The following is a 60,320-nucleotide window of genomic DNA, read 5'->3' as shown; positions in this document are numbered from 1 at the left end:
CCATGTACAACAGAACGAAACACTGCCCGGTCCCGAGCCATCCTCACAATCATTGCTATGTTTGAACCCTTTGTTGCAACTGCTGTGTCCATCCATCTTATTAAGGGTCTTCCTCTTTTTCGCTGACCCTCTGCTTTACTGAGCATGATGTCTTTCTCCGTGTCCCCCCGATAACATATCCAAAGTACATGAGACGAAGTCTCACCATTCTCACTTCTAAGGAGCATTCTGGCTGTACTTCTTTCAAGACAAATTTGTTCATTCTCCTGGCCAAATTCACAGCTGTCGAGTTGATTTCAACTTGTTATGACCCTGTAGGGCAAAGCAGAACTGCCCCATAGGGTTTCCAAGGAGCAGCTGGTGGATTTGAACTGCCAACATTTTGGTTAGCAGCCAAGGTCTTAACCACTGCAGTCTATAGTATATTCAGTATTTTTCACCAACACCATAATTCAAATTCTTCTTCCGTCTTCCTTATTCATTGTCAAGCTTTTGCATGCATATGAAAAAAAAATGCATATGAGGCAGTTGAAAATACCATGACTTGGGTCAGGTGCACCTTAGTCCTCAAAGTGACATCTTTGCTCTTTAACACTTTAAAGAGGTCTTTTGCAGCAAATTTGCCCAATGCAATGCATCATTTGGTTTCTTGACTGCTGCTTCCATGGGCATTGATTGTGGATCCAAGTAAAATTAAATACTTGGCACTTTCAACCTTTTCTTCATTTATCATGATGGTGCTTACTGGTCCGGTTGTGAGGATTTTTTATTTCCTTATGTAGAGGTGTAATCCATACTGAAGTCTGCCCTCTTTCATCTTCATCAGTGAGTGCTTCAAGCTCTCATATTCAGAAGCAAAGCTGTGTTATCTGAATATCACAGGTTGTTAATGAGTCTTCTTCTAATCCTGATGCCACATTCTTCATATAGTCCCATTTCTCAGACTATTTGCTCAGCATGCAGAATGAATAAGCATGGCGAAAGAATACTATCCTGACACACATTTTCCCTGATTCTAAGCCATGCAGTATCCCCTCATTCTGTTCAAACAACTGCCTGTTGGTCTATGGAAGATTCTGCATGAGCACAATCTGAGTGTTCTGGAATTCCCTTCCCATTTTTCATCCCTTCAATGTACTGCTGCAACCATTTTTTGAATTATCTTCAGCAAAATTTTACTTGGGAGTAATATTTATGACATTGTTCAATAATTTCCTCATTCTGTTAGATCACCTTTCTTTGGATGAGCACTTATGTGGATCTCTTCCAGTCAGTTGGCCAGGTAGTTATCTTCCAAATTTCTTGGCAGAGACAAGTGAGCATTTCTAGTGTTGCGTCTGTTTGTTGAAACATCTCAGTTGGTGTTCCATCAATTCCTGGAGCCTTGTTTTTTGCCAATGCCTTCAGTGCAGCTTGGACTTCTTCCTTCGTACTATCAGTTCTTGATCATATGCTCCCTCCTGAAATGGCTGAATGCGAACCAGTTCTTTCTGGTAGACTGACTCTGCGTAGTTCTTATATCTTCCTTTGATGCTTCTTGCATTGTTTATTATTTTGCCCATAGACTCCTTTAATGATGCAACTCACAGCTTGAATTTTTTCTTCAGTTCTTTCAGGTTGAAAAATGCCATTTCATCATAATACTTTACTTTCCCTTCTCCATCTACCCTTTGAAATCTTCTGTTTAGCTCTTTTACTTCATCATTTCTTTCTTTTGCTTTAGCTACTCAACATTCAAGAGCAAATTTGAGTCTCTTCTGACATCCATTTTGGTGTTTTTTTTTTTTTTCCTTTCTTTTTGGTCTTTTTAATGACGTTTTACTTACTTCATGTATAATGTCCTTAATGCCATCCCACAACTCGTCTGGTCTTATAATTGTTCTTTTTGACACCGAATGTGACACCACTCCTCTTCAGTTAGTGTTCAATGCACCAAACCTATTCTTGAGATGGTCTCTAAATTCAGGTGGGATATACTCAAGATCATACTTTGGCTTTCATGGATTTGTTTTAATTTTCTTCATCTTCAACGTGAGTTTGTATATGAGCAATTGATGGTATGTTCTGCAGTTGGGCCCTGGCCTTGTTCTGACTGATGATATTGAGCTTTTCCATAGTCTCTTTCCACAAATGTAGACAATTTTACTCCTATGTACTCCATCCAGCAAGGTCCAAGTATATGTTGTTTATGTTATTGAGAAGGGTATTTTTGATGTAATTGATTTTGCAAAATTCTGTGTTGCAATCCCTAGCATTGTTCCTATCACCAAGGCCATATTTTCCAACTACCAACTTTTTCCAACTTTTGCATTCCCATCACCAGTAATTACCAATGCATATTGATTGCATGTTTGATCAATTTCAGACTGCAGAAGTTGATTTAAAAAATCTTCAATTTCTTCATCTTTCACCTTAGTGATTGATGCAAAATCTTGAATAATAGTCACGTTAACTGGTCTTCCTTGTCCTATCACTGACAGAGTTGTACTTCAGGATACATCCAAAATGTCTTTTTCATGACGCCATTCCTCTTCAAGTTATCATTTCTGCCATAGTAAACCATATGATTGTCCAATTCAAAATGGCTAATACCAGTCCATTTCACCTCACTAATGCCTAAAAATCAATGACTATTTTTTTCCATTTCATTTTTGATGATTTCCAATTTTCTAAGATTCATACTTCATACATTCCACATTCTGATTACTAATGGATATTAGTAGATGTTTCTTCTCATTTTGAGTTGTGCCATATCAGCAAATGAAGGTCCCAAAAGCTTGACTTCAACCATGTCATTATGGTTGACTCTACTTTGAGAAGGCAGCTCTTCCCCAGTAGTATTTTGAGTGCCTTCCAACCTGTGGGGCTCATCTTCCAGTACTGTAACAGGGAATGTTCTGCTATTAGCAGACACCCATGGGCTGGCGGCATCCTCCTCGTCTTGCTCCCTGCACTGCTCCCCCTTAAGACTGGAGGCTTGTGCCTGCTCTGACCACCGCTGCATAGCCCTGCCCACCCAGGACCATTGGTGAGAGCTTCATACCACCTACCCAGTGACCAATGACCCAGACACCCTCACCCTGACCCCCCAGGAATAGGCAGCATGTACACACAACACCCAAACCAGCCACCAGTGAGAGGGCTTCCTACACCCACGCCCAGGCAACTGGCTGGACAGACACATGACTTCACCAGCAACACCACCTACATCCTCAGCTGCCTCTCAAGACCAGAGAACAGAAGCCCAAGGTCACACACCCATCTGCTGCCCCACCCACCCAGAAACAGGTGGCAAGGGCTCCAGTGAGGCCAGACTAGTGACCAGAGTAGCACATATGTCCTATCCACTCAGAAAAATCAAAATGCATCAAACATACAATTAATAAATATAATAACACCTTACTGCCTCAGAGACAACAGATAATATTAAATCACATAAAGAAACAGGAGAAGATGGCCCCAGAAAGTGGCCAAAATAATGAGCAGAAAAACTTCCAGAGGAAGAAATGGTAATGGAACTACCTGATAAGGAATTCAATATAAAGGGTTCTTCAAGAAATCAAGGAAAACACAGACAAAATCAAGGAAAATACAAACAAAGCAGTAGAATAATTCAAGGAAACAATACAAGAACAAAACAACAAAATAAATAGACAATTAGAAACCATACAAAAACAGCAACTAGAAATCCAAAAGATTAACAGTAAACTTGAGAAATAAACAACTCAATAGAAGGCTATAGGAGGAGAATTGAATCAGTAGAAGGCAGAATCAATGAAATAGAGGACAAATCCCTTGACACCAATTTGTTTGAGGAAAAAAAAATCAGAAAAAAGAATGAAGAAAGCCTAAGAGTTATGTGGGACACTATCAAGAGGGAAATTTTACTCATGATTGGAATTACAGAACAGATAGAGGCAAAAAAAAAAAAAAAAAACAGAACTATCAAAGATTTGGTGGCAGAAAACTTTCATAATATCATGAAAGACAAGAAGATATTCAAGAAGTTCAATGAACCCCAAACAGGATAGATCCCAAAAGAAAGTCACCAAGACATAATATAATCAAACTCATCAAAACCAAAGACAAAGAAAGAATCCTGACAGCAGCTAGGGAAAGACAAAAAGTCACCTACAAAGGTGAACCAATAAGACTAAGCTCTGATTACTCAGAAAAACCATGCAGGCAAGAAGGCAATGGGATAACATATATAAAACCTTGAAAGAAAAAAAAATTGTCAACCAAAAATTAGACATCGAGCAAAATTTTCTTTCAAATATGATGGCAAAATTAAAACATTTGCAGTTAAACAGAAATTAAAAGGAATTTGTAAAAGCCAGGCCAATCTTACAAAAATATTAAGGGGAGGCCTTCAGTCACAGAAGTGACAGCATCAGACAACCTGAGATTAGTACACCTACAGCATCAGCCAGATACCAGCCCAGATTAAGGATTCTTAAAAATAAAACAAAGATGCAGAAACATTAATCTGTAAATAATGATATCATAGAAACAAAAAGGGGGAATAATGGTGTACTTATCAAACTTGCATATGCAGAGGAAGTCAAAGTGAAATAAAGGAATAAAAGATAGCTTTAAACTTAGGAAGATATAGGGAAATTTCAGGGTTACCACCAAGAAAGTTAACAAACCTACTCATCAAAATAAAAAAGAAGAAAGACACAAAAACTCAGTAAACACAAAATCAACAAAGAAAGAAAAGAAAATCCATGAATAAAAGAACTCAGCATAGAAAACTAGGTGGAATAAAGAAACTGTCAACATCATGAAAAAGCACAACAAAATGACAGCAGTAAACTCATATCTATCGATAATCACACTGAATGTAAATGACTTAAATGCACCAGTAAAGAGACAGAGAGTGGCAGAATGAACCAAAAAAAGAAACCTCATCAATATGCTGTACAATATACAAGTGAAACACCTTAGACACAAAGACATAAATAAAGATCAAAGGATGGAAAAAATATATCAAGCAAATAATAACAAAAATAGCAGGAATGGCAATATTAATCTCTGATAAAATAGACTTTCAGGCAAAATCCACCATAAAACATACAGAAGGACATTATATAATGATTAAAGGGTCAATCCACCAGGAGGATAAAGTTATAATAAATACATATGCACCCAATGACAGGCCTCCAAAACACATAAAATCTAACAGCATTGAAAAGAGAAATAAGACCATTCCACAATAATAGTAAGAGACTTCAACACACCACTTTCAGTGAAAGACAGAACAACTAGGAAGAAACTCTACAAAGATACAGAAGACCTAAATGCCACAATCAACCAACTGGACCTCATAGATACATACAGAACACTCCAACCAACAGCAGTAAAGTATATGTTCTTTTCCAATACACATGGATCACTCTCCAAAACAGACCACATTTTAGGCCACAACACAAACATCAATAAATTCAAAACATTGAAATAATACACAGCATTTTCTCTGATCACAACGCCATAAAAGTAGAAATCAATAATGGGAAGACCAAGGAAAAAAATCAAATACATGGAAACCGAATAACACTTTGCTTAAAAACAACTGTGTAGTAGAAGAAATCAAAGATGAAATAAAATAATTCCCACAATCAAACTAGAATGAAAACAACATACCCAAACCTTTGGGACATAGCCAAAGCAGTGCTCAGCAGTCAATTTATAGCAATGAATGCATACGCAAAGAAGAAAGGGCCAAAATCAAAATATTAACCCTACAACTTAAACAAATAGAAAGAGAGCAGCAAAAGAAGCCCATAGTCACCAGAAGAAAGGAAATAATAAAGATTAGAGCAGAAATAAATGAAACAGGAAAACCATAGAAAGAATCGATAAGACCAGAAGTTGGTTCTTTGAAAGGATCAATAAAATCAACAAACCACAGGCCAAATTGACAAAAGGAAAGCAGGAGAAGAAGCAAATAACTCAAATAAGAAATGAGATGGTGACATTACAACAGAACTGCAGTGTGATGAATTACTTAATATGGCCCTTCTAGCTATAGACTTTGTAACTCCCGCTGTGATGGTTAAGATTGTGTGTCAATTTGTCTGGGCCATGATCCTCAGTGTTTTGGCAGTCGTATAATGCTGTGATTACTTCCCTGTTGAGATTTGATAGGTAATCACCACTATGATGGGATCCGCTGTGAGTAGCCAATCAGTTGAAAGAAAGTTTCCTTGGGTGTGTGGCCTGCATTATGGCAAGGCTTGGGAGCTTTTTGCTCAGGCTAGATCCTGCAGCTGGCTCCTGTTCATCTGACCTCCAGTTGTTGGGACTTGAGCTGGCAGCTTACCTGCGGTCTTGCCTGATGATTTGGGATTCATCGATCTTGGCAGCCTGTGAGCAAGAGCCCTGCTCTCTGACCTGCCATTCTTGTGGTCCCCAGCCCCTGTGGCTACGTGAATCAGGAGAAGCCTCTATCCTGCCCCACGGACTTGGGGCATTCCAGCCTCTACAACCGCATGAGCCATTTCCATAATATAAATCTCTCTCTATATATATTTATACTCTTTACTGATTTTGCTTCTCTAGAGAATCCAGCCTAAGACATCCACCAAATGACTAGGTGGGACTATGCAAATGAGGTGCTTGTGGCCCACCAAAGGGATTGGATAACTTGTTAATAATGTAAATAAAGTGCATGGCACTCTTGTTTGAGTGGGATCATGCAAATAAGGTGTATGAAACCCTAACTAGGGGATTGGTCAGTTTTGTCATTCTACTAGGCTTGAAGGGAGACATGGAGAGATGGAGAAAGGAGCTATAACATGCAAGACAGAGAGAAGAGCAAAGTCAGCAGAACCAGGACAGAGAGGGAGAGCTGTAAGACCGGACACGGCAAGAAGCAGCAGCAAAGAAACAGCGGCAGCAGAATAAGGAGACAGGAAGGAGAGAGCACATGGGACTTCCCAGCCCATGAAGCGAGAAAGCTGAGCGCCTTCAGGCACCAGGCTTACCGGTGGAGTGGGGTGGGTCTGGGCACTTAGGAGCAGAGCTAAAAGAGCTTTATAGCCCTTGTCTGAGCAAGGCAGAGGATGGGCCGAGGCACCATGAGGCCAAGGAGCCAGACAGAGGTGTATCTGTGGTCACAGATGAGAAGAGGCTGCCTGATCCAAGAACTGTATCTTAAGCGTTCTTGAACTGAATTGTAATTGTAACCTGCTATTTATGTCCCTAATAAACCCCATAATCCTGAATATTTGTGAGCTCTGTGTGACCACTGCAACAAATTATTGAACCCAGCAGAGAAATAGAGAGTGCTGTGGGAGGGATGGTTGGTGTCAGAACTGGTAAAAAGTGTTGAGGGTGGAGATATGTCTGACCTCTGCCTCATAGGAATCAGCCTTGAGCTGTTGATCTTGATTCTCCTTCCCACTTGTGAAGTTACAGCAGGTCAGATGCACCCACTAGTCTCTCTAACAAATGGTGATGACAAAACTGAATGTCTTTCTGTAGAAAAATGAAACAGGATCTTTACCTCACACTGTACACAAAAACTAACTCACAATGGATCACAGACCTGAATATAAAATCTAAAAAGATAAAGATCATGGAAGAAAAATAGAGACAATACTAGAGTCCCTCATATATGGAATAAATAGAATACCAAACATAACTAAAAATGCACCAGCATAGGATGAGCTAGTTAAATGGTATCCCCTAAAAATTTAAACACTTATGCTTACAAAAGACTTCTCCAAAACAGTGAAAAGAGACCCTACAGACTGGGGAAAAATTTTGGGCTACAACATATCTCACAAGGGTCTAAACTCTAAAAATTATAGAAAATTTCAACACCTCAACAACAGAAAGACACACAATACAATTAAAAAATGGGCAAAGTATATGAACAGACATTTCACCAAAGAAGATATTCAGGCAGCTAACAAACATACAAAGAAATGTCCACAATCATTACCAATTAAAAAAAAAAAAAAAAACTAGCGATTAAGAGACATGTAAATCAAAACTACAATGAGATACCATCTCACCTTGACAATAATAGCACTAATCAGAAAAATAGAAAATAACAGATGTTGGCAAGGTTGTGGGGAGATTGGAAATCTTATACACAGCTGGTGGGAATGTAAACTGGTACAACCACTATGGAAAATGGTACGGTGCATCCTTAAAAAGACAGAAATAGAAATACCATATGATCCAGCAATCCCACTCCTAGGTATATACCCTAAAAAAGTAAGAGCGGTGAAAAGAATGCATAGGCATACACATGTTCATTGCAGCGTTTACAACAGCAAAAAAGATGGAAACAGCCTAAATGTCTTTCAATGGATGAATGGACAAACTGTAGTACATACACAGGAGTCCTAGTGGTACTGTGGTTAAGAGCTCAGGCTGCCAACCAAAAGATCAGCAGTTCGAATCCACCAGCCACTCCTTGGAAACCCTGTGGGGCAGTTCTACTCTGTCCTGTAGTGTCATTATGAATCAGTGTCATGGATTGAATTGTGTCCCCCAAAAATATCTGTCAACTTGGCTAGGTCATGACTCCCGATATTGTATGATTGTATCACTATGATGTAATGAGATGGATTAGTGGCAGTTATATTGATGAAATCTACAAGACTGGATAGTGTCTTAGGCCAACCTCTTTTGAGATATACAAGAGAGAAGCAAGCAGAGAGACAGGGGGACCTCATACGACCAAGAAAGTAGCACCAAGAGCAGAGTGCGTCCTTTGGACCTGGAGTTCTTGTGCAAAGAAGCTCCTAGGCCAGCCTACCAGACTAAGAGTGAATAAATTTCTCTTTGTTAAAGCCATCCACTTGTGGTATTTCTGTTATAGCAGCACTAGATGTCTAAGACAGTCAGAATTGACTCGACAGCAATAGGTTGTGTGTGTTAGTACATACACAAATTAGAATACTACACAACAATAAAAAATAATGATGAATTGGAGAAACATCTCACAACATGAATGAATTTGAAGGACATTATCCTAAATGAAATAAGCCAATCAAAAAAGGACAAATATTGCATGAGATCACTATTACAAAAAAACGAGAAAAGGTTTACACCCAGTAGAAAAAACATTGTTTGATGGCTACAAGTGACGGAAGGAAGAGGAAGGGAAAATTACTAACTAGAAAAGAGACACATGCAAAAATTCGCAAAAGGAAAGGCAATACGCAATACGAGGGAAGTCGACACAGCACGTGCAAGGTAAAGGAAGACACTGAGAGGAATGCAAGAATAAAGGGCAACTACGGTAACTACTGTAACAGAGACAATCCTGCAATAATGTTTTCATTGCTAATAGGTGCCATACTGTCAGTTCTGACTCATAACAACCCTATGTGCAAGAGAAGGAAACACTGTCCAGTTCTGTGCCATCTTCACAATCATTGTTATGCCTGAGCCCATTGCTGCAGCCACTGTGTCAATCCATGTTATTGAGGGTCTTCCTCCTTTTCACTGAGCCTCTAATTTACCAAGTATGATGTCCTTCTCTAGGGATTAGTCCCCCTGATAACACGTCCAAAGTACTTGAGAAGAAGTCTCACCATCCTTGCTTCTAAGCAGCATTCCTGCTGTACTTCTTCTAAGACAGATTTATTCATTCTTCTGGAAATCCATGGTATATTCAATATCCATAGCCAACACCATAATTCAAAGGTGTTAATTCTTCTTCGGTCTTCCTTATTCATCATACAGCTTTCATACTCATATGAGGTAATTGATAATACCATGGCTTCAGTCAGGCACATCTTAGTCCTCAAACTGACATCTTTGCTTTTTAACATTTTAAAGAGGTCTTTTGCAGCAGATTCATCCAATGCAATATGTCATTTGATTTCTTGACTACTGTCTGAGTGGGCTTCCATGGGTCTTGATGAGGGACCCCCCCCAAAAAAGAAATCCTTGACAACTTCAATCTTTTCTCCATTTATCATGTTGTTGCTCATTGGTCCAGTTGTGAGGATTTTTTTTCTTTGTGTTGAGATGTAATCCATACTGAAGACTGTGGCCTTTGATATTCATCAGTAAGTGCTTCAAGTCTCTTCACATTCAGCAAGCAAGGTCATGTTATCTGCATAACCCAGGTTGTTAATGAGTCTTCCTCCAATTCTGATGCCCTGTTCTTCTTCATATAGTCTAGCTTCTCAGATTGTTTGCTCACCATACAGATTGAACAAGTATGGCAAAAGGATACAACTCTGACACACGCCATTCCTGACTTTAAACTGTGGAGTATGTTCTGTTTGAATGACTGCCTCTTGGTCAATGGACAGGTTAGTCATGAATACAATTAGGTACTCTGGAATTTCCATTCTTTGCAATGTTATCCATAATTTGTTATGGTTCACATAGTCGAATGCATAGTCAATAAAACACAGTAAAGATCTCTCTGATTTTCTCTGCTTTCAACTAAGATCCATTTGACATCAGCAATAATATCCCTTGTTCCAAATCCTCTTCTGAATCCACCTTGAACTTCTGAGGGTCCCCTGTTGATGTACTGCTGCTACTGCTTTTGAATGATTTTCAGCAAAATTTTTGCTTGTGTGTGAAACTAATGATGTTGTTCAATAATTTCTACATTCTGTTGCATGACCTCTCTTTTTGGAATGGGAACAAATATGGATCTCTTCCAGTCAGTTGGCCAAGAAGGTATCTTCCAAATTTCTTGACATCGACAACTTTGCACTTCCAGCACTGCATCCATTTGTTGAAATATTTCAATTTGTAGCCCATAAATTCCTGGTGCCCTATTTTTTGCCATTCCTTTCAGTGCAGCTTGGATTTCTTCCTTCAGTATCATCAGTTTTTGGTCATATGTTACCTCCTAAAATGGTTAAACATTGACCAATTCTTTTTGGTACAGTGACTCTGTATTCCTTCCATCTTCTTTTGATGCTTCCTGTGTCATTTAATAGTATTAACCAACCATAATTTAAGAATGGAAACGTATGTAGATAAAAGAAAGTGTGTGGCTGGGTGTAAGGGAGCACACCCTCCTGCAAATATAGGTTTGGTTGTGGATTTCTATATACATAATTAATATAGACAATAGATCACAGAAGGGACACAGTCATGGGAACTTCTTAGCCATAACCAAATACCTCATGGGATGAAGTTCCTAGGCTTGAAGGCAGAGGACCATAGACTTGGGGGACATCTACATTAATTGGCACAACATAGTTCATATAGACAATGTTCTGCATCCTGTTTTGGTGGGTAGCATCTGGGGTCTTAAAAGCCTGAAAACAGTCATCTAAGATACAGTTATTCATCTCTTCCATCTGCAGCAAAGGAGAGTGAAGAAAACCAAGGACTCAAGGGAGCAATAAGCCCAAAGGACTAATGGACCACATGAACCACAGCCTACACGGTCCCAAGACCGGAAGAACTAGGTGGTGCTCAGCTACCACTACCACCGCTCTGACTGGGATCACAACAGAGGGTCCAAGACAGAGCGGGAGAAATTGTAGAACAAAACATCAAATTCACAAAAAAGACCAGACCTACTGGTCTGACAGAGACTGAAGGAACCCCCAAGACTATGGCCCTAAGATATTCTTCTCGTCAGGAACCGAAGCCACTCCCACAGTCTACCTTTCAGCCAAACACTAGACAGACCCATAAAATAAAAAGTAACACCTGAGAGGAATATGTTCCCTAGATCAATTATACAAGATCAAAAGGACAACATTTGTCCAAAAGCAAAGATAAGAAGGCAAGAAAGGGTAGAAAATCTGGACAAAAGAAAATGGGGAACCCAGGGCAGAAATGGGGAGAGTGCTGACAGGTTGTGGGGAATGCAACCAATGTCGTAGAACATTTTATGTACAAACTATTGAATGGGAAATGAATTTGTTCTGTAAACTTTCACACAAATCATAATCTAAAAATCAATCAATCAATAAAGTCCTGCGGTTTTCAGGTTAAAAAGAAAAAAGTCCAATTGCTAGAAAAGGACATCATGTTTGGTAAAGTATCGGGTCAGTGAAAACTGGGGGCACCCTTAATGAGATGGATTGACACAATAGCCACAAGAACAGATTTAAACAAAACAATCCTTGTGAAAATCACACAGGGTCGGACAATGTTTTTCTGTTATCCATGAGGTCACCAGGAGTCAGAGCCAACTCAATGGCAACTAACAACAACAACGTGTTTCTTCTACTTTCACATTAATCTCAGTAAAGGACCTGTAATTCATTCCCACTAAGGAATGACTGAGAACAGTTACAACGCCGTTTCTCCTGAGGGGAGTACATTTCAATACCTCATTTAGGTGACTGGTACTGTAATTCTTGATATAAAGGAAGATAGGATCTCGACTTCATGCTGGTATGGGAGGGAGCAAAGCCCAAAAATCATTCAGGCCACCAATGTAAACTACCTGCTCATTCCAGGGACAGTTCTATAGAGAAGTGGCCAGTGGTCAAAATTCCAGCATTCAACTTGGAATTCAGTTTATAGCAGATATCCAAAAGAAGGACAAATGTGAATTTCTAGGTGTTAGCAACAATCATGTGTCATCAAGTCGATTGTGACTTATGGTGACCCCACGTGTGTCAGAGCAGAACTGTGCTCTGTTCCTGGGTGGTGCAAATGTTTAAGTGCTCTACTACTGGCCTAAAGGTTGGCAGTTTGAACCCACCCAGAGGTGCCTCGAAGACAGACCTAACGATCTGCTTCTGAAAGGTCACAGCCTTGAAAACCCTATAGAGCAGTTCTACTCTGCACACATGGGGTCACCATGAGTTGGACAAGCAACAATCAAAGTCTTGCAGATGGTTTCAGAAGAACAGTGCGACTCTAGATCACCGACCTATCTGAGTAAGGCTCCAGTCAGAAGCAAATGACATGAAAAAGAGATCCAGATCCTAATTAGAGAGTAGTAGATACTACTAAAATTCACGCAAGATACCAGAGTCCCAATTAGGTAGCCTGGAGTCAAAATAGGACTCCAGTTCTCACTTAAAAAAAAAAAAAAACAGGTTAAAAGTCCAATAATGGAGAATGAGGGGTTAGTCCAGCGCCCTCCAAGAAGCAAATGTCAAAAAAGGACCAAACATGCAAGGATTTTTTTAGGGGAACATCTATGAGAGATAATAGGGAGGTAGCTGGAAAAGACTGGGAGAGCTTTTAGACAGAGATGAAAGTCAGATCCCAATCAAAGTAGAGACGGGAGGGTGATGAAGGGGAAGAATCCAAGACTGATGAGTAGTCCAAGAAAGTTTTGGCAATGCTATAGGAGAGTTCTTGAGGCAAAGACAGGCATCGAATGAGTCCTGTGTCTCCCAGGAATAAATCTGTACACTCAGTCACTTGTTGGGAGCAGCCTGCACAAGTATAGCCTTGGTTCAAACGTAGCAAGCAATGAACAGCTTGGGCCCTTGGTCAGCTATGCTCTCTGTAGTTGGAGGTCTGCAAGGTGCATTCTCATGGCCACCAGACCAGTAGAATTTGCTAAAAAACTTGATGAGGAAATAGGTGCAGAGCTCTTAAGTTGTTGTTGTTAGGTACCATCAAGTTGGTTCCAAGCCATAGCAACACTATCTACAACAGAGCAAAACACTGTCTGGTCCTGTGCCATCCTTACAATCACTGCTCTGCTTGAGCCCATTGTTGTAGCCACTGTGTCAGTCCATCTCATTGAGGGTCTTTCTCTTTTTCGCTGAGCTCCCACTTTGCCAAGCGCCATGTCCTTCTCCAGGGACTGATCCTTCCTAATAGGTAAAATGTTCAAAGTATGTGAGACGAAGTCTCACCGTCCTTGCTTCTAAGGAGCATTCTGCCCGTCCTTCTTCCAAGACAGATTTGTTCGTTCTTTTGGCAGTCCATAGTATATTCAATATTCTTTGCCAACACCACAATTCAAAGGTGTCAATTCTTCTTTGGCCTTCATTATTCATGGTCCAGCTTTTGCATGCATGTGAGGCAATTGAAAACACCATGGCTTGAGTCAGGTGCACCTTAGTCTTCAAAGTGACTCCTTTGCTTTTTAACACTTCAGAGAGGTCTTTTGTGGCAGATTTGTTCAATGTAATGCATTGTTTGATTTCTTGGCTGCTGCTTCCATGGATATTGATTGTGGACCCAAGTAAAATAAAATCCTTGACAACTTCAATCTTTTCTCCATTTATCATGATGTTACTCACTGGTCCAGTTGTGAGGATTTTTGTTTTCTTTATGTTGAGGTGTAACCCATATTGAAGACTGTGGTCTTTGATCATCAATAAATTCTTCAAGTCCTCTTCACTTTCAGCAAGCAAGGTTGTATCATCTGATAACACAGGTTATTAAAGAGTCTTCCTCCAACCCTAATGCCCCATTCTTCTTCATATAGCCCAGCTTCTCAGATTATTTTCTCAGCATACAGATTGAATAATTATGGTGAGAGGATGAAACACTGACACACACCTTTCCTGACTTTAAACCACACAGTATCACCTCGTTCTGAGCTCTTACTAAAAAAAAAAAAATAGTACTATCGAGTCATTTCCGACACATGGCAACCCCATAATATTTCCATGCAAGACTCACTCCAAACCCTGCAGCTGGACAGGCCACGCCTTCTGGTTGGATCAGGAGTTTGCAACAGCAAAATCAGCAGATTGAAAATTCTCTCTGTGTAGAGGCAGGGTCACCATGAGTCAGAATTGATTCAACAGCAACTGAAAGGAAAAATAGGTGAGTAGACTCAAACAAGGCACAAGTGGCAATTATTAACCCTTCTTTCTCAAGTTTATGTAAATTAAAGAGAGGCTGTAAACTCTGAATTCCAGACCCAAAGGCTTCAGGCGTGTAAGAAATTTGTAACTTCTTGAAAATTTTCCAACAAGGTAATAACAAACAGTTATCTAAATTTCAATGTGTCACTCCCATCCTTTCAGATAAGGCTACTCCCATCCAGTGTTTTAAGCTGTTTCCCCAACCTCTTCTAGTCAGTCTTCTTCCCACGAAACATTAAATAAGTGGGTAATAGTGGAAGTATCATAATCTGTTTATCACTCAAACTGCAGCTCTACTACAGATAGCTCTCCAATACCAATGTTTTTAGCTCCAAAGTAATTGCCATGTTTTTCTGTCCGAAAGTTTCAATAAAGATGAGAATAGTAAGAAGCAAGTAGAATTCTTGCTTTCCATAAACAGTTATTGAGTGCCTATTATGTGCCAGGGTCTGTTTGAGGCCCTGATGATTCAACAGGGAATTAAGAAAATATCCTTACTCTCAAGAAGGTTACATTTTAGTGTGTAAAACTGTCAATAAGCAAACACAAATTAATAAAGAAGAAAATAGTATTTTATAATAAAATCATGAATAAAGGGCCTGAGGAGTCATCTAGTCCGGTCCTCTAACTTCAGATCAGGGTGACTCAGAAAATATACAAGGGCAATGGTCACCAACCATCTTTGAATCCCAGGTATATCTTTTTTTAAAAAAAAAAGCTACTATAACTGTATTATTCACAGAGTTTCATCCCCAAACTTGATGGATTTCAAGTCAATTTATCATTACTCTGAAGTTCCATAATTCTCTACTCTACAGGGATTTATTCTAATACAGAAGTTCAGCCGTAATTCCATCTATTTTCTTTCAGAAGGATACCAATCTAACTTAGTATAAGGCTCATTTTTCGCTTTTTCATTGCGTATTCTCACTCATTTTGCCTTTGATCTATTCATCTTCTTATTCATATTTTTTCTCTATCTGTCTCATTTTCATGCTATCAGTTACCAAGACTCAAAATTTCATTCTCATTTGGCTCTTTCCCTTGCCTCAATCTTCATGTGAAATCTATGGATAGGCATTATAAAGTCTGCTTACAAAGTCTAATGTGCCTTTTGCTTGTCCCCCACCTTTTAACTTCCACTGCCAACAAGTTAGTTCCAACCATTGTTACTTCCTAGTCTACTGAAATAGGCCTTCAACTGGTCTGCTAGCCTTTGGTGCTTTGTCACAGCTCATTCTATACTCTACCAGAAAAATCAGATTAATCCTCCTGGAGTGAGCCTCTAAGCGCATTACTCTTCCTCAAAATCCTTCGCTGGCTCCTCTTTCCCCCCTCAAATCATATTTGACCTGCCTCCCAATATGGTTCAACTTACTTTTCATATTTTGCTCATAACTATGTTCCAGAAAAACTGTGTGACTCATAGTTTGCTCCCTGTATAAACCCATCTTCATGCCTATATTGATAGCTATCTCCTTGGCTGGAATCCATGCATTCTTAAAACTCATCTTAAATATAAGCTCTTTCTCCCTAGGTTAAACTTTTTACTTGTTCCCTGGAACATTCTTAGATATGATCCTGCTTATGAATCTAACGGTAACAAAGGATGGACCAGGGTAGATCTTGAAAAGAATAGTATCTTTTTGCAAAGCAATCATTCTAGGTGAGGTTATTACAGAATCTTTAAACATCCTCAGACGTGGAAGAGTGGGCTACTCCCACTGGCAAGAAAGGCTCGGTCAGAGTGACTCAAAGAACCAAGGTTCTCAGCTTTATCATCTGAGTCTACCTATATGTCTCCATTATAAGCCTCAGAGCCCCACTCCTTCCCAATCAATACCCTGGCTTTCACATGAGAGGCTTGATGAGCCTAGGAGTTCAGTTTATGCTGTAATTTTGAAACCTATATGATTAAAACACCTTTGCAGCTATAAAAAATAAGAGATTCTTTTAGGTCCACTATAGATAGAAGCTCTCTGACAGTCTGACCATGACTCGAGCTGAGATTCTAAAGACCTGAGCTTGTCATTTTCTTTCATAGGTGCTTCAGTGCATTCAGAAGTGGTTGTCCCACCCCTTGACCTTGTAGTCATCACTGTTGTCATATGGGTTAGTACAGCAGCTGCTAGTTCCCCCAAGGCTCTTGCTGCAGTAAATACTTGATCACAAGCAATCATAGGTGAGCATATGGTTAACTGTGATGCTCCGGTGCCATGAGTTACTAGCACCTTGATTCACAATTATCAGGGAGCACGCAACTGCATTCAAGTCCAAGGACATGACCAAACCAATCCTCAAATCTCGTTTTTTGGCATCCATTTCCTAGAACCATTCCTGGCACCAACTCCTGTATCAGCCAGGTCCAGACGGGAAATGGAAATCATATCAGTTCTTTTTAATATAAAAAAAATATAATATTTCAACAGAGTTAGCAAGGTATCAGAAAATCTAAAAGACAAAAACAGCGGGGAGGTATCACGGAGGTAGTTAACTGCAGAAGCTACAACCCCTTGGCTGAAGAGACAAAGGGAGGAGGTTGGGATTATTGAAGTTCAGAAGCTTAGAGGGAACTTGCAGAACTGGGCCTAACCTCTGAGGAGGGTGCCAGCTGACTGGTGCTGGTGTCTCTGAGGCAGCACAAAGAAACTGGCTCTAGGAGCATTGCAACTACTATAAACTGGAGCGACAAGTGGCTCCAGCCTGGCTGCCAGCGTGGAGAATTTTGCTGCAACAATGCTGACAGAAACAGTAAGCACGCAGGAAAAGAGCACGTCCCTCTTCGCTTTCCAGGCTGCTTGACTCCCACGGCACCCCCAGGAAAGGAGACAGCTGGCAAAGGAGAACGTGGTTTGCAGTGTCCCAGCCCCAGCATTATAAAGAAAAGCACAGAAAAATGGGTTTGAAGTTGAGAGAAAATTACTTAATAATCAGCAGGCATCCTTCAAATCCATCTCTAATGCTACCTCTTCCATAAAGACTTCCTCAATTTGCCTTAAATAGATGTGTTTTCTCCCACCTTTGAATCAGTATAGCAACTTGGTTCCCTTTTAGCATCACTTCTATTTTGCCCTGTCCTGTAGTTACGCCTGTGCTTATGCTGACCTCTCCCCTCCCCTCAACCACCTTCATCCATAAACAGAGATGTACTTCTTAGAAAATCAGTGAATGCTGCAATAGTGCCTTATTTATCTCCATATCTCCTGTGACTTCTCAATAACTGACCAAAACACTGATTCCGACTCATGGCAACCCTACAGCGCAGAGTAGAACTGCCCCATAGGGTTTCCAAGGCTATATATCTTTACAGCAGCAGACTGTCACATCATTCTCCCGAGAAGCAGCTGGTGGGTTCAAGCCACCAACCTTTGGATTAGCAGCTGAGTGCTTAACCACTGCACTACCAAGGCTCCTTTCCCAATAACCAGCTATTGAATTTGTTCACTGGTGAATCCCCAGTGCCTAGAACTGGACCTGGCATGTAGGAGAGATTCAAAAAATATTTTTTTAATGAACGACTAAATGAGCTAGTGAATGAATTTAACTGAATTGAATGCCAGTCTAAAAAAAAAGCCTACTTGGGTGGCATATAGGGATATCTGAATATGAGAATGCCTTAGTTAAAGAGGCATGTCATGTGAGTAAACAAGAAAATTTCTTTGTGGAGTGATTGACCTAATCTCAAACTCAGAAAACTTCTCAACATCTGACTCATTGCCCCTTCACACACACACACACACACACACACACACCATGTCAAAAGGAAGATGTATGCCAAAATCCCACGGATTTCAGTGGATCCAAAACCTGAAGCTAGTTTTGCATAACACTAAATGTAGAGACTGTGTTTTGCAATCAGTACTAAGGGCAAAAAAAATGTAATTGGCATAGGCTTGCCCAGAAAGATAAACATAGCATATTATATTCAAAGGAAACCCTGGTGGCATAGTGGTTAAGTGCTATGGCTGGTAACCGTAGACAGTTCGAATCTACCAGGTGCTCCTTGGAAACTCTATGGGGCAGTTCTACTCTGTCCTACAGGGTCGCTATGAGTCGGAATCAACTCTACGGCACTGGATTTGGTTTGGTTTTGGTTTATTATATTCAAAACAAAGGAAGAATGGCTTGAACATTCCTATGGAAAGAGATGAAGTTTGTTCCAAATTCTGGCACCAGAGAGCCTAAGAGTCCCTGGAAGATGGATTGAATCACTGCTCTGTGTTATTAATAAGAAAATGCTGAGAAAGGGGTCGCCAGGTAACGTCAACACTTGTTGTTGAGCTCCGTATTTGCTCCCTACAGCTGCCATAACAAAATACCACAAATCAGTGGATTACAAGAATAGACATGAATTTTCTCACAGTGCTGGAGGCTAGGAATTCAAATTCAGGATGTCAGCAAAGCAATGGTCTCTCCGAAGGCTCTAGGGAAAGACTTTTCTTGTCTCTACTGACTTCTGGCAGCTCCAGGAGTACCTTGGCTTACAGCTGTAGCATAACTCTGTGGACACAAGGCCATCTTCTCTCTGTGTGTCCCTTCTCCTCTTTTATAGGACCCCACTAAGATTGGATTAGGACCCACCTTACTCCAATACGACCTCATGTCATCTTAACTAATGGTATCTTCAAGAACCCTATTTCTAAACAAGTCACATTCGCAGGTACCAAGAGTTAGGATGTCAACATAAATTTAGGGGTTGGGAGGGCTACAATTCAATCCATAAAAAGCTCTTACTAGACATTCTACTGGGTGTTGAGTAAGATAAAATAATAAGCACATAGGAAATATGAAATCTGTCTACAGATATAAATTAATTCATATGCCAGGAAGGGAAATACTCACAGTGTGAACCTGGTATGTATGATGGGCATTAAGGGTACCAGACATTCTGGCAGACAAGGTATGTTCTGCCAAGAAATGGTGAGAATGGGAAAGTGAATGCCAGTAGGAACCCACTTCAACCCGTAAGGACAGGCGTGGCACGATGGAAGTACGCTCTAGGAGATTCTTTTCTGAAGTCGTTTGAGATTCCAGCCCCAGAAGAATGGTCCCTGAGAAAGAGGGAATAAAGTGAAGTTGTGGCTAAAAGCAAAAGAATAGAATTGAGCCTAAGTTCATCTGACAGTGAAGGAATGGTACTAGGAAGATAAGGTAGCCACCGAAGGAAGAAAAGAGAATCCTACCATTCTGACCCTTTAACCTTCCAAATGGGCAGCTTTTCTAAGCTTGACCCAGGGCCTCCTCTTGGCTGCCTTCAGAGGTCACTGAAAGGTGATATTCCATAATATCCTGTTATTGAAGGAAACGTCCAGGAAAAAAGTTGCTAAATATTTTTCCATATCTCCTTCCTTTCACCCAGAGATAAGATGGAACCAGCTAGGCGTGGACCCAGGCAAGGGAGTATCTCTGTGGTGAGAGAGGTACTGGAGTGAGACATGCTGGAATGAAACCCAGTGACCTGGAACTGAGGGTACCCCAGAACTCCTTAGGTCCAGAGAAATACAATCATGAGTATTACAAGCTGTAAAATGATCTGGAAAATCTCCCCAAACTTCTGCATATTCTGCAATAATCAGCCTGACTGACAGGCACCAGAGCTTCCCACACTTTGCTACAATGCTCACAGCAAATTCCATCGTCCTCAGAAGAATCTTAGCCTGCTGCTCAGAGAGGCCAGTTATTAGGCAGCCTGTCCAAACCACTCCTATTGTGTTCAACACTCGAACTACAAAGTGAAGGTGGAATTTGAAAAGATGGAGAACTGAAATCTGTAGAAATCTGAAGAGCCTGACCAGGTACCTATGAAAGGCAGAATGAGTCTTTGGAATGGAATTTGAACCATGAAGAAGCATCTCTTAAGATAAGTAAGGTGATCATGCCATTTTTGGTCTAAACAGACTACTTCTGAGAAGGTTTTAGTTGCCTAGTGCTCCTATGACTGAAATACCACAAGTGGGTGGCTTTAAAGAATAGAAATTTATTTTCTCACAGTCCTGGAGGCTAAAAGTCTAAATCAGGTTCCATGTCGATTCCTTCCTTGTTGGCATCCTCAGGCATTCTTTTTTTCCTTGGCAATCCTCACAGGGCATCTGTATTTCCCTTTGTGTATCTCTGTGTCTCACCTCAGAAGTGATTAGATTTAGAGCCAACCCAACTGGGTATAATCTAACTAACATAACAAACAAACAAACAAACAAAAAAACCTCTATTTCTAAAAAGGATTGCATCCACAGGTATAGGAGTTAGAATTCTAATACATATTTTGAGGGGACACAATTTAATTCATAAGGGAGAGTGAAAGGGTTAACTATTAAAAAGATGTTAGCACAACTGATATAATCCAGGACTGTCTGGAGTGAACCGGAATACGGGAAAATATCTTCTGTACTATTCTGATCTTTCTCTAATGTTTGAAGTTCCACTGTCAGAAATATATTCTTTTTGTTTAAAACATTGCTGTCTTTTAAAACCCAGATTCCCCTATCATTCCCATATCAACAGTCTTAGTCATTAATCACTTAGCATAATTGTTATTCAGATCAATGGTTACATGGGAGAAGGCTTTGAAAGGATCAGGTGGGACCTATACCACACACCTGACATGTGCCATTCCCATATCTCCATCCACGCTCCCAAGGTCTGTACTTGTGCTCCTGTGGTCCTCAGGACCAATAGAGCTTTCTCTCTATCTCTACCATGCATTTTTATTCCATTCTTCAAGGACTCGCTCAAACATTGACATGACTACAAACCTTTCTCCAGTACGTTCTCAGGTAAACTTCTTGCTCTTCTATGTTTGAATCATCCTTTTTTAAGCCTCTGTTGCTACATTAATCATGGTCAAAATAATTAGTGCTGTATGTGTCTCCCCCAGTCTGCCTGGTCTAACACACTGTCTGACATCTACGTGTTCATTCTTTTTGCCTTCCTTTCTTTCCCTTGAGGAGAGGCAGCATAGTCCCACTACGTGTTAGGTATGGGACCCTATGCAGGTTAACCTCCATGAGTCTCAAATTTTTCATCTGTAAAGTGGATACCAAAAAGATGTTTACCTGTGTTTTATTGACTATGCAAAGGCATTCAACTCTGTGGGTCAAAACAAATTATAGATAACGTTGCCAAGAATCGGAATTCCAGAACACTTAATTGTGCACACGAGTAACCCTTACATAGATTAAAATGCAGTTGTTCAGACAACAAGGGGGTACTGTGTGGTTTAAAGTCAGAGAAGGTATGCGTTGGGGTTGGATCCTTTCACCATACCTATTCAATCTGTTTGCTGAGCAAATAATCCCAGAAGCTGGACTATATGAAGAAGAATGGGGCATCAGGATTGGTGGAAGGCTCATTAACAACCTGTGTTATCAGATGACAGAACCTTCCTTGCTGAAAGTGAAGAGGACTTGAAACGCTGATGAAGATCAAAGAACACGGCCTTCAGTATGGATTACACCTCAACCTAAAGATAACAAAAATCCTCACAACTGGACCAATGAGCAACATCATGATAAATGGAGAAAAGACTGAAGTTGTCAAAGACTTCATTTTACTTGGCTCCGCAGTCAACACCCATGGAAGCAGCAGTCAAGAAATTGAAAGACACATTGCATTGGGCAAATCTGCTGCAAAAGACCTCTTTAAAAGTGTTGAAAAGCAAAGATGTCACCTTGAAGACTAAGGTGCCCCTGACCCAACCCATGGTATTTTCAATTGCGTCATATGCATTTGAAAGCTGGACAATAAATACGGAAGACAGAAGAAAAATTGATGTCTTCGAATTGCCGTGTTGGCGAAGAATATTAAATATACCATGGACTGCCAAAAGAATGAACAAATCTGTCTTGGAAGAAGTTCAACCAGAACGCTCCTTAGAAGCAAGGATGACGAGACTACATCTTACATATTTTGGACATGTTGTCAGGAGAGATCAGTCTCTGGAGAAAGGCACCATGCTCGGTAAAGTAGACGGTCAATGAAAAAGAGAAAGACCCTCAATGAGATGGACTGACACAGTGGCTGCAACAATGGGCTCAAGCATAACAACGATTGTGGGCATGGCACAGGACCAGGCAATGTTTCATTCAGCTGTTCATGGGGTCACTATGAGTCAGAACCAACTTGATGGCACCTAACAACAGCAACAAAGTGGAAGCAGTAATATTGCTTCATAAGGTCTTTATGAGGTAATATATCTAAAGTGCCTAGCTTAATGCCTGGCACAGGGAATGGTCAGTCTACAGTGGTTATTATTAGTGAACTCTCCCCTGCCATTTCCAGATCTTGAAGCACTGTGTGAAGCATTTTACATGCCGTATCTGGGAGTGTACATTTGAATATAAGCTCTTAGAGAAAATACCCCATCCTCCTTTATTGCTGCTGCATCCTCAATGCCTAAAACAATGCCTGGCACTAGTAAGTGCTCAATCAATATTTGTTGAACAAATTCTTGAAAGAATTATCCCATTTAATTTTTTGCACAACACGCTGATATGTTATCTTTCAAACACTCTCAAGAATAAGTATTCTCATTATCCTCATATTGGATATTGGAAAAAAAAAAAAACACGGCATTCAAGTCATAAACTCTTGTTGGCTTAAATAGTGTCTTCATTGGTAAATTGAGGATGATGATAATACCTACCTTCAGTAATTAAAGTAAAAGTGCTTTCTAAAAATTTGTCAGTATTCTACAAATGTTCAGTATTCTCAAATTGATCTCAGTTCTGTTCTTGGAAAGTATAATGCGAACCCTGGGTGCTGCCAGCCTCAGTGGTCTGAACTGGAGAGCAGTGAATTGCAAGAATGATGCTTGGGGTCTTTAAGTACATAGAGATGTGGAAAGTCAACAGGAAAGCCGAGACTTAGCTGAAGGGAAGTGGAAGAGCCCTGGGAATGACCACCCTTACACTGTCCTGGCCTTAATGATCCTCTTCCTCCTAAGTCTTGCACAGTGCTAGGGCCAGCCCTGAAGAGGAGTCTCAGAGAGAAGAACAAGACACCAGCGCAAAGTCCTCCCATTGTTCCATGTTTTTGTTCACCTTGGCCTGTCAAGTAACTCCAGGGGCTTCATTTTTTGTCTAATCAGTTGGAGTACCCCACTTATCTCCCTAAAGACACTGCCAAGCTCTGGGAACTCAAAGAGAGACAAGAGATCCACAAGCTCATGACTTTTCTGATCACTTTTGAATGGTCCTTTACATACAAACACCGTCTCAATTCAGATAATAAAAGGTCCAATCTCATGGAATAATCAAAACCATGAACTTTATTTTATTTAAAGTTGTTATAATCTTTTCTCTACTACTAGGGAAGTTTAAGGTCCTGAAAGAGAGGCATGGTACTTTTCTTTACCATCTTACCCTCCCACCCCTCCTTCCCACCATGCTGAGGCCTTCAAGAAGGTCAGGAAAGGAGTCACAAAAAAAAAAAAAAAAAAAACCCCAGTGCCATAGAGTCGATTCCAACTCACAGCAACCCTATAGAACAGAGGAGGACTGCCCATAGAGTTTCCAAGAAGCACCTGGCGGATTTGAACTGCCAACCCTTTGGTTAGCAGCCGTAGCACTTAACCACTGGGCCACCAGGGTTTCCAAGGGAGGAAATCAAAGAAGGTAAGAAAAGTGAGGGAGGAAGGGAGGGAAGCAAGGGGAGAGGGAGGGAGAGAGGAAAAGGGAAAAATCTTGCTTAATTGTTTTGGTCATAATGTGGATTCCGGGTCATAATGTGGATTCTGGGTCTGTTGGTCTGTTTTGGCAGATACTTATAGATGTTTTTGGCAGATAATTCAGAGGTCTAAAAACAACAGCAGCCTCTCCCCTTTAGTTTGCTTGATCCGGGAGAATGGACTCTATTCTCTCAGACACTTCCTCTGCAGCCATTCCTCATGCTGGGGTCCCATCATGCCTTTCCACGGCCCTGTTGGATAGAATCTAACATGATCCCCACATCAGATCTCTCGCTTGTGTAGTTCATGTATGGCCCACAGGAAGTCTTTACACATCCTCTCTCTTCACAGCTAACCAACCTAAACCTCATCCTTGAATTTCTGAGGCAGGGAGCAGACGGAGAATACTTCCACCATGCCCCTAACTGCTCTCCAGGTGGTGTAACTGAACCCTTCTTTCTGGACTAGAGGTGAGAGCCTAACCTTCTGACCCCTCTCTTTTGATGGAGGAGGAACACAGCCCAACAGCAGCTCTTTCCCAAGAGATCCACTTCAAAAATTCTCTCAAGCTGCACTTTTCTCAAATCTTTTACATTTTCAGTTACCTCAGCGGAAACTCCCATTTTAATAAGGGCTCTCTGTGCCCAAATAAAATCAGCCTTTTAATATTGGAGGCATATAGGATAAGAAAGATCCTCTTAAGCAATTTCAACTTATTTTTTGTTGTTCCTGGTTTATATTCTCTATCTTTGTAAAAATGTTTACTCAGCAAATTAAAGAGGCTCAGAAAATGTTGAAGCAATTATCTAGTTCAATCTGTTCATTTTATTGTCCTGCCAGAATTATCACAAAATGTACAATCTAATTTATAGGAACAAATCACTATTTACTATATTAATATTGGAGAAAGACTATGAATATGTTTAGGCATCCTAAGAAAACGGGGCTAGTTTCCATTTAATACCACGTATCTCACTCTGTTGGATGCTGCCTAGCAACGCTTGCTATATATGGCAGCTCTGTGGTGGGGCTTTACAAGTCCCAGGGCAGCCCCCTTTCTGCTCCTCTAGCCCTTCCATTGATTGTATAAACAGGCCCTATTTTTTTTTTCTCTTTTTATATCTATTTCTTCTTGAAATAAAGTGGTTTCAGCCCCCTGCACTAAATCACAAGTGATATGCATGTAAATCATAATGCAAAATCTTAAAGATGGAAGGGATCTTCTCTGAGGCATCAATTCAGCAAACCCCAACTATCTATTAACTAAAGATGTCTATGTCCTGTCTCTGTTATCCATTTCCCTCACACTGCTGTAATTTAAGTGTTCACCATTTGTGGCCTAGACTACTGAAATAACCTCCTTTTTGGTATCCCTGGTTCAGGTTACTGTCCACTCTAGGGCCCGTATGAATCTGATCTTGCCTGATCTTGTCACTTTCTTGCTCAAAATTGTCATCATACCTTAGAGGATGGTATTCAAATACTTCAGGTGGTACATCAATCTCATTCATAATATGTCCTGCATGTTTTGACTCATCTTCTGTTCCCATCATTTTAAAGTCCAGTAACACTAATTGTAGCTCACTGTATCAGGTTTGCTTACTTTTCTGCGCTGCTTTTGGACAAATAAACTTCCTCTCTGGCTACAGTGTGTTCTTTGCCCTTTGTCTACCTGGTAACATCTATTCTTCCTTCAAAACTCAGCATTTCTCACTTCCTCCCAAAGCTTCTCTTACTCCTAGGTGGACTTAGGGGTTCCTCCCTGCATTTTGGCACTGAAAAAAAAAACCCACTGCCATCAAGTCCATTCCAACTCATAGAAACCCTATAGGACAGAGTAGAACTGCCCCATAGAGTTTCCAAGGCTATAATCTTTAAGGAATTACAATTTACAGAAGCAAACTGCCACATCTTTCTCCCATATAGTGGCTGGTGGGTTTGAACTGCTGACATTTGAGTTAACAGCCAAGGGCTTTAACCACTGTGCCCCTAGAGCTTCTTCTGGCACTACACTGACTCATAGTTCCATTATGACACTCCTCATCTTCTCTCTCCGTTACACTATATGTTTCTAGGTAGAAGGTACTATGTCTTCTCATCTGTGAACCTCAGGAGACTACCATAATGCTTGACGTACAGTTGGCACTCTGCAAAGTGAAAGAAGCCAAGGAAGAGAGGGAGAAAGAGAAGAAGAAGAAAGAGAGGGAGGGAACAGATGCAGGGTAGGCAGGTATAGAAGTGGGAGGGGGCCAAAGACAAGGATCAAAGACAATTCTGTCCTTTGAGTTCACTAGTTTTACAAGCTTATCATCTCTAGGATAGCCTCAGCTCTTCAAATCATTAACAACTTGCAATACACAGATGATGCAACCTTGCTTGTTGAAAGCGAAAAGGACTTGAAATACTCATGAAGATCAAAGACCACAGCCTTCAATATGGATTATGCCTCAACATAAAGAAAACAAAAATCTTCACAACTGGACCAATAAACAATATCATGATACACAGAGAAAAGATTGAAGTTGTCAAGGATTTCATTTTACTTGGATCCACAATCAGAACCCACGGAAGCAGCAGTCAAGGAATCTAATAACGTATTGCATTGAACAAATCTACTGCAAAAAACCTCTTTAAAGTGTTAAAAAGCAAAGACCCCACTTTGAGAACCAAGGTGTGCCTGACCCAAGCCATGTGTCTTAGTTATCTAATGCTGCTGTGACAGAAATACCACAAGTGGGTGGCTTTAACAAAGAGAAATTTATTCTTTCACAATTAAGGAGGCTAGAAGTCCAAATTCAGGGGGTCAGCTCCAGGGGAAGACTTTCTCTCTCTGTCGGCTCTGGAGAAGGGTTCTTGTCATTAATCTTCCCCTGGACTAGGAGCTTCTCAGTGCAGGGATCCAGGGTCCAATGGACACACTCGCTTCTTTGTTCTTCACTCTCAGTGGCATGAGGTCCCCTGGTCTCTCTACTTGCTTCTCTTTTATATTTCAAAAGAGATTAACTCAAGATACAACCTAATCTTGTAGATTGAGTCCTACTTCATTAACATAACTGCCTCTAATCTTGCCTTATTAACATCATAGAGGGAGGACTTACAACATATAGGAAAAATCACATCAGGTGACAAAATGGACAATCACACAATACTTGGAATCATGGCTTAGCCGAGTTGGCATACATTTTTGGGGGACACAATTCAATCCTTAACACCACAGTATTTTCAATCACCTCATATGCATTCAAAAGCTAGACAATGAATAAGGAAGACCGAAGAAGAAATGCAGCCTTTGAATTATGGTGTTGGCAAAGAATATTGAATATATACTATGGAGTGCCAGAATGAACAAACCTGTCTGTTAAGAAGTACAGGCAGAATGCTCCCTAGAAGCAAGGATGGTGAGACTGAGTCTCAGGTATTTTGGAGATGTTATCAAGAGGGACCAGTCTCTGGAGAAGGACGTTATGTTTGGTAAAGCAGAGAGTCAGTGAAAGAGAAGACCCTCAATGAGATGCACTGACACAGTGGCTGCAACAATGGGCTAAAACATAGCAACAATTGTGAGGATGGCACAGGGCCAGGCAGTGTTCCATTCTGCTGTACACAGGATTGCTATGAGTTGGAACCAACTGGATGGCACCTAACAACAACAACAACCTCAAATCCAGCTTTCCTAAGTTTTCAGAAAATTGAACCATTTTTACTGTTGGCACAACAAAACCTTTCATTGCAGTCCAGGTGCATAGCATTCTTTATATGTTCTATAGTTCCAAAGCAAGAATAAACAGAAGAATCACTGCTCCCTTAATCTCCCAGGGGTTTTACCTTACAGGTCCAAACACATCAATCACTGTTTATTCTTTGGAACCAGAAGCAGTGGCCTCATGTTTGCCCTTTCCCGGCCCTTCCTCCTCAGCTCCCTGTTCCCTTTCCTGTTCATCTCTTAACCATACCATACCTAGTCTGGCTGATCAGGTTTTACCAGGGCTCTAAAAAAAAAAACAAAAATACGAGAAAAAGGGAATGGGTTTACTTTAAGATTAATAATTCCTCCCCCTTCCTCAGTTTTCACATCAAGACATTGTTAAAAGCCATTCTCTTCTACATTTAGAGAACTGCTGGTTCCCTGGGCAGAAGAAGGCAGGTAATTAAGAGGTAAAACCCCTGAAAGTCAAGCGTTCAAAGTGACTAGGGATGATTTGATAACGTAGGTTTCAGGAAGAAGGCTTGAGTTCTGGTTCTGACTCCTTTACTTAATTGTTAGCTCTGAGACCTTGAAGGAAACCCTGGTGGTGTAGTGGTTAAGAGTTACAGCTGCTAACCAAAAGGTCTGCAGTTCAAATCCACTAGGCGCTCCTTGGAAACTCTATGGGGCAATTCTACTCTGTCTTATAGGGTTGCTATGAGACGGAATCGACTTGAGAGCAATGGGTTTTTCAACAGGAGACCTTGAAGAAATAATTTCTAATCTCAGGGTGTGAATTGCTTAGTTTGCAATTACATGCATTGGACTGATGATCTCCAAGATTCTTCCTGCTCTAGCCTTCACTGACTCTGCCATTTTTGGCATCTTGAATAATCAGGAGAAGAAATTGGCTTTAGTATCTTATTAGAGGAAAAGTGATTTAAAAAAAGAGCATTGGCTGTTAATCTGCATCTATGTCTTCTTGTGTTAGGGGACAATCCTGCTACATAAAGCCCAGCTGGTTATTTCTACTGAAAACCCCTAAGTATTAAGGGGCCCTCTCCTGAAGCAGTTCTCCCCAGGTCCTGCCACAGGTGACCATGGGGAAGAGAGTGGCCATCATTGGAGCTGGTGTCAGTGGCCTGGCCTCCATACGGTGCTGTCTAGAAGAGGGGCTGGAGCACACTTGCTTTGAGAAGAGCAGTGATATTGGAGGCCTGTGGAAGTTCTCGGTGAGTGGCATATCCCTGGGACATCAGTGGGAGGAAGGCAGGTTCCACTGCAAATCAAATCCAATCAATTCAAATTCCAGGTTGTGGAATCAAAATACTTCAGACCTGAAAGGTAAAATTGTACCTACAGCATCACACTAATATCTGACCGCTCAAAACTATTTCCCATTAGGGCTAGTCCTGAAAAGGGCATCGCCAGCTCATTAGACATTGTCACCAGCACACACAGCCCAGCTCTCCAGGCTGTAAAAGGTGCTAACACCAGTAGTTAGCCAAGCCTTGCTATCATTTTCCCATGTAACTAAAGACTATGCCTTATTGCTCTTAAATACCAGGAACATGGTACAAAGTCCTGGACAGGGGTTAGAGGTCCTGAGCTCTAGTTAAGCTCTTATGTTCTCTAGGCAGGTAGATTTTAGGCAAGTCACCTTCTCTTTCTGGACCTCAAATTCTTATTTGTCAAATGCAGAGGTTGAAAATTGGGTGGCCTCTAATGCACCTTCCAATTCTACCAGGCTATTATTTTTTAATTAACTCATATCTATTGGGCAGATGTTATAAATTATAATAATAATGATTATTGTGTGTCTTTGTTTATTGAACGGTCTGTCATCACCTGCTGTTGTTGTTGTTAGGTGCCATCGAGTCAGTTCCAACTCGTAGCAACCCTATGTATAACAGAACAAAACAGTGCACTGTCCTGCACCATGCCCACAATCCTTGTTATGCTTGAGCCCATCGTTGCAGCCACTGTGTCAATCCATCTCGTTGAGGGTCTTCTCCCTTTTCCACTGACCCTGTACACTATCACCTGGTAGAACGAAAACATAGAGAGAAAAGTGATGGTCATTCAGGGTCTTTGTTCTATAAATAATATAATCAGGAAATATTCATTATAAACAGAAATTTTAAAATTCCAAAGGCCAGGTGTTAGGAAGCTTCTAGCCGTTCCATTCTGAACTTCTCAGTCATTCTGACTAGGTGTAGAAGATACATATTTGGTTTGAAGACGCTCTATCCACATCATTCATCTTGTAACCACATTCTGCTCTGCTCTCAGTTGTTGCCTAACTGCAACAACAGGTTGCTCCAACAGAGTGGATCGGTGCTAACTTGGAGCACATTTCTCGTCATCTCATGAGTTTTTTTTTTCCCCCTTTTATTTTTTGACCTGTAACCGCAAAAGTATTGTATGAGATATAAGGTTAATTATTTTTTATTTTGCATTACAGAGTAATCAAGAGTTCACTTTTTTTTTAAGAGTTCAATTTTCTTTATTTACATTTCTGGCTCAGGGAGATGTGACCAGACTAGATTAAATCATGAAATGGCTATTACTTCATTTTTGTTGTTGTGTGCCCTCGAGTCTATGCTGACTCATAGCGATCCTATGGGACAGAGTAGAACTCTCCTATGGGGTTTCCTAGGCTGTAATCTTTATGGGAGGAGATCGCCAGGTCTTTTCTCCCAAGGAACTGCAGGTGGATTTGAGTCGCCGACCTTTCTGTTAACAACTGAAAGCTTAACTATTTTGTGCCACCAGGACTCCTTAGCAACAATTAGTTGCTGTTTGAGAACTTGTTTTGGCAGAGTTCTGTGCTAGATCCTAGGATGACAAATATGTGACATAATCATGCTACATAAATGGTTTCCACCGTATTTGTTAAATCAAGTCATAATATAGGTCCACAATCCCTTGATAGCAAATGAGCAAAAATCCATTTGATAGCAAAACCTGTCCTGAAGTCATGGGGTCACAAAACATGAGCTGACTTGACATGAGACTATTCATACTCTTTATTTGTCCCACTCAGCATCTCACTGCAGACATTTTATTGCACTGGACTACAGGGTGCTGCCCCAGGCCTCACTAGGAATGTTATGAAGCAAAATCCCAATTGTACAAATTCCAAAATACGCCTGGCTCCAAGAGTTTCCGATAAGAGATTATAGAGCTTTACAACAAGGCGCCCTTCTGACTGTCAGCTCAATGGCATGGACAACAAGCGCCTTGAGATTTTAGAGGAGGGTGGACCATTGAAACTTTCACAGGTCAAGGGGAACTTTCTACTGGGCTCACACTTAGTTGAGCCCTGAAGGATGTCCTTAGATGAGGAAAGTGGAAAGGGAGGCAGAACCACTGTGTGGCACACCTCCAGAGAGTGCCATTCCCATCAGTCTTTGAATGGCACCCCATAGGCTTGTGCAGCCACGAGCAGTGTGGCAGTGCCAGGTGGCCTACTGGGGAGGGGTTTCTAGGAAGGAATGATCAGCAATTGAGGAAAGACACAAAGGCAGCAATGAACAGGATGTACCCAAGGGATCGTGAGTTAACCAGTATAGCCAGTTAAGAGAGCTTACTTAGGGAAGGAGTAGACGGCAAATCAATAAGACACAAGATCACCCTCTGGGTTATCCACAAGACAGAATGTCACTTTTCCATAAGGTCATGGTGTACAAACAGAATTCTACTCAAAGACTCAGTGGAGACATGAACGCACATACACCCGTACTTTTTTCTTTTCTAAGAATATTTACTTGGCACAACGTACTATTAGAGAGGGATTTTTGAAACCTATGTTACATAAGCTTTCAACTTGCAAGTCTCTGTTAGGCAAAAGGTGTTGTGAAAGTGAGAAACTCGATAATTCTGAACTTTTCACCGCAGGTTTTTTCTGAGAAATTAAAGTCAAATGGGGCTTAAACACTGGCAAGCTAAATGTTAGCCTGTTTTACATTTCGTATAATCCTACACAGTGCCTCATGTCCTCAAAAGATTTTATTGCTGCTATAATAAGAGATTGGGTAACAAACTGTGTACAATAGGCCTGTATCATTTTGATTACGAAAGGGAAAAAAAGGAAACCAGTGCTGTCTGGACTTTATTTCCACTCATCCATCCACTTATTCATTAAACAAATACACACTGCGTATATAACGTGTAGGGTGCTGTGTGAGGCATAGCTGCACGTAAGTGGTACAGTAGATATCCACATTTTAAAGGCAGAAATAAATATTAGAATAACTCTAATACAGGTGAATATGATCAATCCCTAGAAAAGGACATCACGTTTGGTAGAGGGTCAACAAAAACAAGGGAAACCCTCAATCCCAAGGATTGACACAAAAGCCACAGCAATGGACTCAAATATACCAACTATCGCGAAGATGGCTCAGGACCAGGTAATATTTCATTCTGTTGTACATAAGGTCACCAAGAGCTGGCGTCAGCCCGATGGCAGCTAACGACAACAAAGCGAATATGTGAAACAACCAGGTGTTTAGTGGAGGTAGAAATGAATTGCAGTTTAGTGAGAAGGATCAAGGCCAGGGACGACGTGATAAAGGAGGCGAATTTTGAGCTGGTGTTTCTAAGGTGTTCTAGGTTAAAAACATCACAAAGTTTAGTAAAGCAAAAGGAAAGGTTTTATTCTGCATATATTCAAAGAGGCAAAAGTAGGAAACAGCCAAGCATGCTGCCAGAGCCATGTCTGTCCAAGTCCAAGGGACATTACAGAATCATCAGTACATATTAACGTTACAACTGGGCAAAACCATTGAAACCTTCACCTTTGTACAGATTGACTAAAAACTGTTAAGTCACCGTGATTACACATTTTGAATTGCCTTTCTTAATAACCACTGGTACGGGTTTCAGTAATGCTAATAGAAAAAGATTATGAGTCAAAAGTATGTATTTTGTGCTGTGTGAAATATTCCCTAAAAGATGTTTTCCAAGATTGTCCTAGCTATTGTCTTTATACCTCAGGGCCCACTTGATGTGTCCTTGTGAGTCCAGCTCCAACTGGGTCACATTTTAGGACAGGGAATAATGGCTCCAATATTATCTCCTAAATCAAAGGTGATATTTAGACAAGCAGAAATGAGACTGATAAGCAGAGATGGGATGTAAAAGAAGATCAAGGCAGGCTGCTAGGGTGTGTTAAAAATAATCAAAACTCACTGGAATTTGAACAGGAGTTTCATTCTGAGCTGTTATTCTGTATACATGTAAAAACCCAGTGCCCTCGAGTCGATTCAGGCCATTTTAATTCCAGAAAAGGCAAATGGCTCGAAGAAGAAGCCGGGTACAATGGGTTTACAAAGAGAAGAGGAGGTAGAAATATACACAGTCAACCACTGACTAATCTTAACAGGATTTACTGAACACAGCCTTCCTCTTTTATTGGTATCAGGTTACTTCTGGCTTGGCTGCTAAGAATTTGGCCTTCCACCCACCAGCAGCCAAGAGACTTTTTTGAAATTTAAATTTGGAGGTAATGTTTTGTCCGCTATCCTTTTCTAGCAGGATAAGACAAATTTACATTGCTATAAAATGGTTCCTGATAGGCTTTTGTTGTTTGGGGGAGGTTTTTTAAGGCTAATATTTGGTTTCCTGGATAAGAAAAACCTTAAAATCAAAGTAAGATATCTGTTATTAATTTTCCTGTTCAACAGATGCATGCACAATAGTCTTGAATTAGTCTCTAGCCTTGCCCTTATGTTCTAGTGGGAAAGATGAGAGATGGACACAGTTATAATAAAAGAAAGCGAGTCAGAACGTGGAGCCCTGGTGGCACAGTGGTTAAGAGTTATGGCTGCTGACCAGAAGGTGAGCAGTTTGAATCCATCAGCTGCTCCTTGGAAGCCCTACTGGGGCAGTTCTACTCTGTCCTATAGAGTAGGCAGCGGGTTTGGGCTTGCTTATAACACGCCCACAACTGTTTGATCTCTTGTTCTAGGGCATGTTCCCTCTGCCAGAGGCAAAGTCTGAGCTTAATGTCCTCCTTACTGGCTCAACCCACTCCATGAATTGAAATAATGAAAATGGAGCAACTGCCAGTTGTTATGTAATACAATTGTCTTCCTTTATCTGTAGAACAGCCCAAGCAACTGTAAAGCACGTGTTCTCTCCTCCTGTTATATAACTGGCTGGGGTCAAGGGGCAAAAGAGAGGACAGCCTTTAAAGATGGAAATAATCCAAGGTTTTATCACCTCCTTTTCCCAGAGCAGAGTCTCATATTCTTTAGCCAGCCCCAGCTCGCAGCTCAGCCGCTCCCATCAGTCAATGGGCAGCTGAGAAACTTCCTCTCTACCTCTCCTCAAACACGTACAAAAGGCACCTGCTGTGGGTGAACAGAAAAGGCTCAAATCTGAGAACCTGCCAAGCATGAGCCTTCACTGTTTTTCTGACCTGAGCAGAAATTTCAAAGTGAGGCTAAAAAAAAGGTTAAAACCTTTGAGATCTGCTTCTTATGAGAAATACAGCAACCATGAGTAGAAGAGGATTTATTTTCAACTGGAGAAGCAATGAAGCCTCAAGCAACCCCCAGAGACACAATCCTCTCAATCCACTTGCAAGTCCCAGCACTTTTGTCTCCCTCGTCCAGAGATGACTGAGCAGGGGAAGGAGACAGAGTATTTGAATCCAGTCTGCCATCCATCCTTTCCTCCATTTCACAGGGTTCAGGATATCGGGAAGCAGAGGCTGCCAGCTTTTGAATTTATTTTCAGGGCAGCACACTGTGTGAACTTTTATCCAGTCCTTATAACGGAAAATGTTTATCTACAATTTAGCCTTCAGCTACTTCTCTAAAAAGAAACCACTATTCAATGACAGTGGTGTTACCTGATTAGGGTCCGTGCCCTGGAGCAGCTAAGCCAATGAAACATACTCCCAAATCAGAAAGAGTGAGAAAGTTTATTAATGAGTTGTATACATCACCAGGGACCCAGCAGCAACACAGGCTGTCTCTATGGAGCCCCAAAGAGCAATTTAACGTTAGAGCTTATGTAGACTCTTACAAGGGTTACAAGTGTCTTTGTAGTCCCCTGCCGGATATTTCTTCATTAGGCTAAAGATATTCATATCAGATACCTGGGCTCTGATTTTCCTCTGGAGGTTGTAGGCCACAGGTGGTCAGACATAACAAAAGGTTATTTGCATCAGTTTAAAACAAAGAACAAAGTCAATAACGTTTGGTCAAAACAAAGTCATTAACAGAGGTATGTGAAGGAGGAGGTAGGCAGGGCAAGGTTCATCATGGCGTTAGTTATGTCAAGCTCTCAGTCACGCATTTTGAAAAAGGAGAAAACATGCTGCGGAGTATTGGGGTCACGGTGGCCTTAAAATGAAGTGCCAAGATTTAACACATGTTCTAAGGCCCCTGGTACCTGTGTTTCTTTGGTGAAGAGTGAATACCACTAGCTAAGAAACTCCTCACGTGCAGAATTCACGTACAACAGAGTAGAGGTTCTCAAAGTGTGGTCCTCAGGAACCTACTAAATCGGGAATCTGGGAGTGGGATCTAGGAGGGGCTAACAAGCCTTCCAGGTGATACTGATTACACCAAAGTTGGGAAATCACTTCAATAAAGTGTTCTCTTACTGCTGAAGAAAGAGTTCATTGAACTCTATATAAAACCCATTGTTGTTTAGTTGATTCCAACTCAGCAACCCTATAGGACATGGTGGAACTGTCCCCTGTAAGGTTTCCAAGGCAGACTGCCACATCTTTCTCCCAGGGCGGCTGGTGGGTTTGAACTGCCAAACTTTCTGTTAGCAGCTGAATGCTTAACCACTGTGCTACCAGACAGAAACCCCAGGTTCTTGCTCAGCATGACTTGTATTGGCCGATAAACGAGAGACCGAGGTGGGAAAACAGGAAAGGCACCTTTATTTCGTTGTATAAGAAAAAGGAGTCAGTTGGAGGTGCTGCTGCCAAGACTGCTCACCAAGGGCAGACAAGCAAGTTATTTTTAAAGGGTTTTACAAGTAGGGGCTTCACACAAGTTACATCCGCAACATTCTTAATCATACTACTCGGGTGCAATGGGGTTTACAAAGAACCTCCAAGCAAAAGCAGGATTCAAACGCAGAGCTTGACAGGGAGGAAGCCCAGCAAAGGAAACAGGATTTTTAATACTACGCTGTAGGGGAGGAAGCCAGGCGTGAAAAAAAAAAAAAAAAAAAAACATGCTTTTTAATACTGCACTGTGGGGGCTCTATCTCAACGGTACCACCAGTGCTCCTCCAAACTCTACAAAGCAAATCAAATAGGCTAAAAGTCACAGTCTCCGCTGGGCATTTTTGTTGTGTTTTTTTAACATGAGTATGAGATCAGAATCAGTGCTGGTGATAGAAAAAATAAAGAAAAATTTAAGTGATTATAAAGACAGCTAATTTTAATAAAAGGGGTAAAATCCCTAAGTGACACAAACGGTTTGTGCTCAACTGTTAACATAAAGGATGGCAGTTCAAACTCACCCAGAGGTACTGCAGAAGAAAAGGCCTGGCAATTTACTTTCATTAAGATTACAGTCAATACAGCCAATGACAGCCCTGACAGAGAACACAACAGAGAACCCCTGAGGGAGCAGGAGAACAGTGGGATGCAGACCCCAAATTCTCATAAAAAGACCAGACTTAATGGTCTGACTGAGACTAGAAGGACCCCAGTGGTCATGGTCCCCAGACCTTCTGTTGGCCCAGGACAGGAACCATTCCCAAAGGCAACTCTTTGATCAGGGATTGGACTGAACTATGGGATAGAAAACGATACTGGTGAGGAGTGAGCTTCTCAGATCAAGTAGACACGTGAGACTATGTGGGCAGCTCCTGTCTAGATGGGAGATGGAAGGGCAGAGGGAGTCAGAGGCTGGTTGAATGCACACAAAAATAGAGAGTGGAAAGAAGGAGTGTGCTGTCTCTTTGAGGGGAGAGCAACTAGGAGTATATAGCAAGGTGTGTATAAATTTTTGTATGACAGACTGACATGATTTATAAACTTTCACTTAAAGCACAATTTTAAAAAAAAGATTACAGCCAAGAAAACCTTACGAAGCAGTTATACTCTGTAACACATGCGGTCACTACGAGTCAGGATCGACAGGACGGCAAATAACAACAACACTGGGGGTACTTCGAGTAAGAGGACTAATGTGGAAAGAGCTTTCTAGCTCTGTGTTAGGTGCTGTACTAAGGGCTTTCCATTTTAGAACTTACAGAGAGCTTGTAATTTTTTTTTTTTTTTTAATATTAGAAGTTTTCAGGCAACCAAGAATTGCATATTCATTAAGGGGTCCACCATTTTGGACTTATTTTTAAAGCTTTGTTATTCTTCCTAGGACCAGCCAGAGGAAGGCAGAGCCAGCATTTTCCAGTCTGTGTTCACCAACTCTTCCAAAGAAATGATATGCTTTCCAGATTTCCCTTACTCTGATGACTATCCTAACTACACGCACCACAGCAAGATCCAGGAGCACATAAAGGCATTTGCTCAAAAGAAGAATCTTCTCAGATACATACAGTCTGAGGTAGAGACCTCATAACTGGTGTCATTGGTATCAACGTGTGTATGAGTTAGAGGAGAAGTAAGGATACAGCACCCCGGCAGAAATCAAAGCCAGAAGTTTGGACACCTCACCAATCAAATGTGAGTTCAGATTATATTCAACTACTACTTTTTTTCCCCCCCTGGATTTGTTCTCCACTAGTCTCAGAGGGCTTTTAAAATACCATAGAAAATACTAGAGGCAGCTATACCATCACAGTATACTTCCCAGTCACATGCTGTAATGTTCTAGAAACAATCCCAGATTCTCTACTTCCATGAATTCAGCGCCAACGAGTTGTGGTTCAAGAAAACATGGTATTCATTAAAAGTTCTGCCATTACAAAGACAGTAACAATTTAATTGAATGATTAACATAGTCATAGCCCTCATCTTTCACACACTTAATTTATTAGATTTCCCCTTATAGAGCTGTAAGAATGGCACGGAGGCAGCATCTGACCTCCCCTAACTTCAGGAGGGGAAGAATCATCATCAGCAGCAGTGGCAACAGCCCCAGGCTGATTCTTATGAAACAGAGGTCAGACATACATCCACCCTCCAAACATCCCTCCCAAGGGGCTCCCTACTTTTCTCCTGGGTTCATTTATTCTTTGCAATGGTCACACAGAACTCATAGATCATACCCACAGTTGTGGGGTTTATTAGGGAAGTAACCGGTTACGATTCAAGTTCACAAAGCTGAGGATGCAGTTCTTCCATCAGGACAGCCTTTTCTCAGCCATGCTGCAGTCGTGTCGCTCTCGGGCCCTCAGCTCCCCAAAGAGCCTCTTGAGCCAGCTTGGCCTCTGCCCTTCTTGGATAATTGTTACAAAGCTCTTATAGCTCTACCAGTAAGTACCCAGAGGCACTGCACTCTGCCAGTAAGCCTTCCACCTGAAGGCATCAGCTTTCTCGTTCCACTGGCATGGAAGCTTACAGCCTTTCTCCTGCCAGTCTCCTGGTTCTGCTGTCTCTGCTGCTGCCATTTCTCTGCCACTGCCTCTTGCCATCTTGCCGTCTTCAGTGTTACAGCTTTCTCTTTGTATCCTGGGTCAAGAAGGGTCTCAACACAGGGATCCCAGGTCCAAAGGACACACTTCGCTCCCATCTCTGCTTCTTGGTGGTAGTTAGGTCCCACTCTGCCTGGAATTGGCTCTCTTTTAAGCCCAGCAGGATGCCAAAACTGTCCAATCCACTTATTAGGGTTCCATGCAACTTATTTGCATGGTACCACCCCCACAAATGTGCCATGCTCCTTATTTACATTAAGACCAAGTTATCCAATCCCACTGGTGGGCCACAAGCCATTATTTGCATACTTCCACCCAGCCTTTCCTCCATGTGTATGTCAGTTTGTCATTATGTGGTGGCTTACATGTTGTTGTGATACTAGAAGCTTTGTCACCAGTGTTTCAAACCCCAGCAGGGTCATCTTTGGTAGACAGGTTTCAGCAGAGCTTTCAGACTAACACAGATTAGGAAGAAGGGCCTGGCAGTCTACTTCTGAAAAAAATTGGCCAGTGAAAACATTATGAACAGCAGTGGAACATTGCTAATATAGTATCAGAAGATGAGCCCTTCAGGTTGGAAGGCACCCAAAATATGATTGGGGAAGAGCTGCCTCCTCAAAGTAGAATTGACCTTAATGATGTGGTTGGAGTCAAGCTTTCAGGACCTTCTTTTGTGGATGTGACATGACTCAAAATGAGAAGAAACATCTGCTAATATCCATAAATAATCAGAACATGGAATGTACGAAGTATGAATCTACGGAAATTGAAAATCATCAAAAATGAAATGGAACGCATAAAAATCAATATCCTAAGCCTTAGGGAGCTGAAATGGACTGATATTGGCCATTTTGAATTGGATAATCATATAGTTTCCTATGGAGAGGTTGACAACTTGAAGAGGAATGGCATCACATTCATCGTCAAAAAGAACATTTTAAGATCTATCCCAAAGTACAATGCTGACAGTAATAGGATGATATCAATACGCCTACAAGGAAGACCAGTTAATACAACTATTATTCAAATTTACACACCAACTGCTAAGGCCAAAGATGAAGAAATTGAAGATTTTTACCAATTTCTTCAGTTTGAAATTGATCAAACGTGCAATCAAAACTCACTGATAATTACTGGATTTGGAATGCGAAAGGTGGAAAGAAAGAAGAAGGATTGGTAGTTGGAAAATATGCCCTTGGTGACAGAAATAATACCAGAGATTGCATGAGAAAAATTTGCAAGACCAATGACTTCATTGCAAATATCTTTTGTCACCATCATAACTGGCAACTATACCTATGGGCCTCACCAGGTGGAATACACAGAAATCAAATTGACTATATTTGTGGAAAGAGACAATGGACAAGCACCACATAGTCAGTCAGAACAAGGCCAGGGGTCGACTGTGGAGCAGACCATCAATTGCTCATTTACAAGTTCAAGCTGAAGTTGAAGAAAATTAGAACAAGTCCACAAAAGCCAAAGTACGACCTTGAGTATATGCCACCCGAATTTGAGACCATCTGAAGAATAGATTTGATGCATTTTATACTAATGACCAAAGACCAGATGAGCTGTGGAAGGACATCAAGAGCATCATACATAAGGAAAGCAAAAGATCATTAAAAAAGACAGGAAAGAAAGAGAAGACCAAAGTGAATGTCAAGAGACTCTGAAACTTGCTCTTGAATGTAGAGTAGCTAAAGCAAAAGGAAGAAATGATGAAGCAAAATGGCTGAACGTAAGATTTCCAAGGTCAACTCAAGAAGACAAAGTAAAGTATTATAATGACATGTGCAAAGACCTGGAGTCAGAAAAACAAAAGGGAAGAACATGCTCAGTGTTTCTCAAGCTGAAAAAATTCAAGCCTTGAGATAGTTTCAATATTGAAGGATTCTACGGGGAAAATATTAAACAATGCAGGAAGCATCAAAAGGCAGATGGAAAGAATACATAGAGTCATTGTACCAAAAACAATTGGTCAACATTCAACCATTTCAGGACGTAGCATATGATCAAGAACGATGGCACTGAAGGAAGAGGTCCAAGCTGCACTGAAGGCATTGGCCAAAAACGAGGCTCCAGGAATTGACGGAATACCAATTGAAATATTTCAACAAATGGTTTCAGCACTGGAGGTGCTCACTGATCTATACCAAGAAATTTGGAAGACAGCTACCAGGCCAACCGACAAGAAGAGATCCACATTTGCAACCATTCCAAAGAAAGGTGATGCAACAGAATGTGGAAATTATCAAACAATATCATTAATACCACATGTAAGTAAAATTTTGCTGAAGATCATTCAAAAGCGGTTGCAGCAGTGTATTGACAAGGAACTGTCAGAAATTCAAGCCAGGTTCAGAAGAGGACCTGGAACAAAGGATATCATTGCTGATGTCAGACAGATCATGGCTGAAAGCAGAGAACACCAGAAGGATGTTTGCCTGTGTTTTATTGACTAGGCAAAGGCATTTGGCTGTGTGGATCAAAACAAATTATGGAAATATTGCAAAGAATGAGAATTCTAGAATACTAAATTGTGCTCATGAGGAATTTGCACATAGATCAAGAGGCAGTCTTTCAAACAGAAAAAGGGAATATTACACAGTTTAAAGTCAAGAAAGGTGTGTGTCAGGGTTGTATCCTTTCACCATACTTATTCAGTCTGTATGCTGTGCAAATAATCCAAGAAGCTGGACTATATGAAGAACCATGTGGCATCAGGACTGGAGAAAGACTCATTAACAAACTGAGATATGCAGATGACACAACCTTGCTTGCTGAAAGTGAAGAGCACTTGAAGCACTTAATGATGAAGATCAAAGACCACAACCTTCAGTAAAGATTACACCTCAACATAAAAGAAAACAAAAATCCTCACATCTGGACCAATAAGCAACATCATGATAAAGGAAGCAAAGATTGAAGTTGTCAAGGATTTCATTTTACTTGGATCCACAATCAACACCCATGTAAGCAGCAGTCAGAAAATCAAAAGATGCATTGCATTGGGCAAATCTGCGCAGAAGACCTCTTTAAAGTGTTGAAAAACACAGATGTCACCCTGAAGACTAAGGTGCGCCTGACCCAAGCCATGATGTTTTCAATTGCCTTATACGGATGAGAAAGCTGAAAAATGAATAAGGAAGACAGTAGAATTGACACCTTTAAATTGTGATGTCGGTGAAGAATGTTGAATATACCATGAACTGCTAGAAGAACAAACAAATCTATCTTGGAAGAAGTACAGCCAGAATGCTCATTTGAAACATAGTGAGACTAAATCTCACATACTTTGGACATGTTTTCCAGGAGGGACCAGTCCCTGGAGAAAGACATCATGCTTGGTAAAATAGACAGTCAGTGAAAATGAGGAAGATGGATTGACACAGTGGCTGTAACAATTGGCTCAAGCATAACAATGATTGTGATGACGGCGCAGAACCAGGCAGCGTTTCGTTCTGTTGTACATAGGGTCACTATGAGTCGGAGCCGACAGAACTGCCCCTAACCACGACAACACAGCATTTTGGTGGGAGTTATAAGACCATGGCAAGAAAGTATACACAAAAGTGGCCTGTCTCACTGTAACAGCCTTAGAAGTTATGACATAGAGGCATTATTTCTGTAAATAATAATGCTTTACATTTATTCGGAACTGTTAGCCTCAATGTATTACTATTAAATGCAGAACACATATGCATAGTGAAAAAAAAAACAAACAGCAAAATTATAATTGGGATTATATCTGCATAATTTCTTTACCTGGAATAGTTCCAAAAATGTAGTTGAATAAAAATTTCCAGTTGTCATTATTGCCTCAATTTATGGCAGCAATATTAACAAACATTAATGAAGTTTCTACTGTGTGCTAAGTATTGTGCTATGTGCCATATATCGAAGCAGTCAGTCCTCAGGAAGTTTATAATCTAATTGGAGATCAAAATAAATATATTAAGGGTAAGTAAACATAAAAGTTTATATCAATACCAAAAAAGAAGAAAATGTTAAAAAGTGTTCTAATTTACAGGTAAAATATACTATGGAGATTATCATGAAGCAGGAGTCAACAATTTTTGGGAAGGCAGTTTTCTAAAGGAAGTAAAGGTGCATATGTGTCAGGAAACCAGTATTTGTAGCTTTAAAAAGATAGAAGTTTATTTTGTAATCTTGTAAAAGAAGTCCAAGGTGAAGTCGTCCACAAATTGGTACCCACAGTCCTCAGGGGCTCAGTTTCACAATTGTTTGCACGAGGTTTACATCATCAAGGTTGCCTCATAGTCCAAGATAATTACTGGAGCTTCAGCCATCACAATCACCTTCTGGAAAAGAAAAAAAAGGAAGAATGAATGGTGAAAGGATGTACTCCCAGATGAATCAGTCCCCTTTCTCAATTCCTCTGAAAAACCTACCCAACAACATTGTTTGTATCTCATAGGCCAATCTAGTTTGCACAGGAGCCTGGGAAATACATCCCTTTGCTGGGCATATTGCCACTCCAAACAAAATCAAAGTTCTGTTGGTAAGGAAAAAGTGGAGAATGAATACTGGAACTCTCTGTCCCAGAAGAGTTTATGGGACTACCAGGAAAAAAAAAAAAACAGAAGTGTAGACTAGGATAGAATTGTGCAGGCTTTGCATTATAGCATTAGAAATGTGGAAAGAATCCTATAAGCTGTGAGGTAACAGAAATAGCTTTGAGCAGGGAACACTGAATCAACATGGCATTTTAGAAACACGTGACAAGCAGCACGAAGGGATGGCTTTAGGAAATCGGAGACTAGAGACAGGGCAGGAGTCCATGCAATGGAGTGATAAGGACTTGAACCAAGGCAGCGTTAGCAGTCATAGAAAGGAAAAGAAAGTAAGATCCTGAGGGAAATGATTGCTTAGGCATAAGGCAAGAATGGAGAAGTATCAGTCAAAACAGATGGTGAGTTTGAGGCAGATGATTGGGAGGTTCATGCCCTCATTACGAGAAATATGAAAGTCTGCAGCCAGTTTCAGGGAAAACAGGAGTAGTTCTATCATAAATACACTACATTTGAGGAAGCGTTATGCCCTGGAAATGGAAAGGTAAAGCTGGTCTGGATAATAGAAGGAAGACCAATGCTGTATATACATACTGATACTAGGCAAGTGGCTAATGTTCCCAACAGCTAGTATATACACAAAGCAAAGGAGGGACCAAGGATTGAACCTTGAGAAATTCCCCTATTTATTGAGTAGACGGAATGTGAGGTCAGAAAAGGAATTATCTATGGATGCCAATAGAGAATAGCAGTAAGAAAACAAAACATGAATTTGTTCCACAGCACGTTTCACAAGAATACTAAGTGTTATTTACACCAAATCTATTAATTCTATGTGAAAAGGTGAATATACCCCAGTGAGTAATTTTCCTTATGAGATCTGAGGAATCACTGAAGGTTCACTGTGATTCCTATTTTAATGTCTTTCCATACATTCCTCAATGACCAGAAGAGTGCATAACAATTATTTCCTCCAAAGAAATACTGCAATAAAAAAAAATAATAATAATAACATAGTATTATAAACAGAAATAGTTTCTTTTTGTTTGTTTTAAGACCCTGGTTTCCAGTATAAAGAAATGTCCCGGTTTCTTAGTCACTGGCCAATGGGATATTGTTATTGAAAAGGATGGTAAACAGGAATCTACTACTTTTGATGCTGTAATGATTTGTTCAGGACATCGTGTATACCCCAATCTGCCAACTAATTCCTTTCCTGGTAAGTCTGGAAATTATATATTAATCTGGGGACTTATGCACAAACATCAAGAATTCAGACAGATTTTTACAAAGATTGTATGTAATGATTATTTTTAAGGCACCAAAGATTTAAACAAAAAATCTTTTAAGCCTGATAATACGTGAAATACAGTAATAAATGGCCTTCTAAACTCATATCTTAAAAGAATTAAAAAACCTATAAGTCATAGATCAGAGACTATGACAAAGTTTCTAAGTTTAGAGAAAGTAACTCAAGTATAAGTCTTGACTACTCCTGGAGTCTCTGGGCAGAGTAACATCCAAAGAAGTAGAGTTCAGCCACCAAAACGTTCCATTTTCTTATGTTACTTATAGGGGAAATCTGGATTTTCTAATTCCTTCTATAGCCACAATTTGCAAATTAACTTTAGAAATCTCAGTGATTGTGTGTTGGCATTGGGGGAGGCTCTCCAATACTACCCCAAAGTGGCAAAATCAAGTAAATACAATACACAGCAACCTACCTTCCTTCCTTCATCCCTTTATTCCTTTTTCTCTTCTTCCCTCCCTCCCTTCTTTCTTTTCCTTCCTTCCTTGTTCTAGGAGCACATGCACCCTCAAAGATATTAGAGTTCCTACCTCAAGGCATGGTTTTCACAGGCTAAAGTGAACGAAAAAATGGTGGAGGTCAAGGAGGACAGAAGTCTACAACTACTAATGTTATAAGGCAGTATATTTAGTGGTTCTGAGTGTGGGCAAAGGATTTTTTGTTTGTTTTTCAAGCGTAGGCTGAGAATAACTGGGTGCAATTCCTTATTCCACTAATTCCTTATCACATGATCTTAGGCAAGTCACTTGACTTCTTTGCCTCAATTTCCTTATCTTTTAAAATAGGGGTAATTCTTGTACCTACCATTCAAGGATATTATCAAGATTAAATGAGTTAAAATATGTAAACCATTTAGCAGAGGGCCTAACCCACAGTAAGTACTCAATAAATATTGGCTGTTATTATTATCAAACTGTAAGGTCACATGTTTTTGTTTTTAAGGTACTAACAGTAATTATTCAGGGACTTAGTATCAAAAACCACTGAAAGGGTAAAAGCATTTCAACTAGAAATTTTTTTTTTTTTTAATTAAGACTGATAATAAAAGGCCAAAAAAGAAAAACATTGAAAAAGTGAATGTTCATAATTTCATGTGAGAATCAGCTTAAACCACTCCTCGTGTTCCACATAGGCCTAGAAAAGTTTCAAGGCAACTACCTCCACAGCCGTAACTATAAAGACCGAGAAGCCTTCAAGGGGAAGAGGGTGCTAGTGATTGGCCTGGGGAACTCAGGATGCGACATTGCCGTTGAACTCAGTAGTCTGGCTGCACAGGTACATGACTGAAGGTGTTTCGGGAAACAAATCTATGTTAGGCCTATGCTACTAAATCAACAGCCTCGGCACTGCTATAGTGTTTGCCACATCATTCTGCAAGGGATCGACCTTTTGTATTGTTGTTGTTAGGTGCTGTCCAGTCGATTCCAACTCATAGTGACCCTGTGTACAACAGAACGAAACACTGCCTGGTCGTATGCCATCCTTGCAATCGCTGTTGTGCTTGAGCCCGTTGTTGTAACCACTGTGTCAATCCATCTCGTTGAGGGGATTTCTCTTTTTCACTTACCCTCTACTTTACCAAGCATGATGTCCTTCTCCAGGGACTGGTCCCTCCTGATAACACGTCCAAAGTACGTGAGACAAAGTCTTGTCATCCTCGCTTCAAAGGAGCATTCTGGCTGTCCTTCTTCCAAGATAGATCTGTTTGTTTTTCTGGCAGTCCTTTTGTATATATCCTTTAAATCAAGGAGAATGTGAGATGTTCTCACTTGAAGTAAGGTGATATGGCCCATGCTAGTAAGGAAGTACATTCTGCTGGAACCAGAGGTACATGTGTGAGTGTGTATGTGCATATGAATGTGTGTGTGTGTTGTTTTAATTTTATGCTCTGATTACCTCCACATAGACTAATTGCTAGTCTGCTTCTACCTTTATTTAATGGTATTTCTTATGTTGGAATTGACTCTACGGCAATGGGTTTGGTTTTATTTTTATTGATTTTTTGGACCATGCAAAAAGGACTGTGTTTACCACCCTGAAGATCTGGACGACACACAGATCTTGCTATCATTTATTCATCCAACAACAGGTGCTCAACAAATACTGTTTCTTGCTATCATTTATTCATCCAACAACAGGTGCTCAACAAATACTGGCCACCATTATGTGTCAGAACTATGCTCAGCTCTGGGGAACCAGAAATAAACTAGACTAAGTAGTTCCTGACTTTAAGAACCAGTCAGCAGGTGCAAGTGGAGGTAACAGGTACACAAGTCATCACAAAAGAAGGTACTGAGTCTCCCAATGGAGTTAGGCATGATGTTTGCAGCACCCTGAAAAGGAAACCTAACAGCCTGGATGAAGTCAAGGAAGGCTTCCCACAGGACTCCAGGCTGTCTCACATGACCAGTAGACCCTTAAGAATCTTTTTTTTTTTTAAGAAAATGTACTCAATAAATAAATCTTTAAACAAGATATAAAGAAAACCTAAGAAATCTTTTAAAAGTAAAGTTCCCTTGAAATACTACAAAGATGATAAGGTGTCTGTACCTTTTTGACACCAATTCCTAAATGTCTTCTCTGACACTACCTGCAAATGCAGTTCTTCTTCTGACCCTAGCCACCCAGAGTTAGGTCAGATCTCACACCATCAGGGGCACAGTCCTCCAGAATGTGAAGTCAGCCCAAGAACTTAAATACCAATCATAAGTTTGGGGGTCCCCAGAACACCCCCACTTCTGTCCTGCCAGCTACAAATTCAGTAGTTCCCTGTCCCATTGGGTTTGATAATTGGCAAGAGTGACTCCCTAAACTTGGGAAAGTACTATACTTATAATCACAGCTTTGTTACACAGGACGTAAATCAGGACTAGTATCGAGATGTGATGCATAGGGCAAGGCCTAAGAGGGTTTCAAACAGAGTTTCCATGTCCCAAAGATTCTGTGTTACCCTCCCATACAGTAGTGTCTTTCCCTAACCAGGAAGCTCCCTCAAGCGTCAATTCCAGAGTTTGTATTGGAGTTTCATTATGTAGGCATGATTGATTGAATCATTGGTCAATAACTAAATTCAGTCTCTACCCCTCTTCCCAGAGGCTGGGCTGATATCACTATCACTGGATCTTTCTGGCATTGCCAGCCCCAAACCTGAGTCATTTCATTGGTGTAACCTGTCAGGTGTGTTCCAGTTGCTCTACACAAATAACAAAGATATTCTAATCACTAGGGATATTCAAAGATTTAAAGGTAACCTCCCAGGAACCAAAAACAAAGACCAAATTCTTTGAATAAAGGAATTCTTCCCCTCACAGATTGGGTGCCTACTTTTTAAACTTGACAAGACCCAGGCTCTCAGGACTGAGACAACTTCCTTGGTTTGGGATGCCAAGTAGAGCGTGGGTATTCAGGAGGACTGGAAAAAGAGACTAGGGAATACAAAGAGAAAGCAGAAAACAGAATTAAATCCTTGGCATCTCCTCAGACTAATTTCAGCAAGTGATTTAGCTACATTCTCCCCAGCCAAGCCCACCTACCACCACCACTGACCTGCCATTTTAGTCTCTGAGTCTATAAGTTGAATACAGAGCCATTTTGTTGCAAGATGGTTCTAACTCTTTCAACAACTAGGCACTAGCCCTCTGGAATGGTGAGAAGGAACAGTCCTGACTCTTCTTAGTTTTAATTATGGACAATTCATCTTAATCCACCTCTTTAAAAGTGCTCCTACCTGTATATTGAGGGAATATATGGGAAAAGTACCCTTCAGAATTGTGTTGTGTTGCTTATTTCTTACAGAGTGATACTAAAATCTATGTTGCCTTTCACTCACCAGGTCATGATCAGCACCAGAAGTGGTTCCTGGGTCATGAGTCGGGTTTGGGATGATGGCTATCCTTGGGACATGGTGTGTGTTACCCGCTTTACATCCTTTCTCCAGAATGCCCTTCCTCCATTTGTCTCTGACTGGTTATATGTCAAGAATATGAACACATGGTTTAAGCGTAAGAACTACGGCCTCATGCCTTTAAATGGGTACTACAAATAATACATATTTTATTATTCAAAAAAGTGAGGAACTAGTTTAAATTTAATTTGAAGGATTGAATTAAGGACCGCAGAGGTGACAGAGTATGCCCGGAGACCTACATATTCAGTGAAAGTCTCATTAAAGTTAGTCTAGCAGGGAAAGGGTGGTGAAAAGAACCCATAATATCTATAGCTCCACAATGGGGATGGAGCAGGCAGCTAGATCACCTAACATGCAGGACTAATTTATGGCAGCTACAAGCTATAACATAGAACTTTGAGGCTTATGCCACTCATTCATCCACTGGCTGAGACAACACAAATTGTTTAGGAAATATCTTGTCCATGCTTGTGGATAAATGAGGGATAAACAAAAAAAAAGCCAAACCTGTTACCGTAGAGTCCATTCTGATTCATAGCAACCCTGTAACAGAGTACAACTGCCACGTAGGGTTTCCAAGAAGTAGCTGGTGAATTCAAACTCCCAACCTTTTGGTCAGCAGCCAAGCTGTCAACCACTACACCACCAGGGCTCCAAAAAGCAACTGTTTCCACCTAGTTTATAACCAGTGACCTTTCACGTGTAAGGCGAATATGAATGGGGATAGCAATAATAATACCTACTCCTCAGGACTGTTGTGATAGTAAGATAAAACATAGAAAAATTACCTTGTAAACTGTAAAGCTTTACAAACACTGGTTCTTATTAGTCTCAAATTTTATAATTCTAAGCAGCAATTAACAAAGTACTATTAATCAACCTGTTTCAACAAGTAGGCAGTCACAAAACAAAAGTACACATCCCCTCCATCCCTAAAGGGTTGATGGTTTTGCAGAATAGGCAGGAGGTACGGAACATGTGAGGCAGTAGAGACTCACAAGGCTGCTCTAGCCTGTAAAATTAATAACGCTTGCCTAGTTACCTCTCCATAAAGAAATCTCAAAACCTACTCATTAGGAAGCCATTCTAGGTAGAAAACCGGGAATATCGATGGAAAAAGAATATTTAAGTAGGTATGAAAAAAAAATTCTCTAAGAAATGTCATCTTTTGACTTATATTAGCAAAAAAGTTTTATTCAGAGAAACAAAGGAAAAGTAAGTGAAAGCTGTGAATCTGAATACCAAAAGACAAGTTAGGAGACAAGCCCTCTTTCCAAAGCATTTATTCTACCAAGTCTTTCAGGTTGCTGTATCACTGTCCTAGTTTCCTAGTGCTGATGTACAGAAATACCACAAATAGGTGGTTTTAAAGAACAGAAATTATTTTCTCACAGTTTGGGATGCTAGAAGTCAGAATTCAGGGTATCGGCTCTAGAGGAAGTCTCTCTCTTTGGGCTCTGGAGGGAGACACTTGTCTCTTTTAGCTTCTATTCCTGGGTTCCTGGGAGATTTCCCCATGGCATCTGTCTTTCCCCCATTTTGTGCTTTGTTTTATATGTAAAAAGTTATTGGCGTAAGACACATCATACACTGATACGACTTCATTAATACACCAAAGAAAACCCTATTTCCAAATGGTATTACATCCACAGGTATGTTGTTGTTGTTAGGTTCTGTCAAGTGGGTCCTGACTCAGAGACCCTATGTACCACAGAACAAAATACTGCCTGGTCATGCACCACCCTCACAATCGTTGCTATGCTTGAGTCCATTGTTGCAGCCTCTGTGTCAATCCATCTCATGGAGGGTCTTCCTCTCTTCCACTGACCCTGTACTTTACCAAGCATAATGTCCTTCTCCAGGGACTGATCCCTCTTAATAACATGTCCAAAGTACGTAAGATGCAGTTTCACCATCCTTGCTTCTAAGGAGCATTCTGGTTGTACTTCTTCCAAGACAGATTTGTTCCTGCTTTTGGCAGTCCACGATATATTCAATATTCTTCGCCAATACCACAATTCAAAGGGGTCAATTCTTGTTTGGTCTTCCTTATTCAATGCTCAGCTTTCATATGCATATGATGTGACTGAAAATACCATGGCTTGGGTCAGACACACCTTAGTCTTATAGGTGACATCTTTGCTTTTCAACACTTTAAAGAGATCTTTTGCAGCAGAGTTGCCTAATGCGATGCACCTTTTGATTTCTGGACTGCTGCTTCCATGGCTGTTGATTGTGGATCCAAGTAAAATGAAATCCTTGACAACTTCAATCTTTTCTCCATTTATTGTGATGTTGCTTACTGCTTACTGGTCCAGTTGTGAGGATTTTTGTTTTCTTTATGTTGAGGTGTAATCCATACTGAAGGCTGTGGTCTTTGATCTTCATTAGGAAGCACTTCAAATCCTCTTCAATTTCAGCAAGCAATGTTGTGTCATCTGCATAACACAGGTTGTAGGGGTTAGGATTTACAACATATATTTTTGGAGGACACAATTAAGTCCATTAACAATCCCTAAAGGGGTTGAAAGGGAACAATGTTGATGTTATGCATTTAAAATTATGCTTATTTTAATTTTGAAGTCTGAGTTGGTTCAGAGTTTTTTGTCTTGTAAGAGTACAAGTGCGAATTATATTTTGGCTTTGCCATCTAGGCAATCAAACATAGTTTTGGAAATCCATTCTTTCCAAGAACTAAGCTCCCCCTCTGAAAAAAAAAAACCAACAAAAAAAGGGTTTATAATTCCCCTATTTGTTAATGATGTCTTCTCTCTCCTCTCTTTCATGTGTGAATGGTGGGGGGACAGAGGGTAAAAAGGACAGGTTTAGATGACCTAGATTTTGCCACCTTGTAAGGTAAAAGGCGAGGTTGCAGAATTATAGAGTTGGAAAAAGTTGTGGAAGTATAGAAGCAAATTCCAAGGTTTACAAAATTTCTTTGTATCTGAGATACTTGGAGGAAATTTCAGAGTTGCAAAAGGATACTTAAGTCAAAATGAAATATGTCATCAAGAAAAATATCATTTGTAGAATTTTGTCAACTGAAGTGCAGTATTATGGTTGTTGTACTTTTTTTACTTTCTTTTGTTACCACAGCTGGTGAAACAAAACCAAACATGGCAATAAAACATCCCAACAATGCAAGTCTGATTTCTCCACATAAGACAATCCCTTAAAATTGTAATACGGTGCTTTATGTGCCAGTCACTCTTTCAAGTGCTTTATAGATAATTGTTCATTTGATCTTCAACCCTGTGAGGCAGATTCTATCATTATCCCCATTTTACAGAGAAGGAAACAGAGAAGTAACAGCTAATAAGAGATGAAGCTGGGTTATAAACGTGGGCCATCTGGCTCCAGACTCTGTACTCTTAACCACTTTATTACATCTAGGAATTTATTTTATTCTCATTTGGTGAACCTCTTACATGAACAGTATAAGTACCCATGAGAGAATCTTCAAGTTTCAAGGAGGTAAAAGAGGCAGCTCAGACTAAAATTTTTTTTTTTTAATTGTACTTTAGATGAACGTTTACAGAACAAACTAGTTTCTCGTTAAACAGTACATATAATGTTTTATGACATTGGTTAACAACTCCACAACATAACAACACTCTCCCTTCTCGACCTTGGGTTCCCTTATTTCCAGCTTTCCTGTCCCGTTCTGCCTTCTAGTCCTTGCCCCAGGGCTGGTGTGCCCCTTTAGTCTCATTTTTTTTATGGGTCTGTTCAATCTTTGGCTGAAGGGTGAACCTCAGGAGTGACTTCATGGCTGAGCAGAAAGGGTGTTCAGGGGCCATACTTCAGACTGAAATTCTTAAGGATTGTTACAGGCAATAGGAAAGAAATCATCACAAGAGGAGATAATTCAGTGGCCCTCTTCTGCTGTTTAACTGCTCATGTTTGGTTTTGATGCTGGGAGCTCTTGCAAGTATTTCTTGTAAATGAGGTACTTTACAGCACTGTCCCTTCTCTCTCATTTCTGCAGTCCCCTGAGGAAAGAGCCCGTGTTCAACGATGAGCTTCCATCTCGAATCCTGTGTGGCACCGTGTCCATTAAGCCCAATGTGAAACAGTTCACAGAGACCTCAGCTGTGTTTGAGGATGGGACCGTGTTTGAGGCCATTGACTCTGTCATCTTTGCAACAGGCTATGATTATGCTTACCCATTCCTTGACGACTCCATCATCAAAAGCAGGAACAATGAGGTCACCTTGTTTAAAGGCATCTTCCCCCCACAAATGGAGAAGTCAACCTTGGCTATGATTGGCTTTGTTCAGTCTCTTGGGGCTGCCGTCCCCACTGTTGACCTGCAGACCCACTGGGCTGCTAAAGTGTTTGCAAGTAGGTGGGCCATTCTCTCCATTCATTTAGCCAATAAACATTTATTGAACACCAATTATATGCCAAGTATTGTGCTAGGAACTCAGCATACAACTGGGACAAGGCTCCTTGACCTCACGTAGCTTAAAATGGGAGGTGAAGGAGAAATACCACAATAGGGGTATTCTGGTGAGGGAAGTTAGGTAGTGAGTTATTCCATACTGAGGGATCAGCATGAGGAAAGGCATGAAGGTTGGGAATATTGTGGAGTGTGTAAGGAACCAGAAACGCATTGGCGAACAGGAATATAAACCAGAGGCAGGGAGTGACAAAAACTGGAGGAAGTCTTCAGAACATGGAGTGCCTTATGAGCTGTGTTAAAGAGGTTAGACTTCTCATAGGGGAATTTGGAGGATTTTGGAAGGTTTTAAGTAGTACAGGGATAGCAGTAGGATAACTGCAATATCAAGGGCCCACTGCTAGATTTGCACAGGTTGGAAAGTGGTGGGTGTTGGTGGGTTGTGGGTATTGGTGGCATGCTAAAGTAGACCTTACTGGTATCAGTTTGGGTCAGAATAACAATGTCAGTCCATTCCTACTCCATGGACAATCTCATCCCCCTTCTTCCACCCTAGATCCCATGGTCTCCAGGGACTAAAATATCCTTATGTGAGGAAATTAAGAATATGAAGAAATAAGACATGGAAAAAGCAATGTCTCAAATATATTGTTTCACTTACTCCAATCATATCGATCACTATTATTATTGAAAGTATCCTTTATTCAAAGACTTGAGAACGTTAAGTGATAGTTATACCTTACCTAATATAATGTCCTTTAAAACCTAGACTACAGGTAATGAAGCAAATATTAAAATCAGACTGTGTGTTTATGCGTACTCAAAATGTATGTAAATAAGCTTCTATTTCAAATGCACCATAAGGATCATCATTTAAAAAAAGAACTCTGCCATGAAATCTTCTGTAAGGGAAAGCGTCTTTGTGATACAGACACTCCCCTGTAAAATACTTCTATTGTCTTTTTCTCTTGAAAGGCACAGCAGTGCCAAGAACCTAAAGTTTTATGGGAAGGTTGAATACAGTTCATAATCTAAGAAATTTACAGGATATCATTTATTCATTCAGCTAATATTTACTGAGCTCCTATTACATGCCAGGCTCTGTCCTTGCACTTAGGAAAGAACAGCAAACAAAACAGACCAAAATGCTGGTGCCTATGGAGCTTACTTTCTAGTAGGGGGCACAGCAAATAGCTGACTGGGGGGACCACCAGGCTGAGGCAAGACGCTAACAATGACTGGGAAGTGTTCATGTACTGCAAATGTTATAATAACTTTCTGCCATTGTAGAAGGCCAATGAGCTACAACAGCAAGCAAAGAGGGCTCCACTGATGCAGTGAGATTTTCAGAAAATTCCAAACATTCAGCTGCTCCTCAAAACATTCTCCCTGGCTGCAGGCTGATGCTGGAAATCCCACACTTCCTTCCATTACCTGATTTTAGTTGCCTTAGAGTGAAATATTTTACCTGATCATTTCCTGAGAGAAGTTTTAGCAAGGGGATGCAGGCAAGAGATATGAAGGAACTGTTAAGTTTGAGATATGTTGGAGATGAGGCCCACCACAAGAGAAAATGTCGCAGAAATATGCGACTGGGTAATTTGAAGCTGCAAACTTCGCTGTCACTAGCTCACTGCAGGCCAGCTTTGGCATTCCCAGAGAGGGTCCATTAACTTCTCGAGTCTTGATTTCTGTGAATTGTTCTGCTAAAGACAATCCCCTAGATACAAAAACTTTCAGGAATATTCTTCATAAATACCGAGAGAGTTCCATCATGTCATTATATATTTCTGATTTCTTTGTCTTTTTCAATATTTCTCTCTTCACTTCTTTTCTACACTCATGTACCCTACCAACCATGAAAGAAATGATGGATGACATTGATGGGAAAATGGGGAAAAAACTCAAGTGGTAAGAGATTGTACTTGCTAATGAAATGAGTCCTAAAAGTCTTCTTCATATGTAAGAAGACAGTAATGATATTATAATATTGTCACTAGTCAAAGTTTACTAGATTCGATATAATCAAGTGATTTTAGATAGACAAATAATAGTCATTATACTTCTCCTGTATACCTCTAGAGCACTGGTTCACAAACGGGAGTGACTTTTGTCTCCCAGGGGATATTTGCCAATGTTTAGAGACATTTTGGTTGTCACAACAGAGGGGTGCTACTACCTTCTAGTGGACAGAGGCCACGAATGCTGCTAAACACCCTAAAGTGCACAGGACAGCCCCCACGAAACAAAAAATTATCCAGCCCAGAAGGTCAATAGTGCTAGGGTTGAAAAACTGCTCTAGAGCTTTCACCAAGAGCTCCTTCCTGATCAACCACATGTTAGCAAGTTAGCTAGCTGGAAATAGAGCAGTGGCATCAAGTTTACTGTGATAAGAAAACCAAATGAAGAATTAAATCCAGTTCACTTGCCCGATTATGCTCATCTTACTTTTAATCAACCAATAAACTAATCACCAGAAATTCTTGTGCACTATACACTGTTCTAGGTAGTACAGTCTGTGCTGAACACAGCTGTTCTTCATTGAATTGCTTGGTCCTCAAACTTTTCCTCCCTTTTGCCACCTTATTCCTGTCCGTTAGATGCACCCAGAGGCTCAGGTGTTTCTACCCTTTATTGTCTATCAAAAATTTCTTTTAGGAAAATATATGTTAAATGCATTCCCACTAAGGTATAAATGACATGAGTTTTGTCAGCTCATCCATAGGAATTTAAAGTCTTTAAGGCATAGGAGAGAAAGGATGGGTCTTTAATTGTGGGATTCAGGCATCAGCTAGTAATCTGGGAAGCATCTGAGAAGCAGGGACAGCTTCCTGGATTCCCTGACATTACACTCCATATACAAAAAATATGGCTTTCAGTAGAAAGAGGAGAGGCCACAGGGCCACCACAAATAGTTGTACTTGAGCAGTGGACAAAGGGGCCAGGTCAAGATGGAATTAAAACTCCAGCCCATACTCTACTTGCCACAGGGCTGTCACAGGGCTGCATTAGTCTGGAGCAATGTGCTCTTTTTCATAATTCACACAGGTCCCTCTGTTGGCAGTGGGCCCTAGGAAGACACACAAGGGGAGGCTGACCTGGAATGGGACACTGTTGGTTAGCATCCAAGCTTTGCCATTCAGCTTGTGGTATAACCTTAAGCAAGTTACTTAAACTCATTTGCTTCCTAGTAATATGGTGAAAACAATAGCTACTTCATAGACTAGGTGTAAGACTAAACACTGTTTGTAAAGCATTTCGTACGGTATCACATAGGTCATAAGTTCCAAGAAGTAGTTGTGGTTATTATTAGGGTACACTTCTAAATGGAAGTCATATATATATATATTTTTTTTTTGCCATCAAGAAATTTAGAATCTTCTTGGGAACTAAAATTTACTCTCTTCCTCATCCCCTCAAAATTAAATCAGTCAATCAATAAGCAAACAAATACACGTATGTATTATATGTACGGAAAACCTGGTGGCGTAATGATTAAGAATTTGGCTGCTAACCAAAAGCCGGCAGTTTGAATCCACCAGGCACTCATTGGAAACCCTGTGGGGCAGTTCTACTCTGTCCTATAGGGTCGCTACGAGTTGGACTCAACTAGAAGCAACAGGTTTGGGTTTTTTTTAGGTTATTATATAAACAGGTAGTCCCTGACTTAAGACAGGGTTGCGTTCTGATGACTCTGGTGTAAGCCACTTCTGACATAAGTCAAATATCTTTTTTTTTTTTTTAGTTTTCATTATTATTATCAGTGTCTTTATAAATCAGATCTTTATTTGTCTTTGGGGGTTGGCATAAGAATGATAACAGCAAGTTATGTGCTGCAACACTGTATGTAGTACATATTACTAATGATAAGATGCACCAAAAAAAAGGACAGTTGTAAGTGTGATTCATTGTAGCTCTAGTATGGGGTAAGTCGGGGACTACCTATACATAACAATTGATGAGTATGTAATGAGTCATTTGGGAGAAGTGTTCTAGGATGAAGGCGTAAATCTACAGGGAAAGATAAAATCATTCATGAAGGTATGGCTTGGCCCAGGCCTCAAATAATGAGCAGAAAAGGCATGCAGAGATATTTTAAGTAAATATCTGGGAGTATTTTCTACTAAAAGGGTATTCATTTCTGCTTCATCCAAATACATATTTCAAGTACAACATAAATGGGATTTGAAGAAAGTCATTTAAGTAGCTAGACAGCAAATATTTAAATGTACTGTTTTCATGTTAATTACTGCTATACAAGTAAATCCTTTCCAAATTATACATCAAAATCTGTTGAAAGAATGACTTGATAACAGAGCACATTTGGATGAGTAAATGACTATGCACTGTTAGTGAAGCATTTTGTACAGTTCATTTCTTCTTTCAAGCCTCTAACGTGGCATTCACTGAATGTCCCAAGGCAGTCATTGGCTACTGGCCTAAAGAAGAACTGGAACCCACGATCTCAACAAGCTCCTCACCTGCACTGCCTTCTCCAGTGCATAGGATGCTCTGTGGGGCAGGCACACCCATGTGCTAACACTGTATGTGGCTCACTCTACTTACTACTCCTTGTATTAAAGACCAAAGGGTAGAAAGAAGAGGAAAAAGAGAGGCTTAAATGTTAATCTAATCACTTAAATGACAGGCTGGTCTCCAGGGTTCCTATAAGCAAATGAGGCTATACTCTAATTAAAAGTATGAGACAATTTATATTCATAAATTGCAGCAATATTAAGATCATACACAAACCCAACTTTAAACACATCATTAAAAAATGTAACATTGGGGAAGTTCCTAAGCAAAGTCCTATAAAGAATAATCACGAAAAGTTAATCACTCAACTTGAAACCCTAGGGTCAGTTCACTCCAGGCCACATGGCTAGAGGCAAAAACCCAAAATGACATCAAACATGGATAGAGATGAGGAAAGAGAGAGAGGAACAACTTGCTCACAGACAAAGAACAAATGCCAAATTCAATGTTGTAGAAAAAGAGAAAAGTGGTGGTATTAGTGAAGGTGTTGATTAAAAGTTTACTTTTCTGAGATAAGAAATAAGAAAACAGTGCTTCTGTTTGCATGTGTGACACTCATTTCATTGTGTTCTTTTCTTTCCTCAGGTTTGGCCAGAGCCAGACTTTGCAGACAGATTACATCACATACATGGATGAGCTAGGTTCCTTCATAGGGGCCAAGCCAAACATACCATGGCTATTCCTTACTGATCCCCAGCTGGCCCTGGAGGTGTACTTTGGCCCTTGTAGCCCATACCAGTTTAGACCAATGGGACCAGGGAAGTGGGATGGGGCCAGAAATGCTATCCTGACCCAATGGGACCGGACAATGAAGCCATCCAGGACAAAAGCTGTCCAGGAAGCTCAGAGACCCCATCCCCTTTTCAATTTGCTTAAAATGCTTTCATTCCCAGTGTTCCTCCTAGCCATTTTGCTTATATTTTATTAATGAGAAAGTCCTTTAGGTCTCAGCCCATGATTTCTCTTTCCCTTCCTACAAAATGTAAAAATAAGTCCTGGTCAACTTGACTCAAAGTCTAAATAAAATGAAAACTACTCAGCCTCTGTCTTTCTTAGGGGAATCTGGACTCTGAAAGCCTTTCACACACTGAATTGGCATGGTTTAGAACCCTTAAAATAAGGAAAGGGATGGGGATTGAATGGGAGTGAGAGCAAATTTGCTGGCTGAACAAACTTTTAATAAACTTTGTAAAGGGTGTTTTACCATGCCAATTATAGTATTTCAACCAATGGGTCCTCCACAACATTAACTAAAGTTCTTGTCAGTAAATCCAATTCAGAGAGAGAATTTAATTCATTTTGATTCTACTGTTACTTATAACCATTCGTAAGTAAGGACAACCACTGAGAACATCAGCTGAATTCCATTCATCCCTAAAACAGTTAATATTTATAAGATTTCTCTTGGTTCTTGGAATTAGTGGTGGAATTAGTATCTCATAGGTAATGCAATGCGGACTTCTGTTTTTGGCTAAGATGGAGTAACAGGAACCAGGCTTACTTTCCCAAAGAAAATAAGTGAAACTAAACAAAAATATAAAATAACATCTTTAAGGCATTGAACAACAAAGGATAGTAACTTTTAAAAAAATGGGGAAAAATTATGTGGACCCAATGATGCCCATTTTACTGCCTTTTAAAAATTTTCCAGGCCACAGCTCAGAAAGAAGAAACCCACATGGAACTGGTGAATTCCCTGAGTTTAGGAGACAGAGATGAGACTCCGGGAAGATCAGGATGTCAAGAGTTCACAGGCAGAGCACCTCAAAGGAGAGGCCTGCACAGAGAGAGCTCCGGAGGTGTGCAGAAGGTTTCCTCAAGTATTCAGTGGGGTCCTAATCAGTGCATGTATGTAAGGAAACTACCCAAGGCTGGGGAAAAAATACTCAAACGATGGGAAGAAACAGTCCCTAGGGCTCACACAGGGTCAGAAATAGTGCCTATTTCCACCAGCTAGACTGCTAAACCTCCTAAATCAGAATGTTTTGGTAAAGCATTGAGAAGGGTCCTTCTTCAATAGTAAGAAATAATTAGCTGTAGACTAAATGCTGCTCTTATTTTTTTCAAAAAAAAAAAAATTTCATCTAGCTAATCTTAAAAGCAAGACCTAAATGGAACAATTGTTTCCAAGTAACTTAACTACACATCAGGATGTTGTTGTTGTTAAGTGCTGTCGAGTCAATTTCAACTCATAGAGGCCACACGTGACAGCAGAGTAGAATGACCCCATATCAGGACAAAGTATACACACACACACACACACACGCATATATAATGTATATAAATATATACATATGTGTGTATATGTGTATATATATGTGTGTATGTATGTATGCACATACATATATATGTGTGTATATATACATATACACACAAAAAAAATTCTTTCTGAACACCCAGCAAGGAAAATTCACAACGTCCACCACCTAATAAAAAATTACCAGGAATGCAAAAGAAAAAAAAAAAAAAAATACAACCAATAATGATAAGAAGAAGCGACCAATCTAAACCAAACCAGAAATGACACAGATGTTAGAATGAATTTAAAAAAAGAACATTAAAACAGTTATTTAACTGTATTCCATATGTTCAAAAAGCTAAAGGAAAGATTAAACACATTAAACAGAGACATGGTGGATATTAAAAAAAAAGACCAAAATTGAATTTCACAGGTGGAAACTATATCTTTACGTAAAAATTTTACTGGATGGGATTAATGGCAATTAAACTTGGCAGAAGAAAAGAAACTTGAAGGCTTAGTAATATAAAACCAAAAAATCACACCCACTGCCATTGAGTCGATTCTGACTAATATAAAACAAGTCTATACAAAATGGAAAACACAGGGAAAAAAAAGTATTTAAAAAAATGAACAGCATTAGTATGGTACAACAATTTACCTAATACATGTGAAATTGGAGTCCCTGAAGGAGAAGAAGGGGGGTGGGGAGACATAAAAAATAATG

The 60,320-nt window shown here is 40.4% G+C and overlaps 1 protein-coding gene across 1 annotated transcript; it reads left to right on the top strand.

The window, feature by feature from the left end:
- Positions 1 to 29,187: 29,187 nt before the first annotated feature.
- On the top strand, positions 29,188 to 58,282 carry LOC100660588 (putative dimethylaniline monooxygenase [N-oxide-forming] 6). The gene is made up of 8 exons (XM_010594964.2): positions 29,188 to 29,319; positions 37,447 to 37,635; positions 44,257 to 44,419; positions 45,642 to 45,784; positions 48,342 to 48,541; positions 52,405 to 52,760; positions 54,657 to 54,729; positions 57,940 to 58,282. The coding sequence occupies exons 1-8, from the start codon at positions 29,188 to 29,190 to the stop codon at positions 58,280 to 58,282; spliced, it is 1,599 nt and encodes a 532-aa protein (XP_010593266.1).
- The last annotated feature ends 2,038 nt before the right edge of the window (positions 58,283 to 60,320 follow it).

The sequence above is a fragment of the Loxodonta africana genome, chromosome 3 (genome assembly GCF_030014295.1).
Source record: "Loxodonta africana isolate mLoxAfr1 chromosome 3, mLoxAfr1.hap2, whole genome shotgun sequence".
Taxonomy (NCBI): domain Eukaryota; kingdom Metazoa; phylum Chordata; class Mammalia; order Proboscidea; family Elephantidae; genus Loxodonta; species Loxodonta africana.
The sequence above is the reverse complement of the archived record's forward strand: the minus strand, read 5'-3'. Positions and strand labels throughout refer to the sequence as shown.

What these genes read in the sequence shown, in the direction of transcription:
- LOC100660588 (XM_010594964.2), top strand. Translation starts at nt 29,188, where the DNA reads ATGGGGAAGAGAGTGGCCATCATTGGAGCTGGTGTCAGTGGCCTGGCC. An exon ending in GAGGCCTGTGGAAGTTCTCG is followed by an intron (nt 29,320 to 37,446) that starts GTGAGTGGCATA and finishes TATTCTTCCTAG; the next exon opens with GACCAGCCAGAGGAAGGCAG. An exon ending in TCAGTAGTCTGGCTGCACAG is followed by an intron (nt 45,785 to 48,341) that starts GTACATGACTGA and finishes TTCACTCACCAG; the next exon opens with GTCATGATCAGCACCAGAAG.